Here is a 64,751-nt window from a genome sequence, read left to right on the forward strand (position 1 = left end):
AATTTATTTGGTATCATAGCGGGTTATGATACCTGCTTTTGGTGTTCTAGAGATTTATCGGATACCTCTTGTTGGTATTCTGGATATTTGGGTTAGCCAGGTTTGCGAGTCAAACTGGGCATTATCGGATTTTCGATATGGTTATGTTTCGGATTTCCGTTTCGGATTTATTTGGATTTCCGGCGATATGTACGTTCGGAATTTTGAGGTCAGTGACGGAACATCTCCAGACGGCAAATAGGTATGTTGTTATTTTATGTTTGTTATATTGGTATTGATATCTGTAATTTAATTTAACAGATATGAGACGATCTACTCGTATTGCTGCGAGACGTGGTGCTGGACGACCACGTGCGAGGACCACGGGATCTCTGGATATGCCAGAGATGCCCACTGTTAGTGAGCCTATCAGTCAGGGACAGACTCAGGATGCATCGGGAGCATCGGGCTCTCAAATCCGGATAGCTTCTGTAGAGATACCTACTTTGGCCACACCGACGGTATCCACTCCTACCGTATTTACGGTACCATCAGGTGTACCATCGACATCCGCTCCAGTGCAGCCTACGACGTTTTCAGTGCCACCACCACTTAGATCTACAGTGTATCCTATACCAGTGGCACCAGTGCCCCCAGTGCCTACAGTAGCAGCAGCTGCACCATATCCGGTACCTTATTCTACCGTACCTACAGTTGCCACCACTTTTGTTCCCCAGGCAGTACCACCGACGGCGTATGCTCCGGTATATACAGCAGCATCGGGAGTTCCTCCTCCGGTTTATTCCGCGGTACCACCTGTAGTATCAGCTCCAGTGTTTCCGCCAGTTCCTGCAGCCGTCCCGACATAGCTCACTGATATTGTCGCTGCACGAGCTAGGATTCCAGCACTGGCCGAGTCGATGAAGACTCGTTTCACTCTTTTCCGCGGAGATCTCGATCCGAGTATGGCTCTGTCATGGATAGAGACTATGGAACAGACTTTCTTCTATATGGCTTGCTCTGAGTGGGAGAAAGCAGAGCTAGCTGCCTATCATTTACGGGATGAAGCAAATGCCTGGTGGGTTACTCAGCGTTCTATCATTGGTGAGCGCAACGTCACATGGACCAGGTTCAGAGAGGCTTTTGAGAGCCGTTTCTTTCCACTGTCCTATCAGTTGTCTCGCCGACAGGATTTTATGAGTCTGAGGCAAACCGCTCGATGAAGTATATCTGAAATTCCTCCGGTTGGCTCATTTTGTCGAGTTAGTTGCGGAGGCAGAACTCGCGTAATCGGTTTATCTGAGGATTGGATGGTTATCTGCATACGGCTTGCGGATTAGGGATTACATCTTACTCGATGCATTGAATCGAGCTTTGATGATAGAGTTAGCTCGGCGACATATCCGGACGGAAAAAAAGCATCTGGTCGAGACATCGAGGCGAGTCCGGACTCGGCGACATAGCGGCCTCGAGTAGTCGCGAGCAGTCGGTCGAGTTCTTACAGGGCGTCTCGTGAGCCTCGAAATCAGGCGGTCTTCTTGAGGCGTTCCGGTTTCTCGTGAGCAAGCAACCACCTTCGGTGATACTTTAGAAGTCACCCAGAGATCGAGGTTGCCGTTAGACTTTGGCAACATGATACTTACGGTGAGATCTTCTAGTATTGGAGATGATCGAGTTTGATATCATTCTTGGCATGGATTGGTTGTCAATATATCATGCTACCGTTGATTGCCGACGAGGGTGGTCACCTTCGGCCTCCGAACCAACCTCGTGGAGTTTCAGCATCGAGACGGCATCTCGATTATTCGGCGATTCGGTGCTGCATCTCACGGTATTATGGTTTCTGTTATCGTTGATCGATCGCGGGGCGGTAGTAGTTCGCAGACTCTCGATGTTCTGTTGTCAGGAATACCCGGATGTATTTCTGAGGAGCTGCCGGGTTTGCCTCCCGGAAGGCCAAATTGAGTTGATTTCGGGAACCGGCCGACATCGAAAGCTCCGTATCGTATGGCACCAAAAGAGTTGAACGAGTGAAGGTTCAACTGGAGCTTTTAGACAGGGGTTCATTCGCCCTAGTGTTTCACCATGGGGTTCTCCAGTTCTATTTGTCAAGAAGAATGGCGGCACCATGAGGTTATGTATTGACTACGGGCAGTGAATGCTCCGAAATAAATATCCATTACCACGGATTGAGGATTTGTTTGATCAGCTCGAGGTACTTGATGTATTCTAAGATTGATCTGCGATCCGGATATCATCAGTGAGTCGAGATTACGATATCCGAGCGACTTTCCGTGCGGATCGGTCATTATGAGTTTTGGTAATGCCATTTGGGCTTACCAATGCTCCAGCAGTGTTTATGGACTTGATGAACCGCATTTTTACGGAGTATCTAGATCAGTTTGTTATCATTTTATTGATGACATATTGGTCTATTCTCGTTCGGAGGAGCACAACATCTTCGCACGATCTTGGAGATTCTTAGGCGGCATCAGTTGTACGCGAAGTTCAACAAGTGTGCATTCTGGTTATCTTGATTGGTTTTCTTGGACACGTGGTTTCTAGCAGTATTTCAGTTGATCCTCGGAAGATCGAGGTATCACTTGGGGGAGCCGAAGTCGGTTCAGGAGATCCGCAGTTTCGGGATTGGCGGATATTACCGGCGTTTTGTCGAGGGCTTCTCGCGTATTGCTATGCTGCCGACTTAACCGGAAAGGCGTGAAGTTCATATGGTCAGAGGATTGCGAGAGCTTTCAGGAGCTGAGCGGAGATTAGTGTCGGCTCCGGTTTTGGTTCTACTCGGAGAGGATGGGTTTATACTTTACACCGACGCGTCTCTACGAGGGTGTTGCAGCACGGTCGAGTAGTCTCTTATGCTTCTCGGCGGTGAAGGAGCATGAGAAGAACTACCGGTTCATGACTTGGAGTTAGCCATCATCTTTGCTCTGAAGCTTTGGCGTCATCATTTATCGGTATCACATTTGAGATTCTCACGATCATAAGAGTCTCAAATATATTTTTACTCGGAAGGAGCTTAATCTTGACGGAGGAGATGGATGGAGTTCTGAAGGACTACGATTGTACCATTAGCTACCACCGGAAAGCTAATGTGGTTGCAGATGCACTCGGCAGGAAGTCGAGAGGGACTTTGGCTTGCCATCGGACTTGATCACGGACTTGATTCGAGTTTCTCGAGTTAGATCTTGAGGCGAGGACCGGCGGGCGGTATTACGGTTACCATGGTTGCTCGATCGTCGATCGGACGAGGATCCAGAGGCCGAGCTAGTGATCGGCATTTGCGGTTTATTAGCGATCGGATAGCTTCGGGCAGACCGAGTTTACGAGCGAGGAGGGTATCATATACTTTCGAGGCGATTATGCGTACCTCGGTCTCATCCGGTCTTACAGGAGCTACTTGAGGAGGCGTTCTCGATTTGCGATCCATCCAGCGGAACCCGTATGTATCGAGACTTGGCGTTCCTATTGGTGGAATGGCATGAAGAAAGACATCGCGGTTCGTAGCTAGGTGTCTTGTTTGTCGGTGAAGGTGAGCACGAGACCTGCGAGGTTACTTCGATTCCTATTCACGGTGGAAGTAGGATCACATTACTATGGACTTTGTGGTAGGGTTGCCGAGGACACGACGAGGCCATGATTTGGGTGTCGTTGATCGATTAACCAAATCAGCACTTCTTAGCTGATTCCCTGGATCGATTGGCGGATCTGTATTGACTAGTTATGAGACTACATGGTGTTCCATTGAGTATCATTTGGATAGAGATCCACGGTTCACGTCTCGTTTACGGCGAGTCTGCAGCAGGCCTTGGGCACACGGCTCCGTTTCATCCACTTTTCATCCACAGACGGATGGGCGGTCGAGCGGACCATTCAAACTTTAGAGGACTCTTGAGGTCATGTGTTATGGATTTGGAGGCGGTTGGGAGGACCATCTGCCGTTGGTTGAGTTTGCCTACAACAATAGCTTTCATTCGGCTATCCGGATGGCACCGTTTGAGGCGTTGTATGGTAGACCTTATCGGACACCGTCCTTTGGGATGAGGTTGGAGAGGCTCGGTTGTTGGGACCTCGGAGAGTTCAGCAGGATGCGAGTTGGTCCGTACTATCAGACGGAGGATGTCGAGGCGCAGGATCGCCCGAAGAGTTATCTTGATCGGAGACGCAGACCATTAGAGTTCTCTGTTGGTGACCATGTATTTATGAGTTTCACCCACGAAGGGGTGAAGAGATTTGGCCTCGAGTAAGCTAGCTCGCGTATATTGGTCCTTCGAGATCTTGGAGAGGAGCGGTAGCTTCTGGTTGGCACTACCACCGTCCCCCGGCGTCCACGATGTATTCCACGTATCTATCTGAGGAGATACGTACTGACCCGACGCATGTCTTGGGATATTCCGTCCATTCAGCTGACATTACCTATGAGGAGGTTCGGTACGGATTCTCGACCGGAAGGCGCGTCAGATGCGGAACAAGACCATCCGGCTGGTTAAAGTCGGATGGCAGCATCATTCGGACGAGGAGGCTACTTGGGAGCTCGAGGACACTATCCGAGCTAGATATCCCCATCTTTTCACTTGAGGTATGTGAGTTTATTTACCGTTCAGCATTTATTATTATTGTCTGTTATTAGTACTTGCTGATGGTAGATACTGAAATTTGGGGACCAAATTTTTATTAGTGGGGGAGAATGTAAAATACCGGAAATAGGCGAATATGATTAAGGGAATTTTTCGGAATTTTTGGAAATTTTTCGGGAATTTTTCGGAGCTTGTACGGACGAGTTCACGGGGATAAAAACGGGGCCCCGAGAAAGCCTATTTGGGCTACCCATTTAAGAGAGGAAAAGATTTATTTATTTATCTCTTTTCCTTTTCTTATTTATTATCTGATTTTTCCTTTATTTCCTCTCATCCTCGCCGATTACTCTCATCCTCACCGAAAGCCTTTCTTCTTCTCTCGCGCCCGACGCCGGCCCTAACCGCCGGCTGGCGGTTGCTTCTTCTCGAACGCCGGCAGCCTTAATCCCTCTGCTGCCGAAGCCCTAGCCGCCGGCGACTCTGCCCAGCATAGACCTCCACAGCGTCGGTAAACGCTGTTGTGCAACGCCGCCTACACCGTTGCTCTCGGCCTCCCTCTGCCCTAGCGCCGTGCCCTAGAGCGAACGCCGACCACTGTGCGGTGGATCTGAGCCACACTGCCGACGCCTCTTCCTTTGCAGAGTGTCGTCGCCGCACCGGACAGAGCCGACGCCACTGCCGGCCACCCCGTGCCCTAGCTCCGACCAATCCTTCCTCGGTGCCCTAACTACGATCTAGAAGGTAAGGGGTTGCTTAGTAGAAAATTTGGGATTTTGGGTTGGATTCTTGATTTCATCCTATTTCGTTCAGTGAAGGATCCCAGGAAGTGTTGCTTCGGTAGCTTTTCTTGGATTCCAGCAGCAATCAATCTGTGTTGGCAGTACTGTCCCTAGTTGTGGATCAACATCGGTTGCGAGTTTAGGTAAGGTGTGTGTTTATTTCATTGTAGCTTACTCCTGTTATGGAAACTAGGGAATGTTAGTCATGAATTGTTCTTAATTTGATTTAAGGATAAGTTTAGATTTTTTTTAATCTAATCGATTAATGGGATAATTAGGGTTAAGGTAAATTAACCCTAGTTAATTGTTGGATTTATGTTAGCTTCTCGTGGATTTGATTTAGCTATTTATCTATATGAAATTAGCTAAACCTGTAAACTATAAATATTACAGGACTTTGACGCGAGACGAGTATCTCGGAGTCAGGATTTGGACCATTTTATCGGAGGCGGGTACTTTTGACTTATGTCATTTGATATGCTTAGTAATTAAATTAACATGTTGCATTAATTGTGTTTCTTATCTGTTTCGGTTAATCACTACCCAAATCTTACATGCTTGATTGATTGATTGGTTTTGCATCTCGGGTATATTTTACCTGTTTATACATGCTTATAGGGGTAGTGATATGCCATGCTTGACCATGTTCAGGACCTAGGTTTTTATACCTTCTGTGTACCTTGATTTGATATGATTCTTTGACCTAGGGTGCACATTTCTATATATATGGATTAGGTCAGGATGTTTATATGGTTATTGCCATGCATCATTTGCATGATTGCATGCTGTGCGATAGTCCGCTCCATTATTGTTGAGCACATCGCCAGTTACATGGATCTGCACACACCACCACTCATGGGTTAGTGGTCGATTCAGGCTGAGTGTGTTGCAGCAGGGACTCTGTTAGGCACCGTTGGTCCGCTCATGGGTAGTGTGACTGCGGCGTGGGATTCCTCCCGTCTTTGAGTCCGGGAGTTGAGAGCATTGCGCTCCCCATCTATGATTTGGGGTAGGAGGATAGGTGTACTCGACAGCATCCCGTCCACTCGGTCACTCATCGGAGTAGTGACGACAGAGTGCACTGTCACAGCCCTACCCACTCGGCCTCACGTTTGTATGAGATGATCGATGGCGTCGGGGTGACCAGGACGCATCATTGGCATCATATGCATGATGCATTTATTGTTTGTGTTTGTGGTTCTTGCATTTATATGCTGCATATTGTTTGGATACCTATGTTTGACATGCATCAGATTTCCTTATCCCTCGGATTGTTTGACCTTATACTCGGGACCTGGTTAGTACAGTTCTCTGTTTACTTCGATGCATATTTATATCTTTCTTATATCAGGTACGCATAATTAGTGTTAGGTGTTATTTCTTTACTTTGCATATCAACTGTACTGCTGAGTGTTGGACTCACCCGCCTCCATTGTTGTTATTTTCAGGTTGATGCTGTCGGAGGGAGTTCGATCGCTAGTCCCCACTGCACGTAGTGCTACTCCGCTGCTGGTTTTTGAGTTGTTTCATTTTAGCTTTTCGCTATCAGACATTATTTTAGTTTTGTTTTGGACTTACATATGGATATTGTATGGAATCTTTCCGTTGGATGAACTTTTCGTATGATTTGGATTTACTCTACTACATGCCTGCCTGGACGGCAGAAGAGGTAAGGAAAATCGGTTTTGAGCTTTACGAGTGTAGTTGAGTAGGGTGGTTTTTGAGTCAGAGTATTATTACTGCGTGGTTGTGTCAGCCAGAGGCTGAATATATATTTTAAACTGCGTGGTGATTGATTTTTTTATTATTGTTATGATTCCAGCCGCATGTGGCTGAGTATTTAGTGCTTGTAGAAATTTTTGATTGTCCGCCGTACAGGGGAGATGCTGCCGAAATTTTCTCGGACAGGGACTCTTCTGGGGGCGTGACACTTAGACACAAGGATCAAACCATAATAGGATTTAACTTGATTTAGTTGATCACATCAAACTACCACGGGGTACTTACAAAGTCTATCTCCGCGCAACAGTGCGAAGATAACTTTTTCCACTCTTGGGTACCATGACCTGTTTCGGGCGCTTAGATAGCTGCTGACGTGGACCCAACAATGATCCATTTGATGAGACGCCCTGGTTGGCACCAAAGTGGTCCAAGCTCCCAGACCATCTTGCACTCGCTAGCTAATGTGGACCCAACTATGATCCACTCGCTAGCTGCATCTTTCGCTCGACTTCTTGTGCTCCTAGGTTCTTGCACACTTAGATACAAGGATCAAATACACATGACCTAACTTGATTTGATTGATCATACCAAAATTACCACAGGATACTTACACATCCAAGATAGTTACACTTTACAGTTCGAAACAAGGGTAGGGGTTCAAATCAAGGTGCTTAGATTTTTTTTTTAGCAATACCACAGAAGTTTCTCATCAGTAATCAGGGTAAATCCAGAAGTGCTCGTAGCATGCGGCTCAGTAGTCCAACATCCTAGGTATGTCATCCCACTGGAAGAAATACCCTGTAGTTCGTCGTATCTAAGAATTAAATCATGAATACGTGAAAGATTATATGGGTGCTCTGTCACTGTACTATAGTCCAAGGGCAAGGAGGTGCTTATTTTGTAGCAAAAAGGTGATTACACTCACCTCAGGTGTCTCTTACAGTCCATCTCTAGGTTATGTTAAGGGAGGTAAATCACGGGATCAACTTATAGATGACCATTAAGTTGGCTAGGGAGTGGGAGGAGTTTTTTTTCCCCGAGAGCATGCACCTACTGGGAATTGATCCCTTACCCATTGTTGCAAGTTTGCCACCCTCTAGTGAACTGGGCATCCTATGGGAACAAGGAGGTGCGTAGATGATTTGACTATTGGGAGTGTTGATTGACTAATTAAAGGCTCAATGGTAGAACTCTATTGTGTGATTATGATATTTAATCTTGGATTTATTTTTGAAAAGTAAATTTTATGATGTGTAATTGCCTAAGTCGTGGTAGACCCGATCACAGTTCAAAACCCATAGTTCAACAGTTCAGAATCAATGATTCAATGGTTCAAAACTGTCGACTTCACGATTCGAAACCGCCGGTTTGACGATTCTTGACAGGTCGACTCTTAACCTTAATCATTCAAGATGGTTACGGTTTGAAATGGACAGTTCACGGTTCAATATTATTATATTAAAAAATTAAATTATAAATTTCTAAAAAAAATATAAAGAAGGGCTTGCACTTATTTAAGTTGCTTATGAATCCCCTCAGGGTATAAGGAAATCAAAATCCATGTAGTTTGGTTACCTTTTTACCCTTTTACCCTATGAAGTGGAGTACTTGCACACTTTTATTTTACATTCCCATAGTGTTTTTTCCTTCGGTATCAAAGTTTTTTATTTCGTTATCTGAAAGTTACATTCCTTGTATTCTTTTTTTTTTGCTCTCATCCAATCATCAAGTAATGATTGAGCTTCCAAAGAGTCAGGAGACAAAGTAGATTGTCATTCATCTACTTTATTATCTCCAAAACTAAATGTCTGTTCTATAACAATGGTTGACAGTGGACAAATTAAAATTTCTTTTATGATGATTAAGAGGATGGAAACACTTTGAACCTTCTCTAACTACCACTATAGAATATCAAAATCTGACTCATTATTTGCTTCATTAAAATCAAAAGAAGTTATAAAATAATTCTTAAGTTCTTGTCTGGGACTTGAGGATCTTCTTGTATGTTTCATCCATTTTTTATTAAAAGTTGTGCTTTTATAAGTTTTGAACTACTACTAGTACAAATATTTTGTGTTTCAGATATATATCTATATTTTATACTTATAATCTTTCTTAATTTCATATAAATTATTTATGGTATTATGTATAATACAAGGAGAGAAAAAAATCTGTAAATGGAATTAAAGCATCGTAATACAAAACTAACATTTCCTTTAAAACCTATAATTTAAGTCTAAGGTTTAAAGTAAATGTAACTAAATAAATTTCAAATAAAAAAAGTATATAGTTTTCTATTTTGCATTCATTACTAATATGCAAGAAGATAAAAATTCATATGCACTGTGTTTATTTAAAACTAACACTATACTAAAAAAAAATCACCATAACAAAATGAGAATAGGATAATAAATATCATTGAAATTTCACAAATACTACTGCATATTATTCCATTGGTGTGAAAATAAATATATATTAATATTATCATTTTATGTAAAAATAAATACAATAATTCTCTATATTGAAATGAATTTTATAATAATTGATACTTTGAATTCTAACGTGTTAATACATCACAAGATTTTTTTTTTGGTTTCATTTACAAAATCTACTTTATTATTTCATTATAGTAGAATATGACCATAAATAAGGAATAACAATTTGAATTGGTTTAATATGAGTTTCTAAAATTTTTAATCCATTTTGGATATATAAATTTTAAAACATATGCAACAAATATAAACAAAAATAAACTACTAATAACAGTTTGACATATAAGTTTAAGTTGTTCAATACTAGTAGTATTAGAATTAGCATTATCAATTATATTAAAAATATTTTAGAAGTTAATCTAATATTTTGGATAATATTTATCTATAATTGGTGTCATTTATATAGAAAAAGGAGAGGACATCTCTTTAGAATTTTCTTAACCGATTAAGGTTTTTTACCCTATAAATATGCCAATTAATTCCTCCAAAAAAAAGTTGAGAGGGAAGAAAAAAAAAATGCATTATTCTTGAGGGAGAAAAAGCTTATTTTTCTTCTTCTTATTAATGAAAGAAAAAACCTTAAGAGTAGGCACACTCTCAAGTCCAATTCTGACTGAAGGTTAGGAGGAAAAGATCATGGTTTTTAAGAGCATGAACCGTTCATCCTTCTCGACCGATAAACTATTTGACCAGTCATATAATGCTTATTTGAATCATATTTATTCAATATAAACCCTAGTATTATTTCTAGCACCCCTTTTATAGTTAATTTATTTCATAAATTGATTATTTTCTTTGATAGCATGTTTGATCAATTTGGTTAATCAGAAACTAGGAGTTTTTATTAATCAAATTTAAATCCTAATTATGTGTTAGCTATTGACATCATTTAAATAACCTAAAAATTGATTAAATTATTTAATCAATTCTTTTAATTAAAAAGGTTTTAAAATTTCACTTAGTTTCATAACATAAATTTATTGCGTTTTGAATGCGTTCAGTCAATCAATCCAAATAAGTGGTATCAGAGTTTTCACACTTTAGAAGGACTAACTACAAATAGGATCATAAAAAATTATGGGTAGTAGTATGATGAAGTTTGGATTTTATATCTTGATAGAGACAGATGGAAATTTAGTTCCGAACAAATTTTGGATTGGTATGTGCCATGAAAGATGGATTTATATGGCCTTTGGATGAAGCCAAAAAGAAATTTTGGAGAAAAAATTTAGCCAAAGCACCACATTGAGCTATATGAAAGGAATAAGAAGGTTTGAGAGTCCCTAACATTGGTGGTGCCTAAGAGGATCCTAGACAAGATAGATGAGGTATGTAAAGATGCAAAGAATTTGTAGAAACAAGTTATGTGTGTTCATGAGAATTCCAAAGAAAGGGGGAAAGGCCAAGATGATGAAATGGAAAAGGAAGTGAAAGAAAATTAAAAGGAACCCGAGTCTTCAGAGGTAGAAGGGGAAGAGATTGATTGGAGGTCCAAGAATTAAGGAAGTTAAAGTGGACCCTATGCCTTCTACATTGGATGGATCAAGTGGAAAACCATCCACCTTTTCATGGGATGAAGAAGAATCTAAGACAATTAACGAAGAAGTCTTGGAAGCTCAAGTTTTAAACACCTCTACTAACAAAAAAGCACATTGTGTACTATGAGGGCAACCAACAGGGCACTATAAGAATAGATGCCCAATTGCTACGGAGAAGACAAGGAAGGTAAATCAGGTAACTCCTAAACTTGGTAAATTTATTGATTCTTCTAAACCAAGTTGTATGAAGAAGGAAGCCAAGAACTTCACATGTAGAGAAAGAGGCCACCACCACATGAAGTACCCAAAGAAGGGGGAGGTGAATTCGAGGAAGAAGCAAGTGAAGAGATGGAAGAATGGATGCTCGTGTCAAAGGAGAGATCCAAAGGTAAAAGAGAAGGTATACTCTCATAATTTGAATTCAAATTTAAATTTTAATTCTTCCATGTTTGATGGTAATTCTTTTATACATGTATTCACAAAATTTTTTGACTTTAAATATCATGATAGGTCTCTAGGATAAATATTCATGATAACTCTAAGACTAGGATTCATGATATGACTACCTTGCCTAGGGATTGGAAAGTAGTTGGGAACCTAAACAAGCAATTTAATAAGGATATACACATGCTTAGGAATTAGTCTAGGAATATCCATGGAGAACAAGACAATTTTAGAATTCAAAAATTGAATTGGAGAACCAAGTTTTGAGGGCAAAACTTATGGATCTAGAGAAGACCCTTAAATGATTTACCAATGGGAATAAGATGCCATCTTAGGAAGGAAATGACCAAAGAATGATTTATCAAGTTTGGGATATCGATCATCATCATCAAAGGCAAAGGTGCTATCATATACCAAGGTGACTTTTGATTGTCGTACACAAGAATCTTCTAGAATGAACCATGCCATAATGACATTTGAGCATAGGAAGGAGGCTAAGGTTGGAAGCTCTAATGTCCATGAATCAAGTTGAAATCCATAGTCTTTGGATCCCAAGGTAGAGATACTTGGGATATTAGAAAGGGTCCATAAGATGTGCCAATAGGTTTGGAGATGAATGAAAGTCTCAAACCTTGAAGATCACATCAAGGCGGGGTTTCAAATCTTGATGTTTCATAATTTTAGACACTTATAAATTGTCTAGTGCATTTGTTAAACTAGGTTGTTGAAAAGTTTAGAAATGTCAGACCACTAATTTAGAAACCATTGGATTGACAAACATATTCTAGTCGATTGGCACATGGAAACTTAATTATTTCAAGGATATTTTACTCATAGATGAACTTGTTGATCCTTTCAAGAATACTTAGGCAAGTGTTGATATACAAAAGACTCATTGTGGTGAAATGAAGCATTAAAATAGGTGAGGAAGTTCAACAAAGGGAGAGTGTTCAATTTTTCACCTAAAATTCATGATCATAGCTTCTCGAGTGGGAGAAAATTCTTCAAGGAGAGGATTACCTTCTTATAAATTTATTAAGGTGAAACTCAAAGATAGGGGGAGGTACCTAGCATGAGAATTAAACTCTATGTAAGGGGCATGTCAAGTTTAAAGTTGGACTAATGACCTCATTTGAATTTCCTAAAGGTTTAGAAATTCTTGAAATCATTGTTGGTGTAACCACTAAGAGGATGAACCTTAGCTTTTGGAAGAGAAGTATGCTTTAAGCGGGAGGTCAACCTTAAAGGTATAGGAATGACTTAAGATTGAGGTAAATATATTTCCTTAAGGGGAAAGGACTTCCCAAGATTAAGCAGACATGAGAAGAAGATCGACACAAGAGGAAGATACCCATCTTTGTTGAATGAAAGTCTAAATGTTTGAATGCCTTAAAGGTAGGAGAAGTGAAATATCTACCTTAAGAAAAACTCAAGGTTGAGTTTTTAGACCTTCTAGAGGGACAATCATGATGTTTTCCTTTTTGATGTATGTCAAAGGAAAAAAAAGTGAAGGGTTTAAGTTATAAACCATCGCATATAATAATGGGGAAGAAGTGAAGCGATCAAGTTAGAACCATCACAAATATTAACACTATGAATTGGTATGAAATCATTATAGAAGTGTTATTTACTCTTGTTTATGGTTATATTACTTCATGTTATTTATCTTGTTATGATCATATGCCTTCATGAATGTTCTTATGAAGATCGGCCTTAATTAATTGTCAAATATAAAGGGATGATTGTTGGTACATTCCCTAGCATGTGTTTGCATGTGGTTTTGATGTTTGGACGATGTTTATATTAAATAATATGGTTTATCTCATAGATATGCCATGTAGGTGTGAGCAAGCTTGACATAACTTGCAGGTGCAACAATGAAAGTTTAGGAAGGCTCTTGTCATGATGAAAATCCAATCCCAAGTGGTATGAAGTAACAATGGGTCAACAAGGACCAAACGCTAGGCATGATAAGGTAGTCTTAGTAGATTAAAGTCAATTGGTTGATAACAATGCAAGAAGTACCTGTGAGTTGGCGAGGACCCGATGATGGGCTTGATAAGGAAATCCTAGAGATGATGAGCTTCTTGGCATGGAGGAAGTTCCAAAGGTTTAGAAAGTCTCTTGGCACCAAAGTTAATTCATCAAGAAGGGTTTATATGTTGGGGAATGAAGGAACTAGAAAGTTGGGACGAACCCAAATTGAAGTGGCTTGAAGGAATATGCTAGTCGATTGATTATGAGTATCATTCAACTAACGAGTAGTCAACTAGTCCAGTCAACCAAAAAATTCTTTAAGTTTTAGCTTAAGGAAGCAGTCAAATCATCATTTGCTAATAACATCATAACAATTGACTAATGGTTCAATGGTAATGAAAAAATTACCATTATAGATGGAGGTTGAATCAACTATCAGATCAAGTCAACAATTGGCTAATGATGACTGATTACTTGAAAAGGTCAATTTTCAGGGAGAGAGAATAGATATGATGATTTATCTATAAATAAGTGCTTAAGGCAACTCAGGGAGTTATGGGAGAAAGGCCTAAAGATGAATCTCTTATCCTCTAAGTGCTCTAAGCTTTCTACTTCAGTTTCCTTTATAAGAGTGCCCTTGTAAATATCTCTCTTGCTTCATTTCTCATCCTTGTAAAGAGATATTATAAGAAGGTTTCTCCTTCTTGATGTATGGTAATGACTTAAGTCCAAGTTACACAATGTTAATAAGTCTTGATAGTTTATAAATGGCAAAAAAAAAAAAAAATCGACAAGTCAAGGTTAATTGGATGCTTAACAAGAGGAAGATTTAATAAATCAAAGTTAATCAAAATCTTGGCAAGATAGTAAGTCAAAATTGATTGAATACTTGATAGACAAAAGGGTTTTCTCCATGGCTTGATAGATTTTCTTGTGCAACAATAAGAGCAAGTGCACATCTAAACTTAGGAATTTGAGTGCTAGATTAGGCTCAAACTAAGATATTATAAGTAGTTTAATCAATATTTTAGTCGACTAATATGTGATCACTAATCAATTGATATTTGAGTCAACTAAGTAAATAACTCGGGAATAAAAGTTTATTATGTACTAGTTGACTGGTTAATTGATTGATACTGTGTGCTAGATTAGTCTCAAACTAAAGCCTTAGAATTGGCTTAATCAATCTTCTAGTATATCAATATGTGATTACTAAACAACTTATATTCAAGTTGACTACATAGACAACTCAAGAACAGAAGTTTAATATGTGTCAATCGACTAGTCAATCGATTGATACTATGTGCAGTCAATTAAGTAGTTGACTAATTGTCAAGTCAATTAAGGAGTTAGCTCAACTAAAGGAACAAAAGTCTATTGATGTTGTTCATTTGTGTTGAATTGTCAACTAATTGTTCTTGAATTGAGTAAAAACATTATTAATTGTTGTAAGAGAAGCATGTTAAGCAGTTGATTGATGGTTTCGTAAGTGATTGAACTGTTATAATGGAATAATTAGTTACTAAAATGATTTTCCACAAATTATAGGGAGAGCAATAGACTGTTAATTGTGAATAATCGATTGAAGCAAAGTGATTGCATGCTAGTAATCAGTCGAATAGACGATTCTAGAGGTTTCCTGGAAGATTGGGTGATGGTTATAAATATTCAACATGTTGGCTATAAAAAAAACATCAGTTCACATTAAAGAAACTCTACCAAATTGCTCAACTCTTCTTGCTTTTTCTCTTCTTTTATAATCTCTTTAATATAAAATCCTAATGATCAAATAGTAATGTATTATAAAGTGTACATAAAAAATCTATATCTTTAAAAGTTGTTCGTTGTCATCTTTATATTTTTATAATTTTCATATTCTATTTCTTGAATTTTGTCTTCTTGTGTTAACACACATTACATACATGGCATTGAAAGTTATTATCTGACTGAGTCTGAAATTTGCATTCACCTAAACGAAAGTAGTAGAATGATAGTTATCTTTTTTTTTTTCTTTTTTCTTTTTTTTCTTTTTTTTGTACATATCATACATATACCATATTGTCATATCAAATGCAAAACTTAGGTATTGTTTATTTGGAGAACGAAGACAAAAATTATGGAAGTGGGAAAATTTTGGTTTACTTTGTCAAAAAGGGTGATTTTTTTTCTGTTTATCTAATAATTTATTAATCCAGCCACACATTATTTAAATTTTTTTTATTAGCACAAATTGAACAAAAAATAATTTCTTCTCCTAATTGTGTAGTCAAATTTCCCTCAACTTGGGATCAAGCTTCACGCGATCACGAACGGTGGCCCCGAGCTACCACGGACGACAACCCCTTGCGATTGCGAACGATGGCCCCTCACGACTACAGCCCTACACAACGACCGTGTGAGGTCACCTCAATGGACACCTCCATGAGGTCGTCTTGCGCAGCCATATGTGACTGCCCCGTGAGGCCATCTCATGCAGCAACATGCGATAGCCCTACAGGTCACCTCACACGGCGTGTGCACGCAGCCATAACACCTTGCACAGATTCCATTTTTTTTCTTCTTCAATCTGGCTCTCCAATTTTGTTTTTCCTTTTTTATTTTCCTCCCTTAAAGATTTTTTTTTCTTCTCTATCTTTTCGCTGACCTTTCCCTAGAAATTTTTTCCACTTTAAATTCCTTTCCTTCTTCGTACAGACGAGGTTTCAATTGATTGAGCATTGCACTCAAGCAATTGCATTGCTTTTGCAAATGTAGTGGAGTGGCAAGCGGGAGTAATGTCTGTACATCAGTGACTACGTGATGAGTGATGGTTTACAGCGTTCACATAATGCCTGTTTTTTTTCCTGCATCACGCCTTGGCCATGTCCATGGGCACAAGTTCTCAAAGAAGGTAATGTCATAATGCTTCCTTTGTAGATTCGTTACCTTAACGACTCTCTTAGTGTCGACCTATATATAGGTAGGTAGATCATAGGCGCATGATGGGGTAAGCTCCAAGTTATCAATTCCTGAAAATTGACCCTTAGTCATTACACCAGAGATGTCATGTGCCCACCATCTACACTACGCCCTGGAGCCACAATGCTTCCTTGATAGAGCAGATAATGACGCACTCTTAACACAGATGGCAGAGATAAAAAGTCAAGGGAAAAAAATGGAATATGTGCTTGCCTTTTCGTCCGATGAGAATGCATACCTGCCCCTCATCGTCCCAGAACTAATAAACACTAATGGTCTAGTATATTTGGTAATTGAAAAACCAAACCTGCTAAAAGTGATAAATTCATATAGCAAATATCGGAGAGCTTAGAAATGCTCCGATTTGCAACCAAACGAAAAAGGAAACAAAAAAGATGAAAGAGCAGAGGGTAGAGAAAAAAAAGAAGGCGAGAAAACTGGTGCTTTTTATAATAAGCTGTGAATTTTCAAAACACTTACGTGCAAAGCGTCTACACTATGTCTGATTTAGTGATCCGTTTTCTAGTTGTATTTGAATAAGAATTCTCCACAGGAGAAGTCGGCTTTGACGATGCACCAGGTTTCTTTGAAGATATAAGAGCTGAAGACAGCAGAGCTTCAACATCTGCCCTCTGTCGCTTCCTCCTCGCAATCAAATCTTTAGGTTCTTGTACAACACAAGGTTTACTATCTGATATCTTACTGCTACCTGGACTCGATCCATTTGAAGCTGGGCAACTTGAACTTTGACTCGAAGTATTACACCTGGGATTTTCAGAAAATCTCCGAGCAGTTTTTGCCTTTTTCATCAGTGAACCAGGATCTGCTTTCTTACGTCTACCCTGCCCCTGACTCGATTCATTTGAAGCCAGGGAAACTGCATCTGGACTTGAAGTATTACACCTAGGAGTTTCGGAAAATCTCCTAGCTGTTTTTGGCTTTATCATCAGAGAACCAGGATCTGCTATATGGGTGCTACCCTGAACCTGACTCGATTCATTTGAAGCCAGGGAAACTGAATTTTGACTTGGAGTATTACACCTTGGGATTTCAGAAACTCTCCGAGCAGTTTTTGCCTTTTCTACCAGAGAACCAATATTAGAATTCTGTTCCAAATGTATAGATTTATCTTCAAGTATAGCACAACTTGAATGTTTTCTTACACTATTTTCAAAATCAGCTGAATCTTCGCATTGCTTCACAGGCTTTCTTTCACTCCTAGAAGCTTCTCTGGAAACAATATTCTTGGGGTATTCATATGCTTGCACCGGTGATAGTAAAGAACTGCTTCCCAACTTGTGTGGGCCAATGGAATTTGATGAACTGCTATGGACGGTGCCCCTGCTTGGCTCATTGTTTGTGCTCATATTGTGCTTTAATTTGTCACCAGTTTTAGTACGGAACCTCACAAATTTGTTTCCACGCTCAGCATTTTTCCCTCTTTCGGTCTTATTATGGTGTCTGGAATCCAAATCCAACTTAGAATGGTTACTTTTGTGAGATGAAGACACAGCCTTAGTAAAGATTGAGCTATATGGCCTGGTAACTGAAATGAACAAATTCCTTTCTTTGGAGTTCTCGATCATAGCAGCCCAGTTGACATTTGTTTGCAATGTCCTGGCATTGCCAACTACCCACAAGGAGAACTTGGCTCTTGTTAAAGCAACATTCATGCGCCTGACATCTGCAACAAATCCAATACCGTTGGAACTAGATTTTGGTGTTTCAGCACTAGAACCAGAAGCCCTAACAGTTGAGAGTACCAAGATATCCACTTCACGCCCTTGAAAACCATCAACAGTGTTGAATTCCATGTCAGATATTTGTTCTGCTCCAAACACAGAGGAAAACCGTGAACGTAATAGTGAAAGTTGACTCCGATAAGGTGTTACAACCCCAATTCTTCGAGAGGTAAATTCAAATGGGTATCTAAGATAGTAACCAGAATAATGATAAGTATTGCACAGTAGCAGCACAATTTCATGGATCTTCCCAAGCAGAAAAGTCATGCTTACCTTTTATTTAAGAACTTCAATATATCAACAGCTGCCTCAGCCTCAGCCTCATTAAATAGGGATACAGAACTAGAATTTTTACCATGATGCTCGTGACCATCAGCAATATCAAAGAACATGTACGGGCTAAGATAATTGTTCTCATGGAACAAAGCTGACCTATCTGCCACCTTAGCACCATTCAGTAACTTACTTTCATAAAAGTGCATCGAAGGAAATCTGCATATCTCAGGATGCATTCGATGCTACATAGAAATGGAAATATAACATTAAGTAAATTGAACAGCTATGACCACTGAAAGTTGTAGTTAAACTATTTTCTTATACAAAAAGGTATCAAATTGGATCTTCAACTTTCTTTCTGGTAGCACCAAATTCAACAAGGATGTTTACTTTATTAAATAATATATATTCTCAATCATCTTACACCTAGTGGTGGATATCTATGTAAAAAAGTGGCATCAATCAACTAAATCAAAGAAGGAAACGTGCTACACAAAATCACTCCATAACATGCATATCATTACAAAGTCAAATACAAAGTTATCATTCATTTAAAATCCGCGGTGTAATACTCCAAGTCAAAATTCGCGGAAGAGAAAGACCAAAGAAGACTTGGTTAATAACAATAAAATAGGATAAAATTCATTTAAATATAGATGAAAGTATAGTAGGGAATCGAGCCCAATGGAGAAAGTACATCCATAAAAAAAACAGAAGGTAGATCCGCTACCTTAACGGTCCTCCTAGTGTCAACCCCACGGATATGGAGGGAGGTAAATGCAGATACATAGGCGTTAGGCGCATGGTGGGTAAACCCCAGGTTGTTAGTTCCTAAGAATCGACCCCTAGCCATTACGCTAGAAATGTCATGCACCCACCATCTACGCTACGCCTTGGGGGTTGGGGGCAAAGGCTTAGTTGTATTAACTTACACACACACACATGATAGGTATATGGCTAAAAAATTGTCTAAGAATCATGAACACTTCTAGTTCTCTTGATGAGCTATAATAAATAGTAGTGACATGAGTTTTTTTTACTCAATTCTCTTTCTATATGCTATAGCTGTGGGTTCTCATCAAAGGGTCAATCCTATGCCCTTATGTTTTTGCATGACTACTAGATGAACAAACCAATCATATTAATAAATAAACCTCAAGTATATTTTTCAATTATAGATGATATTGTATTAATTCGTAATCATGTAAATATATCAAACTCAAATCTTTACTTGTGGGCAAATAAAACCCTTTAGAAAGTCAAAAAAAAGATTAAGATGTTGATAAAAAAAAATGAATGTACCAAATGCAATTTGAGTAATAGCAAAAAACGATGCAATAGTTAAGATAGGTATACAAGTTGTGTTAAGAGTTTTAAATATATTGGATATATTGTACAAGGAGATATTGAGAAAAAAAAAGGACAGCCCGATGCACGAAATTCCGGCTATGCGGAGTCCCGGGGAAGGAGAAGGATCCATTGTATGCAGTCTTACCCTGCTTTTTACAAGAGGCTATTTCCAGGATTCGAACCCGTGACCTTTTGGTCACATGGCAACAACTTTACCATTGCGCCAAGGCTCCCCTTCGTACAAGGAGATATTGATGGAAAAATTATTATGAGAACAAATAATAGATAGTCGAAATGGAGAGAAGCTTCTTCAAATCTTTTGTGATTGTTGTGTGCCCATTAGGCCCAAAAAAACAAAAACAAAAAAATCAGCTAGAAGATATTGATGAAGGCATTATTACTAGTATAAATAATAGGCACTCAAAATGGAGAGAAGCTTCCTCAAAACTTTTGTAATTATTGTGTGCCCATTAGGCCGAAAATAATTTTAAAAATGTGGAACAATAACTCATATTTATGGAACAAAGTGGAAGCTATTAAGAAGCAACACATACGAAAAAACTAATATAACAAAGATGAAAATGTAAAGATGGATATAAAGTTACTAGAAAAATAAAATAAATACTTGTACCTCGGATAGATGAGATAGACTCCTAAGCCATATTGAAAGATAATAAATAAATTTCATTGGTTGAAAATTTGACTCTACTGGAGTGGAAGGTTTAAAATAGAAAGAGATCAAAGAAAATGTTAGTCAATATAATTAAAAAAATAATTTCCTCAACATTGGTTAACAAATGGTCTTCATGTTAAACATTCTAGTTCCTGTCAGTTTAAGACCTTGGTAAAGATCTAAACTATGATCTCATGAGATCCAATGAAAAAACTAATGTAACAATTTGGAGAACGAAAACAGAATTTCCTTTTGGTCCTGCCTCAACCCCAACTTCCTTCTTTTGAACCCATACATAAAGAACTCAAAAAAAATATTAGAAAAGTGAAAAAGAATTATTTTCTACCTCCAAAAGTAAAAGTTTCAAAAACATGGGTTATCAAAAAAATTCTGTTCTAAAACCAATGATTGAACTTGAAAAAGTAAACCCAATTTATTTATTTGAATTCAAGAAGGTGAAATAATATGAACCAAATTAAAATTCAAAAGATAATAAAAAGATTGATGATGGTAAACAGAAAATAGTTAAATCAAAATCAGATTGATGATGATCATGATGATTAACATAGTCCTTGAAATTACATTCTTTCATAAATGCACACAAAGATTAAGATCTCAAAAATCTCTTATCAAAACATACAACACTTTGGTGTCATCTATATTAATTAATGAATAAAACTTAGAACGAAATAAGGTGACAAAGATTTCCAAAGTTGTATTTCTTTTAGTTTCCTTTAGCAAAAAAAAAAAAGGAGCAAAAAAGAGGAAAGAAAGAAAAGGACTGAAAAATATCTTCTTCACTTTTCATCTATAGTTTTTGTTTAAATTGGGCAGAAATCACGTTATCATGTGCAGTAGACTTTAAAAAATTAAAAATTATTTTCTTTAAATTTTTTATTTTTAATATGTTTTTAGCCAATAAAATTATGAAATTTAAATTTTCCTCTCATCTATAAACATTTTGCAATTGTTTTACTATGAAGTTTTTTTCTCTAGCCTCTTTTCCCTTGTTGTTTCTTTCCAACTTGAATCTATGTGGAATTTCATCAACCTATAGCTTAATTACCTGTTCATTAAGCATTATCACTGGGTGACCAGCCCTTTGCAGCCGCTCAAACATACTGCACTCATACAGAAATTTGCTGGCTACATCAGAGAATACAGTAGCAGGAAGCTGCTTGGGATCACCCACCTTCAAAAAAGCCCATTAATTAAGGTACAAGTCTGATTGATACTCTATTACAGTGAAAATTATATAGCACTAACTATGCAGGACATGATTAACATAGTTACCATTATACACTTGGTTCCTTTGGACTTGAGTAGCTGAAGAGGAATTAATGTTGCAGGTTCAAGAGCCTGTAGTAAAATTCAATAAGTTTTCACATAATATTGTTCAGCCATGTTATATTGAAGAAAATTAATAATAATGCTCAAACACTATAAACATACTTGAGCTGCCTCGTCAATAATAACAGCATCAAACAAGTTGTGTTCAGAGTGAACTCCAAATCTATTGTTAGAAGCAGATTCAGAGCACACACCATATATATCACCACCACATCCACTAAGGGTTGTTACCACAATTTCTGCTTCCTTAAGGATAGATTTTCGAATTTTCCGCTTGAGAGACCAACTCTCTTCAGAAACTTTCTTTTCTCGAGCATGAGCAGCAGTGAGATCTGCACAGATTGCTTTCTTCTGCCCGTACAACATATTGAGCTTGGCACCAATTGCAGCATCAGACATCTCTAATGAATCTATTTTTTTTAAAGATTTATCAACATTCAAATCATTGGTGTTCAATTCATTTTCTTCAATTTTAGCACGTTTAGATTCATAGTATCGGATATTGTCTACAATCTTTTCCAGTTTTGCACGAAGTGAACTTGAAGCTTCTACAATATTATCATTTTTGCCTCCAGTTTGGTTGTTCATTTCTTCTGCAAGTTGTCGATCAACAAGTGTATCAATGAAGAAGGGTAGAGAACTAGGGTGAACTGTTTTTAAATTTCCAACGCGCACTAGATATGGTCTATAGGCCTTCCCATCATTTCCATAAAGTCCCTCACTGATTCTTGATACCAATTCATCGACTGCAGCATTTGATTGGGCACAGACAAGTATTCTCCCCCTTGGAGATCGTTCAGTTGGTGCAGAGGAATCATTTTCTGCATTATTAATTAATTGTTTAGCAAAGGCAGCATCCTGCCAAGCTTTTGCAACTGCAGCAGACTGACTGATAGGTGTTTTTTTCTGGTGAGATTCATTACTAGTTGACACTGAACGCATGCTTGATATTCTGGAGCAATAGTTCTTAGGTAAAGCAAGCCACGCACTCACAATGGCAACAATGGTTTTAGTTTTGCCAGTTCCTGCAGCATAAAATAAGTTTAAGATTGTGCAAAAAATCTATGAGAAACCTTATCAACATCATCAGAGGTGAAATTTACAAACCTGGAGGACCCTGAATGAGAGAAAATTCAAAGTTTTCCTTGGACTCAGATGATCCGATGGCAAAGCTTATAGCTTGAAGCTGACTATCATTATATGATGATATCAAGATCTTCTGCAAGGAGTGAGAAAGTTTTTCCAAAAACTTTTTAGATCCCAAATATCCAGCAGCATGATTCAAAGGATTTAAGATGATTGGAAGAACAGGGATGTCATTAAGTGAGGACAGGGCTTGAAATTCTCGAAGTTGGGGAGTGATACTCATTAGCCTACTTAAAAACCATTTACTTCGTTCAATGAGCAGTCTTCTCACATTGTTGAATCTTGAAGAACCATTTGGAAGATATAGCCTGATTACAAGAACTATTGAATAACTTTTGTCATTTTTTTCACGCCTCTCCACCTAAAAAAACAACATATGATAACACTGTAAGACACTCAATTAGTTTTGAGTAAACGATCAAATCATAACAATACCTTTCCCAGTACATGCACATTCTGAGCACAATTTTGCAAAGGTTCCTTTGTAAGCAAAACCAAATCATTTTCTGTGCACATTCTTGATGCGACACTTTGAGTTGAATCAAGACAGCCACGAATCAGATGAAAATCATCCACCCTTTCAACTGAAACTATACTTAAGTTGTTACAGCACATATCTTCTGTAGAAGTCTCTAAGCGTGCGTTATGTAATTGAGCTTTGAACTCTTCCAATACCAATGGCCGGAAAATCTGCACATAATGGCTTGATGACTCAAAACATAAAGGAACTTTTTTTAGTCTAGTTGAAGATTTTCCATCATCAATGCCAGAGGTCAAACCCACAAGGGAAAAATAGTCTAACTCTAAGATGGGTCGATACCAGTCATCTAGTTTAGGAGGTTTAAGCCTTCTGATCCCAGATTCTTTTCTATTAAGAAAACCTACTTTGTTTTTAGTTGGCAATTGAAGTGGTACAACTTGCCTTCTAGGTACAGATATGCTTTGCTTTGTTGGAAACAATTTAGAATGTGTAGGTCTATTAAGTGCATGTTCTAGTATATCATCATCTTCACGTATCAACTCTTTGATAGCAGCAGCATCCTTTTCTTCTAATAAGGAAATTTTTTTAACAGATGGCATTTTTGCTTGGCTAACTGACTTGTCTTTCCTAACGGATGAAATGTCCTCACTTGTATTAGATGACTTAGTTATTTCTTTATCTGCTCCTAAGTTCTTTAAAGGAATCAAAGGTGTGCTTGCAGAGGTGGACAACTCTGATGAAACCATATTACCACTAAACACATCATTCAGTGGTATATTATGAGAAGAGAGCTGAGTGTTCGTAGGAGATATTTTTGAAGAAAAATTCTGAAGATTGTCACTTGGCAAAGTAGTATCCGTCTGCTTATGGTGATCTGATGAGTTCCCTATGCCAATAAAGTCAGGAGAAACTGTTTCTTCTATTTCATCATCTGAAAGTACAATAACGTTTTCATTCTTAGCTGACTGAGGCAAGGTCACCCCAGCACTAACATGATCATCATATAAACAAGTCTTGGGAACAGTTTGCTTCTCACGGAAAGGCTCAGAAAACAATAGCATTTCCCTTTGAACTTTATTTTCTGACGCTTCTTGAGTAAGTGATATCTTGAGTTGACGAACTCTCTCTTTAAGGTTATCAATCGGCACAGTGGCTAGAATGCAAGAACAAACACATAATTAAAAATGAACCAAAAGCAAAGCGATACAAAACAAAAACCAACTCATAAATCTAACCCTGTAACATAATTTCTTGAATGACATCCAGATTGCATGATATCCTAAGAGCCCGTGAATTTTTTAAGTGGTTGAGAAGCGTAAGTGTGCACTGCTTCCAATGCCTACTAACAACAATAAGAGACGATCTCCCCCATTCCACCAAATCATACAGCCACTTAGGATCAAGGATATCATACGTTAGGCATGCTAGATTGCCAGACAACTCAGGTGAAGAGAAACTGAGGCTTTCAAAAACAGCAGGCAGTGCCTCGAGCAACCGTACACTTGTCATCTGCAATAACATGACATATGAAAATTATTGAATGGATAAAAAATATCCTCAATGAGCCAAAGGGACTCGGGAGTAAAAAACAGTCAATTAAAACCAGGTTTATTCAGTATCCATCCAGAACTATACAATTTCAATATCCCCTCATGATGATACCAGGGCATGCTAAGGCATACTTCAAAACGTGTTCTATGATCTATTCAAATGAGTTTTAATTCTACAATTCCCTTCCACTTAGCTTATCTACAAATATAGTTTACTACAAGTTAATTTAATTAAGATTTGAGAGAAATAAGCTCCAAAAATATAATAAGCATTTCAACTAATGATTATACCTTCTTAATATCAAAATAAGCATTCATGCATAAAATGGGGGAATTAGTTATTGTGGTTTCATATAGATCAATTGCATAATTTTCCAAAACCATGTTAAATAATACTCCCAAAGCAAATGGTATTGGGATTGATTTCTCTAAATATATAAATATATATAGGTTAAATACTGGAAATTGGGCATGCACAGACAATTGAAACTGAAACAGTTATAGGTACATCTTGATTTCTCTAACTCTGACCTCTTTTCTACTGGGAGTGTTCAGATTCATACATCTCTTCCCCTCCCCTCTCTTTTTAGTGTTTCATTTCCTCCCTTATGATCAATAGACCAAATCAAAGGAATCATAAGAAAAGAATCTTAATATCCGAACTGGTATCATCCATCAGTGCTTCTCTTACCCTCCCTTATCATTATTGTTTCATCTCTTCTCATGATTGACAAACATAATTAAAGGATGAGTCATAGGAGAAGAGAATCTTTTTGTGTTGGTCAATTCTGGATGGTACTAGTAGGGGCAGGCAGTCCTAATCAATACCATAAAAATTGTGTTGGCGTAAGAAAGATGGTGACATTTATTTGTGCAGTCATAGTAGGTACCTGTCTGCATCCAAAAACAATACAGTTCGTCCATGCCGACTGATACCAATCGACACTTGGAACCATGAATGCAAAATGCAAAACCATCAAAAAGCAAACAATGTGTCATTGTCAAATCTAACTAACAAATAATTGAAAAGGTCAAACAAGTTAGGACTATGAAATGTAACAACAAAATTGAAGAATAGTACCTGACAAGATTTGGAATTGATTAATTCCTTCCCATTCTTTAAGCATTTGACAATTGATGGCCATACAACTGCTGATAAAGAGCAACAAAATTTCTCCCAGGATTTCATGTCAACTATGGTACCTGAATTTCCATCAGATGTGTCTGGCAAATCTTCAAAGCATGGTTGATGCAAAAAACCCCCATGAAATGCATGATTTTCAGATTTGAAATCCTCTTTAAATGATATTAGATTGGTAGTAACTACTTCCTTTAAAAGTTTGCGGATGATGAAAAAGAGGTGATGAAGATTATGAAAGTTTTCAACAAGTGAATCAGTTAAGACCTGAGATCAGTATACACATTGTTTGTATAAATTGAAAGATTTTTGAACTTTTGAGGGTAAAAAAGGTACTAAAAGCACAAATTTAAGTTGTCAAACATGATATATAGCACCATCTCATTGTGATAAATACTATAATAGTCAATATAATTTCAAATGTTTAATCATGTTTAATACATTGACCAGTTGTGTTGGTCTCCCTCAACCGTTAGGCTATGTTTGGTTAGGGGTAATGTAATCAAGCTTGTAATGTAATTGGGCTTGGAATGTAATTGGATTACATGTTGTTAGTCTTGTAATTCAGATTACAAAACTTTATTACATGTTGTTGGTCTTTTGTAATTCAGATTACATTATATTAGCATTACAAGACAAATTACCCCTCACCAAACATGGCCTTAACAACTAGTTGATTCAATCAGTGTATCTATGTTTATTGATCATTTTTTAATGTCTATACCATCTTAACTTATTTTGCATAATTTTATCCTCTACTGCAGCTACCAAAGAAAATGAATACCATAAAAAAAATGTGACTAAAGAAGTTCAAACCCTGAAATTAACTCAAATTATCAAATGGTGAATATCGAATTAGTCTTGAAATGCATCAGATTCACATAATCAAAGATAGCATTACTTCAAAACAAAATTGGAAAACTGGTTGTTTGATAATGCATCGAAAAGATAATGGGTTGCAACTATTTGTAGATGATGTGTCTTGGACAGGATCATTAGTTTGATTTCTACAAGCACTCAAGGTAAAATAAGATGTCATCTGGAGGTTTGAAGAGAGCCCACAGACGGAGAATCACTGAGAAGAGTAGCGACACTGAGATGCCATCCTTGGCCTCTTTGCTTGGCACAATGGAGAATCACCTTTCATCTCCTCTACTTAAAAATAGAAAATCACAAGAAAGACTAATTCAGAACTAGACTTCTCCTTTCACAACTACTTGAGGTACCTTTACTACTAAAGTTGACTTTGACACCACCACATGATATAGACCAGTGCAACAGGGAATCAGAAGTTGACCCATCCTAAATTTGGTAGTTCAGACAGGTGCCAGCTGGTTCAGCCTGTCTATGTACAAAACAGTCAGGTGCCACACCCCTTCTCAAGCTGAAGACTGTTAATTGTGAATGAAAGAAAATGTTTTGATAGAAGAAATTTGCTTGCTAACTCTCTAAATGAATAATGGTCCACTCATTGAAGCATCTTGCTAGCCTTCACTTAACATCGTAGCTTTCCATGCACAAAACTATTAGTAGATCTTCTAAAGAAACAAGATGAAGACTTCCTCAGTGTATTTAGTTCCTATGAGATTAGTGTCATTATGTGTATTCAATTTTTAGTTACTATGCCTAATCATGTATGCATACTAAATACATTTAATTTGACTATCATAGGGAAATTGTAGTATTAGACGGCGAAATTATTAGGATAGGAGATGATGAGTTACTTATAACTAAGAGATTTAAGTATCTATAATCGTTTTTGCAAAAAGAATGGAGGGGCTGATAGAGACATTTTACATAGAACACAAGCATAATAGTTGAAATAGAGGCGAGTGTTAGGTGTTCTTTGTGATCATAAGATACCTCTAAAGATTAAAAGAAAGTTTTACAAAACTACACTATGTTATATGGAGTTGAATGTTGGATTTTGAAGTGAGCACATGAGTAGAAGATAAGTCACAAGAATGAGGATATTAAAATGGATATTCAAACATATGAGGATAGACGGGATAAGAAATAAGAATATTAGAGAGAAAGTCAGGGTGACAACTATTGAGGGAGCACTCTGAGAGAAGTGTTTAAGATGATATGGACATGTACTTAGGTGACCACTAAATGTTTCAATTAGGTGATGTAAAACTATAACAAATACGCACATTGACTAAGGAAGATGAAGGCAAAAGAAGACTTGATTAGCAACAATAAAACAAGGAAAAAATTATTTAAGTATAGATAATATAGTACAGGATAGAGCACAATAACATAAGAGGATCTATATAGCCAAGTCCACCTAGTGGGATAAGGATTGGTCATTGTTGTTGTTAACTAATGCTTTATTTACTTTGAAGTGTATATGGTGGAGGGAGAGTAATCACAGGCAAAAATTAACACCATAGGAAAGGAAGAGAAAGAAGAGGAAAAGATGGGAAGAAAAAGAGGAACACGAGAAGGAAAACAAAGAATGGAAGATAGGTCTCATTGACAACCACGGTGAGCAATCGCAACTCATGGCCAAATGGATCTTGCAATGATCTGGCTGTGAGCTCGCAACCTCTAAAACTAAGAATTGCGACCACCAGAGCCATGAACCACAACCAGATGGCTTGGTCATTGAGGCGCAATCGTGAATCGCAGCCAAGTTGTCTGCTTGCAAACTCCATTGCTACAAATCATGGCTAGGTCGCAAGCTCACACCCGCTATTTCATCGTTAATGTTGTAAATGATGGATGTTGGTTACTTGAGTTCATCCAGGGAGTTGCTGTGAGAAGGGGGGGGGGGGGGGGGGGGGGTGATCCGCGTATGGATTCATAATTTGTCGCCAATTTTTTTTTTCCCCATTTTTTAGTCCACCCAAAATGAAATGTTGTTAATGATGGTTGTTGGTTACTCGAGTTTATCTAGGGAGTTGCTGCGAGAAGGATGAAAACTCAATTCAACCCAATTTCGGATGGACAAAAATATGAAGAAAAAAATGATCCATGGATGGATTCATAATCTATCGTCAAATTATTTTTTTCCCATTTTTTAATCCACCCAAAATAGGGCAAAACAAAGTTTTAAGTAAACGATCAATTCTTTCCTTCATGCATGCTCCAGAGTAAACAAGGCATGGGAGTTCTAAACTATCTATTATGTGCATCTGGGGTTTGTGACTGGTATAATACAATCTTCAAAGGAAGAAATGAAAGCATCATAATAAAGGGCAACCCGGTGTACGAAGCTCCCGCCATGCGCGGTCCCGGGGAAGGATCCTACGCAGTCTTACCCTGCTTTTTGCAAGAAGCTGTTTTCAGGATTCGAACCCGTGACCTTTTGGTCACATGGCAACAACTTTACCGTTGCGCCACGGCTCCCCTTCAAATGAAAGCATCATAATAATGAGTAAATAACACTCAACTTTCCTTGACGTTGAATATGAAAAATAAGACAATACAAAGCTAGTAAAATTTCTATCAACTTATTGGTATAAATTTGCATGCTTAAAGTAAGTCTTAAGAGATATTCTCAGTTCTTGATCCAAGTTAGTTGTGAAGCAAACCCAACTCTTGCAAACAAAATGTCAACAATATGGATGTGGACTATCCATTATCTGAAAAATAGCAAGTCCACAATCGCCAAACAATAAGAAAACATGAAGAAACCAAGTTCACCATTCATTTTATTTGATTGTGGTCATTCAATCGATGTCAAGATAAAATCACAAAAAAAAACATAGGAAACGCAGTAGTATGACAACTGATTTCAAAGAGATTGATCAAAAAATACCATACCAAGGTGAAGTTTTTTTCAATTGATAAATTGCAACTATAATGCATAACAAATTGACAAAAAGTTTTACTATTGGTGCGGCAGTATCACTAATATTTTCAATGATTAGATACATATTAGACATTGAAATAACATTTTTGATGTATTGCCAGATCAATAACACATTGCAAGTTGATGTGACAAATTTATTTCTAATACATTAGAAAAGGAGCTTAGTGCATAATTACTGTAATGTATTGTATATAATTGAAATGCCAGATTGTCAACTGAAAGTTGCATAAGGACCACAAAAAACAAATTCTACTCATAAATATAGATGGGGCCTGTCAATTGAAGCAGGTCTCTGAGTATTATGCCAAAAAAACATGTCAATTCAAAGCCTACCTGTTGCAACACAAATCTCAACCCGGAAAAGATAGCAGACATAGAAGTAGCACTAGAGCAAAGAAACTGAAGCCCTGAAGTCAAACCTCGAGTCCTTGAAACATGTTCCAATATAACTCTATCAACTTGTCTTATACCCTAACCAAAAGGATGAAAATAATTTAAGGATATGCCTTCAAAAAATATATTATATTAAAATCACCATATATTTTGATATTGCATGTAGCCAACCTCAAATAATTAAGAAAAATACAGCTTGGGGAGGATGATAAAGATTAGATGGATCTATAACGTAGATAATAACAACATACGAGAATTATGCACTTCCATTTCTTCTTCCTTCTCAACTCTACTAGCTTATTTTGGTGCCGAGTTAGGAGCTAGGTCAAGCAACATATGGGCACAGAAATGGTTATCAACTAGTTTTATTTGTTCCAACCAAGGTTCAAAATCTTGAATTGTATCGAAGCGTATTGTGCTAGAGTTTTGATCTTTGACTCAAATGATATTATTTTGGTGTCATGTAAGCATTCTAAAATATGGTGCCAATAGCAAATTAGAGGTGGAAGGAGGAAGTGAATAAAGAAAAAGAATAAGAAAGACAATTTGTGTCCATCTACAATGGTACAATTTGACATTGTTTTTGTATGAACACAAACTACAAAAAAATTAACAAATATTATTTCAATTCATAATGGCATGTGTTATAGCATGCCAAGTTTTGTCGAATATCGTATGAGATTTCAAATGACGGCCCCAACTATTTTAGATCAGGCACATAGATATTATCCTCCATTAAGCTCCATGCAAAAGCAATTAAATTATTTTTATTCGATCAACAAATAATTTCTTTGATCTTCCTCTATCATTAGACCTCCCACTTATAGCTTCAATTCTTGTAACTATAGAATCTATTAATCATCTAAACATGTCTATAGCATCTTAGTCCATTTTGTCATATTTAATATGGAAATATAAAATTGTTCTTGGATATTAGTATTCTTCTATTTTATCGTTTCCAGAATTCCATTTCTATCATAGCATTTTTTTCTCTACTAAATTAATATTTTGTGCATATTGCTTTAGTAGTCGAACACTTCAATTTATTAAGTATGGTGGGTTGTACCAGTCTTAAAAGTTTTCTTTCAACAATCTCACAAAACAAACTATCATATCTTCATCACTATCTCTTTTTATTAAATAATAGACCAAGATGTCTCTTATAAAAATTTTATGTCGACTCATCTTAATTATTCCATCAATTTTTTTTATCATTGAAACCACATTACATTTATTCAGTTTTACATCATGGAAGAAAGCCAGCATTCCTAGTGCTCAGTCATATATGGTTATGTTGGTCAACACAGATTTACACGTACAAAGTTTGACTTGTAAAACACTCCATGCTGACTAGTGCTCCAATTCTTTATGCCCATTGTTTAGCAACTAGCATGGATTCTTTTACAAGTCACTCTATATATGTATATCATTGCTGACCAACATAACATGCCAGCATAGAACTAGTATGATTCTCTCCCACCAATACTAGAATGCATCTCTACCACAATGAATAAAAATACTTCACGAAATTAAAATAAAATTGGAACCCTTACATCATCCGGATTTATAATCAAAAGTATCAAGCTCTCAGCCATTTTTGGCATCCAAGTCCACTGCTTATGAAGTTCATGTCGCTCTACTTGCAATACAAAATGGGCAGCAAACCTAATCAAGTGTCAGAGATCAGTTAGTGTTTATGATAGAGAATAGCAAGGAGGTAAAGAAAATTATTGTTGACACACACCCATATCACATGAAACATTGTATCATCAACTAATAAAACTGTTAAGAAATATATGGATCTCTCATCAGAAGAACATTGATATACCTCTTGAGTGTTTTTGTTAAAACCAATGTCCTAGATGAAGCCCTGACAGAGTTTCTACATTCCTTCCCATCACCACCATCATCTGTTCCAGTAGGAATTTCCCAACCAAAAGATGATGAAATTTCTCTAGCATTTACCGACAACCATTCTTCAATGGAGGATGATAATTCCATCATAGAGGCAAACTCCAATAATGATATGTGAGACAAAGCCCAGAAAACAGCCTTGGAAAAGGATATAGGAAGCATAGAGGGTTCTATTTTAATTAGAACTTCGAACCATAACATTGGGATACAGGCCCATTCTGTACATTCAAAAGAGGTAAGTTTGTTTTGGGTGCTAAATTCACTCCAACAGTTATCATCCTTCTCTTCAACATCATGAGAAAATAGTTGTTCATCCTCATCAACAACAAAAACTTGGTGGGTGCTTGATTGACAAGTTGAAGTTCTATTCTTCAGTTTCAAGGAAACCAAAGCAGAAGCATCAGAAACTATTATGGTATTGATTAGATCAAATGCTGGCTGACGCAAAGAGGAATGCAGAGATGAATCCATCAATGAGTTAACCAAAGAGGGACCCCTGCCAAACAAAAGATATGGTGAACTAGCGGATGGTGATCATGTAAAATTATGCAAAAATGAAAACAAAATGGTGAGATGAACATAAAAATGTATTCCTCAAAACAGAAAAGGAATTAAACAAACCAAAATAAAACAAACATACAAATAAACCATGTATGATTGTGCATTCTATACAAAAACCGTTAGGACATCAGTTCCAACATGAGCCATTATTAGCAACCCACAAAATGGGATCCAGTACTATGTGGAAAGCTTTGCAGTTTTAATTGATGAGTGCAAGACTATAGCATAACTATTCATGCTTTATTGGCAACAAAGGTGAAACCGTCACATCGGCGGCCCCTCCAGGATGCTTCCTCACTGTCTGGAAGGGAGGTAAATCACGGGGAGCTTCGTCCAGCAACAAGAGTGCATGCAAGGAGAGTTGAGGCAACCAGCGAGGCATTCCGCACTCGCTAGGAATCCACCCCAAGCCTATTAGCAGTAATCCCCTTGCATGAACCAACTGCACCAGCCCGTAGGAGTAACTATACATGCTTTATCGGCAGCCCCTCTAGGGTTAACCCTATTGTCTGGAAGGAAAGTAAATTACGGGGAGCTTCGCCCAGTAACAACAGCGCATGCAAGGAGGGTTGAGGCAACCAGCAGAGCATTTTGCACCTGCTAGGAATCGACTCTAAGTCTATTGGCAGCAACACCCTTGCATGAACCAACTGTGCCAGCCCATCAGGGCAACTATTCATGCTTTATGATTTAATGTTAGGTTGTCAGAAAGTAAAATGAATAAAAGTAAAGATGAGAATTTTAAGATGACTGATTATTAAAATAAGATAACAAGGAAGCAAAAACTTTAGCATTGGATAATTAAAAGATAACTAGAAAATAACTATAGAAACAGAGCAGATGTTTTCATAGAATACAGAATCGTAAAAATAGTACAAGGTCAAGGAAATAGCAAATTTAAAACAATTATCACAGAAAGAAACAATTACCAAAAGCACAAATTTGCCAATTGCTTACCACATGTGAGCGCATTCAGAAGGTGGGCATGGAGGATTCAGCATATAACCACGATGTACAATAAGAAGAGAAATCTGAATAAAATAGAGAAATAAGCAGCATAAATATAGAATCACTAAAACCAATACAGTAAGGAACCAATGTTGATCAAAGTCATGTGAATCTAGAGATCATCCTACCTTACAAGAATTCTTTCTCATTAAATTGCTGAAGTTTTTACTCTGAGTTACTTGATGAAGAAGAAAATAAAGAAAATGCCTTCGTTGTTTTTCATACTCTCCATCTTGCAAAGATTCAAGAGACTGGAGTAAGAATTTAAACATAAATCAGATGGTTGAATTAGCTATAAAATGAAGAACAATTTAGAAATTGAACTAAAATAAGAAAGGACTGCTGTCAATCAAAGTAAGAACATTAAATATTTACAGTACTAAATAGAAAGAAGGTAATGAAAAACCTGTAGAAAAGGTAGAAAAAGATCAAATATTTCTTTATGACTTTTCTCATTGCGAGTGTGAAAGCATTGTCCCAATAGAGTGTTGCGCATCATACTGGGAGACAGTGTTGTTCTCAACCATAACTTACATCCTAGAAATGAAACACAATGAACCATAATCATGTCTCATGCTAGTTACTAACTTTTCTAACATTAAACAATCAAGTAAAATACTGACCAAGCATTTCAAATAGTGTCCTAAGGCAAGCAACAGCAAATGAGAACTCAGCTGTGTCATCACTAACATGGTTGAGTACTATACTTAAGAAAATAGGATATTTCTCCAGTATCCCATCTTCAAGGGCTTCTGCCTCAAGAAAGCCAAGCCTACAAATAAAAGCGAAAATTGTTCCACATAAAGAGCATTCATGCAAATAAATTTATGAAGCATGTAACGTATAAGGGGGAAGCTTAATTTAGCATCCAATAAAAAAATCACATACAATGTTTTAAAGCCATTCCATACATTTATGCGCTCATGCTGCACTCTTGGCCTTAACATATCTGAGACTGATGGCAAAACATCTGCTTCAAGAAACCCAATATACTTTCGTAATAAAGTCTGGATAGACTCTAGATCTGCTGCTCTCCTAAAAATGATATAGTAAAACACATTATAATCATGATTCTATTTCCAATCATGTAAAATTCTGAATGGAAAAGTTATTGTTGCAAAAAAGAATTGGCAATGATCCTATGGCTAATTATTTGTACTATCAAGCAGCAATGGTAATGGACAACAGCAGTGTGATGCATAACTTTCAATACTAAGCACTAAATGAGAATTCCTTATTAAAGAACTGACGGAGATTTACTGTAAAAGAAGTTGCAAATCAGTATGGAAACATAATAATGAAACCATTTGAGCATACAACAAATTAAGTTTTTTTTAGCTGAAATAGGTTGGAAAGAGTTAAAATATGTTTGTGAAATAAATAAAAGACGGGATAAGGATTTAATAATATTTGCATACCAATCTTCCACAGACTATAGCCATCATGAATACCAGAAGATGACTAGACAGTATATTTTTATGCTTCTGTCGGAATAACTGGATAAGAGCAAACCAGCAATCTAAATATGTATTTTTATAGACCATATAAAAATCTGTATGCTGCTAGCATATCCAGGCTCCTAATTATGTTTATGATTCTTTACATTTTGTTATTAACCATGCTTTATTGGCTTACAGGAAAATGTGATAACTTTCCTTTATTATTTATATTTTGTGTCAATCACATAGGGATAAATATCAGCTGAAGCATTTCTGTTTCCATTAGTTAAGCCTAATAGTTTTGACATGAGATAATGACCTATAAAGAAAGCAAATATACACTCATCCTAATATAGTCTTAAATCTCTGCAAACAGAGCCATCTATCAAGTTTAGCATCTCAATAGAAAATTTTGAATTGAATCCCAAACAATCAATATGGAAAATTACCTCAGCTTTCCCATGCATCCAGCCAAACGAAACCCAACTGCTCGAGCTCTCCCACTTTTAAGAAAAAGTAGAGCATAAATCCCCTGTTATTTGTACACAATCATCTATCAGAGTAAGAGAAACTGAAAAGAAGAGATGAAAACAGGTCCCAAGTCCAGCTAGTAAATAGAGAAATGATGAAGTAGCAAAGGAGAATTATAGAGACCACAAGAAAATTACTGGGTACTGTTGATTGCTTGAGAGAGTAACTTCATGAGACTCATCAACTGCCTCAATAAAAAATTGAAACTCATTGGCTAGTAATTGGTCGTCCAACAATAGAGGAAACATTAGCACCTGCAAAATGAAAACATGGCAAGTTATAAAATTTCATGATTAACAAAAAAATTGTTCAGAAACATCATGGATAAAAATACAAAATAACAACAAATACACACTCAAAATGCATAAATCCATATAAAATCAGTTTATTAGTTAGTCATCCAAAATAATAAGCATTGCTTGAGAAAAACTAATGCAAAGATAAAATTTGCACCACATTTCTCATTGTATCAAATTTAGGGGATAAAAAGAGAGAAAAGTAATAAATTATGCTTGATATTTAATTTATATAAAAGCTCAATGCAAACTCTTTTCTTTGGTTAACAATTGCAAACTTTGTTCTTGGATGAAACTTCGCTAAGACTAAACAAGGACAAGAAAGGTATAAAGAAAATTCCTGAAATCAATAAATCCACAAGCACCTATTGAGGATGGAGTAACAAACAACATACTTCAACATCACACCAACAATTTCTGCACCCAAAACAAGGACAGGAAAGGTATAAAGAACATTCCTGATTCATGCAATCAATAAATCCACAAGCACCTATTGAGGATGGAGTAACAACATACTTCAAACATCACACCAACAATTTCTGCGCCCTGAGATTCTGGATTGTATTCCTTGCAGCGAATTTTTGCATTAATATTTCTAAGATGCTCTGTTACCCTTTCTTCGTCAAGGCATTGCAGTACAGTCAGTAGAGGATCAACAGAATCTGTTTCGTACTCAACATTGTAATATTCTTGAGCATGATGATGTTGACATATACATTGGGTGCAGTGACCTAATTCTCGAGAAACTCGCTTCCACAAAATCTTGAGTGGTGAATCACAATTTGCATCTTTGAAATAATTATGGAATGTCTCCAAAAGAGGCACCATTAGGTCTGAGAAGTCACACCAGATATGCTTTTCCTCTGGTAAATTGACCAAAAAGTTGAAGGAATCTGAAAACCTGGAATTCAAGTCAAACTTGGACAATTAGGAGATCTCATTAAAAATAAATAGTATATGCAACTCAAAAAGTTACTAAAAGAAAATTAACCGGTACCCAATAAACTCGCCCCAATGCAATCTACCCAAATTTCCTCAACCAAAAAACTTAGACACCTCAAACATGAATTAATTTAATGGTATTACTTCTAATTACAGGTTTGAGTAAATATTTAAAATCACAATGGGAGTCTTCCATCAGTTCTCTGTAGTTCATTTATGAGCTCAGGGCAACTTACTTTTTGCATACAACCACACATTCTACATCTACATAACAGCAAAAGGATCACACATTAACCTAGGTGCAAACAGTAACAACCCCCTGCAACATATTGGACTAGCGTTGCAAGTAATTTGGCATCTATAGATACCTATAACTAACCAAACAACCATTTTAAAATAGCTGTACTGCATGTCTTGTGATAAAAAAAATGTCATTAGTTGGAAAACAACACAAAAAAGTAAGTTATACCAACATTCACCACCCAGTCCTCTTTAATTTAATCCTCATTGATGCCATCAGTATGTATATTTTGCATTGTTTTAAAAGGTGGCTGCCTAAGCAATTATGGTAAGGGATAGCTTCGCCTAATTGTTAAGCGAATCTTTTAAAAAATGGCTTCATCCACCGAAGTGGACTAAGCATTTTTAAGGACAGAAGAATTTTTTAATAAATTGTTGGTTCATTTAATATTAGAAAGTAACCCTAATTTTCCCTGTTAGCCCATGCAATACTTATTGTTTGGTGAAACCTCCCATTCCATGTGATTTTCGCCTCTTCTTTTTCACCTATGTCAAAAACCTACACTAATTCTGAGTCATTTTCTGATCATCTTTTCTTCCTTGTCTTATATGAGTTCTCCCTCTTCTGATTTTTTTTTTTTCACATTTTCAGCATTAAATCTCTGCAAACATAGAATCTCTAAATTTGTTTTCAAAATTGTAAGGTTGTTTTATTTGGTGGCAATGTGCAAGATAAAATGTTTCATAATTATTGTGTTTTTACTGTTTATTTATTAATTAGGACATTCATTTCTAATTATAAACTTGTGTTGAACATAGTTGCTATATATCAATCAATATTAGTTAATTTTAATTTAATATAACTTTCTCTTCTATCTTAGTATTATTTTAACATTGATTGCTTGACCCTACCTAGATGCTAGGCAATAGACCGGTCGTATAACATGTATAATTGCCTTTTAAACCTTACTCAGCATGTCGATACAACATCAAGACGATGTTGTTTCGATCATGTACAAATACCCTAGCCTGAAACAATATTTTAACCATGAGTCCAAAATCAACTATTTGTAGAGCAAGGTAATAGGAGTTAGACCAAGTTTACATGAGTGGCTATAAGTAAGTAATGTTTACATAAATGATGGAACCAATCAAGTGCAATAAAAAAAATCTTCAAACTAGATCCAAAATTGATTCCCTTAAAGAAATCAATGACATCTGAGATCTAGGATTCTCCAACATCTAAATGAATACTAGTCGTCATAGCTCATGCCTACCCAATCCTGATTGTTAGAAACATCATAGTATGAAAGCAAGCCAAGGGCAAAGCATTCATCTATCACCTAGGAAGAAATCACTAGACAAACTCAATCAATTCCAAGTTTTGCCACAAAAATAAAATCACACCAAGGTTGTCCCCTTTAATTGTAACTCACACTTTTCCTCCTCTTTTCGTACAAGTGTCTTTCCCTTCACCCAAACCATAGACTCAAGTGTAAGTCACTATCAGTCAAAAAGAGAGGAGTAGGGAAAAGGGAAACCACAAAATGGAGCACCAACAGAAGCAAAGAGAAGTGATATCAAAATGCAAGACCACGCTTCTATGCTGTATACATATGTTTATTTCAATTTTGATTATGTTAGTTCAAGTCTAACTCCTAGTGATTATCCGAGATGTATTTACAAATATGTCCAAAATTTAGTTCCAAATATATTGGAGCAGCAAACCAAATCTTAAAAAATATAAGGTTGACATCACTAATACAGTCATTTTGGAATTATGAAGTAATTTATTAATTGACATGCTTGTTATATTCTTGTAAACTTTAATCCAATTGGCTTTTTAATTGTTGTTGACTTATATTTTAAGGTAAACAAGTTAAGTGGAAAATAATTGAATGATTGTAATTCATGTGAGTTTATCTAAACATTCTTTGTAGCATGTCAAGTAATGGCATGGCATGATACTAAGATTGTATCATTCCAATTGAAGGCTAAAACTCTAGCATAAGCTACGATACATTTAAAAACCATCTATTCTCTTCTTCCCTAGCCCTAAATATAAACTAAATATATGTTCATAGTAGTTGCTCTCACCCCTTATCAACCCTCTAAAAGGAAAAAATTGTCATGTACTCAGAAAATCTAATAAACATCCCCTTTTGTGCACTGGGGTCCTACTCACTTCTAGAATATTCATTAGTTCCTTCTCCCTACACCTACAACAAGCATTACTCTTTCCCAACATCTCACACTAAAGAGAAAAGGCTCCCACAAATCTTACTTTGCCAAATTCACCACCATCCCCATCGTGACAAGATTAATTTCCCCATCAAACCATCATGACAAGATTATCATTGCCTCCAATACCACAAAACCCAGATTATGAGTCAAATCACTTATTTTTGAAACACCAAAGCAAAGTTCAAAATTTCGAGCCATGCCAAAGTTTTAGTCTTTGAATGGAACAAGTATCATGCCGATGTTTCAATACAAGGTGCTGCTAGTGGATTGGAGGTAAAGAAGGAAATAAAGCATAGGAAGGTGACATTGTCTATGCCAAGCATGGTTTTAAATCGCATACCATGCCAGGCAAAACAGTCGAAACATATCATTCCAATAAATTACCAAAACTCATTACCACTAGTACAGACAATATCTCCTTCTTCAACCTCTAATCTGTCACCGGCACCATGCATCGAAGCATCGACACGATATTGGATTAGTGTCTTTCCGATCAAAAATCAAAACTATGGCACAACTAGAGAGTTTGAACATTGTGCCAAATGGTATCAAGTTTCGGTGATTTACCAAAACGATTCATTTTGATCATTTCGTCCCGCACGATACGAGATTTCAACTGATGCACCAAAGTATTTCCAAATTTATACTTGAGTATGAGAATGCTTTTGAATAGAGGAGTAATCTTCATGTGCTTCTCAGTTTTGTCTTTGGCACTCCAGGTTAGACTTAGTATATATATTAATAATTTAATATTATTATTTTAATTAGTTTTAATATAAAGTTAGTCCACCATGGATCAATTATTAGAAATGATCTGAGTTTATACAAATTTATTTTTATTATAATTAGTCCAAATAAATAATTTTGTCTGCCATGTTTATAAACATATAAGATTTGCAACCATAATTGGAATCAAGCAAATTTATTCAAAATAATTTTACTCTAAATCTCAAAAAAAAAAATGGATTCTCTTCTGCCAATGGATCCAACGAGATATGGTGGCCTAGCATCTCCTAATCAATGCTAGTTATTCGTCACCTGTGGTACTTGACCCTTGGTATTCATCACATAAATATCATAGAGATCTGTTTCTATATACATAATAGTGGAGACTTCCAAATGATTGATGGGGCACACTCTAGAACTGACAAATTTTGCAAATAAAGAATCCAATATCTCAGGAACAATACGAGCATTTGAAAACTTTTTGTGAGCCAGGGAGAATCAGAAAAATAAATTTTAAACTAAATCCAAGCAGCATTCTGTGGCCCGTTTCACTTGTTTTCTGTCTAGCGACTATTTAGAGACAAAAGGCTCGGTTTCAACTAGATAACTCTATCCAAGCATCATTATATGAACCAAATTCACTTGTTTTCCGTTTAACAACTATTAGAGGCAAAAGGCTCGGTTTCAACTAGAACCAGGCGCTGGGATATTGCTTCTGAACATCCCATAAACTGAATTGACGCAAACGAACATAAGAACTTATTCACCTAAACTATCATACTAAAAACTACTACCTGACTCGTCGGAGAAAATTCTCCACCTAGAAAACCAAGTAATAGGAGCGAGTAGTGAATCGAAATAAAAGATAAGCAGTATGAAAGAGAAAAGAGGAATATCGAACCATTCCTCCTTCACTCGAAGGACACGCCGTTCGCTGGACGGCAAAGAATTGTCCTCCTCTTCCTGGATTGCGTTCCACCGGTCCAAGAGCTCCCGTCGGATACAACCCTTCTTCGACATGGCCAGAGGCGGCATTACCTCTTCGCAACCAAGTCGTTGCAGATATCGAACTAGGGTTTCGTCAGCGCTCCGTCGCCATCGCCGTCTTCGTATCGGGAGACAAGACGCTGAGGAATTTAATTTAGATAAAATTAAGAGAAAAATTCATTTTGCTTATATAGTATATGGTAGAAATTAAAAAGGATTTCATCCTATCAATTAAAAATAATACAAATAAAATAGTTTGGAACATTAATCCGTTTTAATTACGGCAATGTATCGGTGGGTGAATGTAAATTTTCGAATGACCATAAAGTATACCTTACGTTGATAATTACTAAAGGGGCACTCAATTCTCTTCTCAATTTCGAATAGCATGAAGTGTTTGGAATGTGTTCTTGGAAACAAAAGTCTTGAGACTTCTTTTATAAAGGCTATGTCGATGTTGACATGACACTACTCCGGTCGATTAGACTTTGCTAACTTAGTTGCAAACTCTATCGTCGTTGATAACATCATCTGCTATCTTCAGTCGACTGGGCTCCCTCCCGTCACCTAGAGCTTGATCAAACTCCGATATTGACCAACTCCTCTAGATCGCTCGATCTCATCTTCTCCAATCGCCTAAAAGTTATCTCTGGTCGCTCAAATGCTGAAGTTATCCTGCTCCTCTCTCCGATCACTTAGAACCTCTCGAATCCATCGGTCAAGTTTTATTCCGAGCCAATCGCCCGAATTCTCTTCCAATCTTTTGGAACTATTGAAAATCACTTCTCTGCAAATTAACATGTAATGAGTATGATATAACATATTATAATTAAGTTTGCATACCTTAGCTAGATATTTTGTTCTCAGCTAATTCATCTAGACTTAATTGTCAAGACTCATATTCCAACAAACTTGTTTGGACTTGTTATCAAGACCTCATCTCCCAGTTGACTCCTTGGACTTGCCTCACCTAATTCCCAATTAAGTCTTCCTTATCTGGTTCCTAACTAGATCTTCTACTGCTTAACCCCACTAGAACTTTCATTGCTTCGTTCCCAACCAAGATTTTCACTGTCTAACCCCGTTGAGACTTCTACTATATGGTTCCCAATCAAAACTTCCACTGTCTAGTCTCATTAAGACTTTGTCATTACTTAATTCCCACCAATGACTTTACCTCTTGCACTTGCATACTACACAATTCATTATATCATAAGTACATGTTAACTTTAAACTTAGTCATACATCAAAACATAAGTTCGATGTCGTACTTCCATCACCAACAATTTGTAAATTGGATATGCAGCAGAATGAAATTTTTATTTTTCATGATTTAATTTTGAAATCAAATAAATTTTTAAAAATAATGAGCTATATGTAATAAGAGAAATGACAAAATGATTTAAAAGAGTTCAAAAAATTTTAGGTTCCTACTTGCGATTTAAAATTCATTAGATGAATCACCCTATGTCAAAATCTCACTATACTTTCTCTTTTCTAAAACTTTAGACAAACTTTTTCGAAGGTAAACATTTATAAAATTTGGCTTAAGAATAATATTTAAAACAAAGTGCAGAGAGACAAAAACAATGTAATAAAACCCTAAGCGTGATGGTGTATTTAGTTCCAGGTTATTATAGATAACGTTAGTTATATAATTATTAAGTAATCGCATAACCTTGATTTGGGAAATGTAACGTAATTTGGTATTATTTGGTTCAATTTAGGTAATACAATAAAATCGTAATACAATAAAACTTGGTTTATTTGAAAATTTTAGTGTATAACCTAATATAATATTATCATTTTATTCTTGATTTAATAATGATAATATTATTATTAATAGTGATACATAGATAAAATTAGATAATCTTTTTATTTTTTATTATTTTAGAATTTTTAGATAATTTTATTTGACTTTAGATTCAGTATATTTAATTTATCTCAACTATAACTAGAAGTTATTAATTTAATTTACTAAGATTTTAATTAAAATACCAAAGTTAAAAGAAAATAAAGGTCTTCGTCATCTTCCTCCCCTTCTTTCACTCCCGCTCTCGCTCCCACCGTCCGCCACCTGCCACTCGCAATTGCCACCTTCGCAGGCCCGACTCAAGGCATAGGCCTTAAAGGCCTATGTCTGAGACCTCAATTTTATTGGGGCCAATAATTAATTAATTGAACATATTGAAAAAATTAAATTAACATCATTAATATTAATTAATTATAAATGTCTTGCTAATTCATTAATACACATTATCAATTAATTCATTATTCCACTTCCTATTTATAGCACTTATCTTTATTTCCTCATTAATTGTCTATCATAATTTTATACGAGATTCTATTTGTCTTAAATATAATTCATTTTTAAATTGACATATTTCTTCCCTTTTTTATTATTACTCTGATTCCCATCTTATTTTGTAATTAGCAACATTATTCTTATAAAATCTAATGAATTATTTTCTCCTCAATATTTCTTAAAAATCCTAATCGTTCTCTCATCAGTGCATTGTGTCATTTTTTTTCTCATCAATGATTATGTATGTTTCTCCTTTTTCACCGATGATACTCGCAGAGAATACCCTTCCCTTCACTTGCCGATAATATTTCTTCCTCGCTCCTTTTTCTTCCTCGATAATAATATAAATTAGAAATTTTTTTATTCATAAAATACAAAGTAAAATGCTTTAGCAGAGATAAGTTTTTAAAAATTAAAATTAATAAAATCTTATTTACACTTAACTAAAATAAATAAATAATTTAATAATTTTTTTAATAAAAAAGTAAAATTATTATCAAAATACCAGCCATAAAACTAAAATTTATATCAAAAATTAGTTTTTTAAAAAAGTAATATTTAATTCTTTTTTAAAACTAATTTAAAATTATTTTTTTAAAAAAATTATTATTTTCGGTCCCAAATCTAAATGAAAAATGTTAAAGAAAATTTAAAAATATATTAAAGAACTTTATTTTTTTAATTTTTTGCCTAGGGCCTTAAGGAATCTTGAGACGACCCTGCACCTTCGACCGCCTTGTCGTTGTCGTGCTCGCATGAAGCTTCCGCAGCGATCTGCGTGTGTGAAGGAACACAGTGCCTGCTGCCGTTGCTTATTGCCACCTCCGGCATCGCCTCACTGTCGACTCAGCACCACCTCGCTCGACGAACACACTCGACTCCAATCATGTTCCGAACGTTCAAGGGTTAATTTTGGAAAAAAAAAAAATATTTAACCTCTTGAATTAAGAAAAACTTCGATAGTCCGAGGTTTTCCGATTCCGAATCAGATGTCAAATTGATCATGTTTGCTCACGTTTCGAAATCGAGTAAAACTTTATAATCCAAAAAGCCTCGAACTAAATACGATCATCGTGGATAATCGTAGGCTGATAAATAAGATTATCGGCGATAATCGTGAACTAAACACGCCCTAAGAGAAATGACATAGCGATTTAACATAATTCAAAAAAATTTAGATTCCTACTTCACAATTTAAAATTCATTATTCATTAGATGAATCACTCTTTGTCAAAATTGCACTATAGTTTCTCCTTCCGAAAGCCTTTTCAAAGTAGAGAAACATTTATAAACTTTGGCTTAAGATTAATATTTAAAACAAAGTGCAGAAAGCCAAAAAAAACAATGCAATAGGCAAATGAGAATAAGATAGCTAAAAAATAATGCTAAATTCCGAGTTGTCTCAATGTTGCACTATTTATAGATAACTTCGCAAAAGGAAAAATTGTTAAACTTTCTAACTGTATTGAGTATGTGATACCGTATTATTGTGATACGATAAAAATTCAAATTATCGAATCCCCTAATTAGTGTTGTGTAGCTTGATCCTAAGGGAGTGACCATTAGGAGAAGTGACCTCCAAGTAAAAGATAAGTCTATAGTTCAGGTAAATTTATAAGATTAGGTTAGGTTACTTGTTTATATATGTATGCTTGTTTTGTAAGAATCTAGTGTTGGAAGCAAGACTAGGAGAGCAGATAGACACAAAACAAAGCCCGCCACCCGCACTTTATCATATTCGGGCCCCTTGAGCGAGTCCAAGGGCCTAGATAGCTTCCAGTCACCCAGACCAAGATCTGATCGAGTCAAATAATGTGTGACTAAATCATATCGGATGAAGCCAGGATCCAAGGGCCTAGGGCAGGTGCCCGGAAAGGTTCTTTATAAACAACCTCGACCAAAGCTTCAAATCATCACTTCTTCTATTCTACTACTCTCTTTGTGCTCGAAAGAAAAGCCACGCTGCGAAGCTCTGCTACCAGGGAAGCTCCAAGAAGGGTGCGTTGTGCTCAAGACTTATGGATCGGCTGCAACATTTTCTCTTTAGTTTTTTTACATATGTGCTTAATCGTTCAATTATTTGTGATTGTAAAATCAAACTCTAAGACGGATTTTTCCACCTCCGGAAAAATTTCGGAAAGGAGACCACTAGTGAATGAACGTCTCTTGTGATTAAACCTTGGATGTGTTGGATCGCTGGGTCCGGCTAGAAGGGGGGTTGAATAACCCTACAAAAATAAAAGCACAACCCTTCTCGACTTTCAAATAAACACTTGCATAAAGTAAATAAATTAAAACAGAAAAGAAGAGGCACAAGATATTTACTTGGTTACAACAGCGGAGGTTGTTAATCCAAGAAGAATGAAGCGCAGTAGATATCTCTTTTCAGGCGGAGAAGCCTCTTACAGTATTTAAGCACAGAGAATAAAGAAGCTAAACTACAAAGAAAGCATACAAGTGTTGTAATCAAGATTGCTTGTCTGATGTCTAGCTTTTGGACCAAGGTTGTATTTATAGTCTTGGTCGGGCGCCCTGGGGGGATAAAATTTTATCCCCAACGCACGGATCATGGTTTGACCGCGATCTGGAAAAGGTCCAACTCCGAGCGCCCGGAATGGTTCCGGGCACCCGGACGGTCCGGGCCTTCTGCTCCGGCACTGCTCGCCTCGGTCTGGGTCTTCCGCTTCGGCTCCGCTTGTTTGGGTGATCTCGGCCATTCGGAATAGGGCTCACCCGAACCCAAGTTTCGGCCTTCTCCTCGAGCAGGCTTCCGCTCTAGCTTCTCGTCCCTCGGAATCGTTGCTTGTTTCCTTCTCGTCCACCAGCATACTCATCCGCAGCTCTTCGTCCTTCGGACGCACCGAGCCTGTCGGCTTTCTCCCTTGCCGACCTTCTCGCTAGCTGTGTCTCTTGCTCCCCAAGCAATCTTCCGCTCCGGCTTCTCATCCCTCGGAACCAGTGCACGCTTCCTTCTCGTCCGCCGAGGTACTCTTCCGCGGCACCTCATCCCTTGGACGCACCGAGCCCGTCGGCTCTCTCCCCGTGTCGTCCTTCTCGCTAGCCACGTCTTCCGCTCAACTTCCTGTGCTCATAAGTTCCTGTACATTTAGACACAGGGTCAAAACACAACAGAACATATCTGTAACTTGTTTGATCACATCAAAATAACCTTGGAGTTCCAACAATCTCCCCCCTTTTGATGTGAGCAACCCAAGTTAAGCTAGGGTAACTAACTTAAATTAAGAGTAACAAAATTTTACATTTAAGTGCAACAAGATAAAAAATTTCAATCTCTACCTCCCCTTAGACTTATACTTTTTCTTCTCCCCCTTTGATCACATAAAAAATGGGATTCCAAAAAATCTAAAAGTAAAAACTTTGGAAATTTTAAAAATTATTTAAAAAATTTCTAAGTGAAAGAAAATTTCAAAAATTTCTCAGTTAGATAATTTTACAAAAAATATTTTTGAGAAAAAATGTTTGACAAACTTAAAGCATTATCTAACTTTAATATTTTATCAGTAAGTTAATTAAATACTTTATTTCAATATTTGACTTCCAGGCAGTGGCAAGGCACCAGACCTTCTTGGTTATTGGAGCAACAACCACTTTCTTAGACAAAGCCGCATAAAGAAATTAAATATTTAATTTTCTTATTGAAAAGGGCTGAAATTTAGGTCAGTGATGTTTAAATTTCTATTTCAATCTATCATAATTTCTCAAATTTGAAGCAAGAAAATTTGAACATGCAGAAAATTGAATAAACTATATTTGTTCCTCTAACATGTCATTTTCTATTTTTAGTTTGTCTAAACCCTTTAATTGACAAGCTGTTGCTAGAGTTTCTTTTATTTCACTATTCTTTGTTTTATTTTGAATTTCTAATTCACAAAAATGTTTCGAGAATATAAATTCTAACTCACAAGAATCTTTCGGCAACGTTTTAATTGACTTAACCAATTGTTCAAGAGGTGGAGACCATACCTGATTTACCTTGTCGGCAGTTGATTCTCCCCTTGTTGAGTTACTTTCTTCCGAAAACTCTCCCCCTTCATCGATGCTCATCTAGGATGAGCTTTCTGTATCTTCGGGATGGGATTTGGCTGATAGGGTTGTCCCGGTAGTTTCCTCGTTCTCGGACTGTTCTGACGGTGACTTAGCGTCCCTCGAGGAGTTGGATTCGACTTCAGCTGGTTCTTCATAGATCTTCAAGAACTTTTCCCAAAGTTCTTTTGCGCTTTTGTATTTTCTGATTTTGTCGAGATCCTTGGTAGGTAGTACGCTCAAAAGACTGGACTCGGCCTTACCATTTGCCATTACCTCATTACGTTGCTCGTCAGTCCACTGATGCTCCTCAAGTTCTTCTCCTTTTTGCTTTTGGGCACTTCAAAATCATATTTCATTATTAATAACATATTAAAGTCAGTTTTAAAATAAACCTGCATTCGTCGCTTCCAAAAAGCGAGCTCTCCCTCGAAAGTTGATGGGTAGATGTTAGCTCCAGTCATCTCGTTGCTTCAGTCGGCGGTTAGTCCTTCTGAGGCGTCCTGGCTCTGATACCACTTGTTGGATCACTAGGGCCGCCTAGAAGGGGGGTTGAATAGCCCTACAAAAATAAAAGCACAACCCTTCTCAACTTTCAAATAAACACTTGCATAAAGTAAATAAATTAAAACAGAAAAGAAGAGGCACAAGATGTTTACTTGGTTACAACCGAGGAGGTTGTTAATCCAAGGAGAATGAAGTGAAGTAGATATCTCCTTTCAGGCGGAGAAGCCTCTTACAGTATTTAAGCACAGAGAATAAAGAAGCTTATAAAATACCGAAAAAGGGCAGATAATAATAAGGGGAATTTTTCGGAATTTTTTTGGAAAAAAGACGCCTTTTTATTGTAACGTCACGACCCCTCGGCCCCTTGGGCGGCCACACTAGCGACCCAACTGCAGCCCCTGATGGTCCCTTGGGCAGTCACAATGGCGACCCAACTGGCGACCCCTTATGTCGTCATCCGACGACCCTCGGTCGTGCCGTTACTCACAAGGACTTCCCACCCTTGGCCAGTGGATTTTTGCCTTCCCCAGGATTCGAACTCTAGACCACCAGGATAAGTACTAGAGTTTATGAATCCTGGTAGCCAAGTGAGAATACCGAAAAAAGGGCAGATAATAAAAAGGGGAATTTTCCGAAATTTTTGAAAATTTTTCTAGAATTTTTCGGAACTCGTATTGACGAGATTACGGGGATAAAAGTGGGGCTCGGGAAAGCCTGTTTAGGCTATCATATTTAAGCGAGGAAGTGTTTATTTATTTATTTTATTTATTTTATTTCTTTTATTTCTTTACTTTTCTTTTATTTCTCCATTTCCTTTTCGCGTCGAACCCTGCGTGCCCAACACCCCGCCCACGCCCGATCCGTGCCCTAACCGGCGCCGCTCGGCGGTTCCACCTCCCCCTCGTGATTTAATCCCTCGACCACTCCATCTCCTTCCCTTTCTTTCCTTTGCGATGCTTCTGCCCTAGATTTGCCGCCCCACAGAGCAGCGTCGACGCCGATCACCGACCACAGGAACTCCGGTGTCACGGCTTCCTCTGTCTTAGCCCCGGCCGACCTGCGACTCCCTCACCCTCCCGAGACATCGCCGGCCACAGGAACTCTAGCGTCGATCGCCCTTTCCCTTGCGACGCCTCTGCCCTAGGTCGTCGCCGCACAGAGCAGCGCCGACCCACCACAGATCTTTTCTCTGATCTCCTCTGTGCCAGCCACCGAGATTTCCCAGTAGATCTCTCATCGTGCCCTAGCTTCTGCGGCGTCTCCTCACCCGATCCTCACCTTCTTCGCGCCGTCAGTGCCCTACCTAGTTTGTTTTGGCACCACTGGATCAAGTCGGAGCCACCACTGATCGCCGGAGTGGAAGGGTTATCTGGACTTCAAGGGTTCTGCCGAGTCACCTATTTTGATTTTGTACCACTACTAGCCTCTGTGTTGCTTGCTGCCACCGTAGAGGTAACGATTTCGGATTTGGGTACTTAGTTTGGAAAGGAAAATTTGCTGATTAGGGTTTCTTTGTCCAACAGCTGTTTACCTTGGCTACCCTATTATGGCAGCAACCCTTAGCTGTGAATTGAGGTAAGGTTTAGGGTTTTGATCTTCGTTGTAGATGATTGCTAGTTGTGTTAGCAATAATTGTTAACTTAAGTTTAGAATTAATCTAATGGTGTAATTAGGGTTAATGAAGCTAACCCTAGATGGTCGGTGGATTAGGAATTTATTTAGCTGTTTGTTTATAATTAACTTAGCTAAACTGTATGATTTACTACAGGACATTGACGCGAGACGAGTATCTCGATGTCGGATTTGGACCGGATACGACCCTTTCTTATTGGAGGCGGCTACTTTGACTTTATGTCATTTGATATGCATAGTAATGTTTTTAACAAATAGCAATGATTGTGTTTCTCATTTGCTTCGGTTGATCACTACCCGATCTGTTACATGCTTGTTTGTTTATTTGTTATGCACATCATGTTAGTACTTATCTGATTATACATGCTTATAGGGGTAGTGACACAATCATGTTATATATTATGTTTAGGACCTAGGGTTTTTGATACCTTATCTGATCTGTGTACCTTTGATTTTGGTTCATTGTCTTATGGTACACAATTTATATTTATACATGGATATTGCTATGTTGTTCAGAATATTGTCATGCTTAGTGTCATGCACCATTCACATGATTGCATGCTGCGTGATAATCTGCTCCATTATTGTTGAGCACATCGCCAGTTTCATCTCTGTCGGTGCTCCATTGGTCCGCTCATGGGTAGCGTGACGCAGCGTGGTAGCACGTCAGCTTTGCTCTGTCAGTGCTCCATTGGTACCCTCATGGGTAGTGTGACGCAGCGTGGTAGCACGTCAGGGATCCCTCTCCGTCATCGTGTACCGGGAGATGAGAGCATTGCGCTCCCCCATTTATGATTTGGGGTAGGAGGATAGGTGTACTCCGACAGCATCCCGTCCACTCGGTCACTCATCAGGAGCACTGATGGCAGAGTGCACGGTTGTCACAGCCCTACCCACTCGGTCTCACCATTGTGTGTGAGATGGCTGACGGCGTCAGGGGTGATCATGACATTGGCATCATATGCATGATGCATTTATTGCTTGTGTTTGCTGCATTTACTTGCTACATTTATATGGATGCATATGATTGACATACATACAGGATTTATGACACTCTCGGTCTGACGACCCTGTTGTACTTATACCCTGGTCCTGGTTAGTACAGTTTTCTCCTGCTTTATTCAGTTGCATTTACCCTTCTTGTATCAGGAGACTGTACGCATGATTAGTGCTGGTTGTTATTTTCTTTATTATGCATATCAGTTGATACCCGCTGAGTGTTGGACTCACACCCTCCTCCGTTGTTATTTTCATGTTGATGCTGTCCGGAGAGTTCCAGTTGCTAGTCCCCTGCAGACCACGAGGACGATTATTGGTCTTTTGGTTTTTCTCCTTTATTAGACTTGTGCTGTTTTGATACATCTGGACTTGTATCAGTTTACTATATGGATATTGTCGATGACTTTCATTCGGATTTGTTTTACTACATGTCTGCCTAGACGGCAGAAGAGGTGAGTGGATTTATTCCGTCGAATTTGTGCTTTATGGGTGTAGTGGAGTAGGAAATATGTTTTGAGCTTTATGGGTGTAGTTGAGTAGGGTTGTTTTTGAGTCTTCTTATCATTGCTTTAGTTGTTCACTATTAAACTGCGTGGATGTTTGATGTATATTATTATTATTATTATTGTTCCGGCCGTGTTGGCCGATGTATATGTGGCCCAGAGGGCATTGTAGAAGTTTCAGATTGTCACCCGTACAGGGGAGGTTCTGCCGAAATTTCTTCGGGCAGGGACTTCTCGGGGCGTGACAATTTATTTGGTATCAGAGCCCAGGTATACGCACTACAAGAAAATTGGGATTTTACAACACTTAAAAGACAACGCTTTTTTTAAAAAGCGTTGTCTTTTTCTTTTTAACAACGCTTTTAGTGAAAAGCGTTGTCTATTTCTTTATTTTCTTACTAATAGACAACGCTTTTTTAAAAACCGTTGTCTATTAATGATTTTTATGGATCAAAGACAACGCTTTTTGAAAAGTGTTGTCTACTAGCATTTTTTTTAGTGTATACAACAACGATTTTTAAAAAGTGTTGTCTATTATCAAGCCCTCATCTAAATCTGAGATAATCTGAACCGTTGGATGCAACTAAGAGTAGAAAAACCCTTAGGGCGTGTTTGGTTCAGGGTTATTATGGATAACCTTGGTTATCTGTATACGGTTATCCATGATAACCGTGTTTGGTTCAAGGTTTTTTTAAATTCCGAAGTTTTTCTCAATTCCTACACGTCATCAAACGTCATCAATTTGGGCATATCACCAGGAATCAAAAAACCTCCATCTGCCTTGGTTTTTGCCGATTCCTGAGGTTAAGCAAAAAATATTCCCAAATTAACCTTTGATTGGAGCGAGCCGAGGTCGTCGATCTGGGCGGTCTCGTATCAACAACGAGACAGTGTTGAAGAGGTGGAGCAGCAGCGGGCGGTGGGAGCTGAGTAGGTGGCGCGAGCCGGCATGACGGCCGGAGGTGGCAGCAGGGGGTGGCGGTAGGCAGCGGGAGCCTGAGCGGGCGGCGAGAGCGTGAGCGGCGGCGTGAAAGGGAGAGCAGGAGAGGGGGGTGGCGGCAGGCGGCGGGAGCGTGAGCGGCGACGTGAGAGGGAGAGCAGGTGGTGCGAGGGGGCGGCGGGAGCGTGAGCGGCGGCGTGAGAGGGAGAGCAAGCATGGCGGCCGGAGGTGGCAGCAGGGGGCGGGCGAGGGGGGTGGCGGCAGGTGGCGGGAGCCGAAGCTGACGGCGAAAACAGGAGTAGGCGCGTGAGAGAGAAAGCAGGCGACGCGAGGAAGAGGGAGATAGAGGGATTTGTTTTTAACTTTGTTATTTTAATTAAAACTTTATTAAATTCAGATAAATTGAATAGATTTAATTAAAATCTAATTAAATTATCTAAAAATTTCCTAAAATAATAATAAACAATTAAAATATATCCAATTTTATTTATATATATCATTATTAATATTAATATTATCATTATTAAACTAAGGATAATATGATAAAATATCATACTTTATTAAACTAAGGATAATATGATAAAATATCATACTAGGTTATATACTAAAATCTCCAAACAAACAAAGTTTTATTGCATTACCTAAATTAAACCAAACAACATTAGATTATGTTTCATTCCCCATAACCAAGGTTATGTGATTACCTGGTAAACACATAACTAAAGTTATATGTGATAACTTGAACCAAACGCACCCTTAGGTTTCACTCGCACCCACCTATCTTCCCTAACCCCTCTCACGAACTCCTCATCTCACACGCTAGATCTCCATCCAACTCCTCTCACGCCCTCTCCTTCCAACCCCTCTCCCCGAACCTCTCCTCCGAACTCCTCTCCGTCAAGACCGCGGGCAAAATTTCCTCACCTTATTCCTTCACCTCTTTGTCAAATAGCAAATGCCCTAATCTCTTCGCCTCCGTCGACTCATTCACGCTTCCTTCAGACTACTCTTCTTAGAGAAATCACCTTTATAGGCGGATCCTGAGTCCGAAGCCGAGATTTTCGTTAGGATTTTGATTTTTTCCCCCTTTTTGGTCTTTCCTTCGTTCGTTTGGTCTACTTGCTGTCAGTTTGTTTGTCGAATGCCCTAGCACATGTTGTCGCTTTATTAGATTTCAGTTCATGGATTTTGCATTACCTTTTGTTTTGTGTGAAGGGGCGGCTAACCACTTAGGAGCTTGGTGGCGGTGATCTGCGAAGCAAATTGGAAGGTTGAGGTTGCGAGATGGACCGCCGCAGTTGGATCTAGACATGAAAGTCATCGGAAAAGGGCGGCAGTGAGACCTAGAGCTCGGATTCGATATCTCAGAGAGGTACTCCGGTGAACAGGTTTGTTCTATGCCTTGCCCTTGTACATGTTGCTATCTGTGAGAGCGTTCAAAGTTAATAGATTGGAAGAACACAGACCAAGCATGCATCAAAGAAACAATCTTTTTTAGGAGAAAAAAGAAAGAGACGAAGCTCAATTTATCCAGACAAGAAGATTGAGTTACAAGTATATCAATAACTCTAGCTCTTAAAACCTAACAAGTTAATAGATAAGGATTTATGCTCTTTTTATGCATGAACAAAAAGTCTACCATGAATTTCAAGATTGTATCCTTTTCCTTTTTGAACTGATCAAGCTCTGATATTAGAGCTGATGCACATGATTCTGAACCACTCTGCTCATGATCTAAACTTAACTGCCTCTCTCCTGCATCTGATTGGCTATTTCAACATTTCCATCCTGCTATTTTTCTTGAGAATTCTGGCTCTGAGGCAATTGAGGAGGCTCTAGTAGTTGAGGATGAAGGTTTCTCCCTTCATTTCTTTGTATTTTCTTTCTGAAATTATTTGAACAATCCGAATTTTTTTACTTTGCACTTGAAAAGGTGAGCCCTCCCATCCATGCCTCATAGTCTCATTGTCTGAAACTGATTGCTTATTATGTGTTTTGTATCTTCTTTTTGACAATTGTTTGAACAATCCTGAATTTCTACTTTGCACTTGAAAAGGTCAACCCTCCCATTTATATTCAGGCCAAATAGTCTCATTGTCTGAATCTGATTGCTTCTTATAGGTTTTGTATTTTCTTTTTGAAAATTATTTGGACAATCGTCAAATGTTCAACTTTCAGTAACTGGTATGCAATGATTATGTGATCTTGGGCACCATTCTATGTTTCTTCCTTAATACTTAAGTAGTTTTCGATTTTGTTGAAAATTCAGGCTGTGTATCAATTCAATTGCTTCTATATTCTTTATGTTTTCACCTGGAATTTATCTGCTCTAGTGAAAAGGTTTTAGTTTAAGCTTGTTTGAGAATAGTATTTGTTTTGGTCTCAGTTGATTCCAGATCTATTTATGTTGGAAATCTTCCTTCATCTATCTCGACTTCAGACCTTGAGCAAGTCTTTAAGAATTTTGGTAAATTAAGATCAGATGGTGTTTTTATTAGAAGCCGGAAGGTTGATTCCATTTAGCTTGTTGTACTATTTTGATTTAGTTTTATGCATCTTGATTAATTTTTAACTCAGCAATACATGCAAATTTGCAGGAGTCTGATGTTTTTTATGCTTTCATTGAATATCAAGATGCCATTGGTGTACAAAATGCACTTAAGGTATGTGATCTTCCTTAAGTTTATTCTCACAAGTACCAGAGTATATCAACTCTATATAGTAGTATTTTGCAGTATCCTTGCCTATTTCAAGTCTAGTCTGCACTAGTATGATCATGTGTTGAAATCAGTATCTGCCTATTGAGTGTACATGCTTTTATGCAGCTTCTATATCTTTATTTCTTCTTGTTTATTAAAACCAGTTTTGAGATCTGACATATTTTACCGATGATATTTGCATATAAATCTTCTCTATAAAATTTCAGATTTGTTTGTGTTCCAGCTCTGTAAATATCTACATTAATATATTTGATCCTCATTATTATTTACCAAGTGTTTTTTACTTCTGTAAACTATTTCTAAATTTATATCCTTGTATCTTGTTAGCATACTTTGTTTTTTTTCTTCAGAATTGTTATATTGAGGACAACTTGATTTTGCTTAAGATAAATTTAAGTTCTTGTTGTATGATGAGGATTCTCTCAAATTACATACTTTACATACTGGCTTTTCATTTTCAGGCATCTCCAATACAGTTAAATGGGAGATTGATTCATGTCGAGGGGAGAAGACCTAATAGCGGTGTATCACGAGGAAGTAAGTCCCAGTTTCAGACACCTCTCTTTTGAAACTACTTAAATGCTCAAATTTGAGAAAGAGTTAAATATATACATCATTGTTTTTCTTATTATAACTATGACCAGATTTTTGTTCGGATCGTATGATTTTATGTGGCCATTTTGCAAAATGTGAAATTTGCTATGTTATGTATAGATTCCAACATGGCAAAAACAATAATAGAAAGCAGTATGTAAAGAATGAAGTGGCTCTCTATTTACACCTTTCAGAGTCTCCAATGTATGTTTAGTATAAAATGGACCCAATGCTTGTTACTTTGATCCATGGCACACATCATCGCCTTCGACTTAGTTCATGTAAGAACTCAAATGAAATATATGCTGTTCTTTTAGAACTACATCTCCAATTATGTGTTTATCCAATTATGCTATTCTTTTTGCCATATTTCCATGGTGGAAACAAAGTAGCACATGTATTTTTCGTTTGCTCTATTCCCCGTCATTTTATGCTTACTTCTTTTTCTCTTAAAAATTATTGTATGGTGTAAACTGTGACATTTGTTTTCATCTTTTACCACCGAAAATTTCTTTTGCATAATACTGATGGTATTGTTTTTTGTGACAGATACACAGTGGTAGGTGTTTTGTCCCAGTCTCAAGCCGACAATCTTTTTGATCAATATATCTAGTAGAAGTAAGCATGCAGATCGTTGTCTTCGAGGTCGGCTAGATATTTTGTGCTTTTTTGTTTTAAATTCGAATGTCACTATCTACTTTGAAATAGAACTATTTAGTCTTTGTGTATAGTTGAATTCTCCTGTAAATACTAATACTTTGTAGTTGAATTCTATTTTTTAGTATGAGTTTGAAATCATTAGCCGAGCTAATTAAATGTTATTTTATATGTCAAATTCGAATCAGAACATGGTAAAAGAAAATTAATAGTTTTGTAAATATAAAAAAATGATTTTGTAAATAGATTTTTTATTTTTTTAAAAAAAATTATTTTAAGAAGACAACGCTTTTAAAGCGTTGCAACAACGTTGTCTTTGCAAAAAATAACAACACTTGTAAATAATGATGATTTCGCAAAAAAGATAACGTTTTTAAAGCGTTGCAAAAGTGTTGTCTTTGTAAAAAAAACAACAACATTTTTAAAGTGTTGTAAAAACGTTGTCTTTGCTACAAATGACAACGTTTTTAAAGCGTTGTCGTTGAGCGGACTTTTAACAACAGTACTTTTAACAACGCTTTTTCACCAACAAAGACAATGCTTTTAAAGCGTTGTCTATTAGAGTTTTTCTTGTAGTGACGATCCTTTGTTTCGTATTTTGGATATTTGGGATAACCTTATACCAATTTATTTGGTATCAGAGCTAAGTTTGGCGATACTTGTGTTGATTTTCGTGTTACGGATTTTCGAGATTTATCTTATACCAATTTATTGGTATCAGAGCGGGTTATGATACTTGCTTTTGGTGTTCTGGATATTTGGGTTAGCCCAAGTTTGCGAGTCAAACTGGGTATTTATTTCGGATTAGCATGAATTTTCGTTATGTTTATGTTTCGAATTTCCGTTTCAGATTTATATGGATTTTCGTTGGTTTTCTTGTACGGAATTCCAAGGTAAAATGGGGACTGGACAGCGACGGAACATCTCCAGACAACAAATAGGTATAAAGGTAATTTAAGTAATTTTTATACTTGTAGTGATATTTGTGTTATCACTTAACAGATATGAGGAGATTTACACGTATTGCTGCGAGACGTGGTACTGGACGACCACGTACGAGGACCATGGGATCTTTGGACTTGCCAGAGATGCCTACTGGGGTTGAGCCTGTCAGACATGGACAGACTCAGGATACTGCGGGCGCGTCGGGCTCTCTGACCTCGATGACCCCTTTAGAGGTACTTACCTCAGCTGTACCAACTGTATCCATCCCTACTGTATTTACGGTACCACCAGGGGTACTACCTGCATACCCCGCACCTGCTCCGGCCCAGCCTACGGCGTACCCGGCACCACCGCCACCTGGACCTACCGTGTACCCGACACCAGTGGTACAAGAGCTATGGTCTGATTGAGCCTACAATTCTTTTCGATCCTACACACCTCACTAACATTGTCAGACTTGGGCAATTCCACCAGTTCCTGCAGCCGTCCCGACACACCTCACTAACATTGTCGCGACATGAGCCAGGATTCCAGCGTTGGCAGAGTCGATGAAGAGTCGATTTACACTCTTCCGAGGAGACCTTGATCCGAGTGTGGCCCTGTCATGGATAGAGACTATGGAGCGGACCTTCTTCTATATGGCTTGCTCCGAGTGGGAGAAAGCAGAGTTGGCTGCTTTTCACTTACGGGATGCGGCCGACACCTGGTGGGTTACTCAGCGTTCCATCATCGGCGAGCAGAACATTACTTGGGCCAGGTTCAGAGAGGCTTTTGAGAGCCGCTTCTTCCCACGAGCTTATCAGATGGCTCACCGACAGGATTTCTTGAGTCTGCGACAGAACAACCGGTCGGTGACAGAGTATAATGCAGAGTTTGATAGATTGGCCAGATTTTGTCCAGAGCTAGTTGCTGAGGACAGTTCACGTATGCAGAGTTTGAAGACGCCACGGATCGAGGTGAACGCTATAACTGAAAAACCTCCCTCTTTGGTTTATGAAGAAAAAGAGGAAGTGCAGATTCACCCGACCCGATCAGAGGCCACCACGTTCATTGCGGCCGATCTGGAGGCAAGCAAGAAAGAGGAAGTGATCAAATGCCTCCAGAGAAACTGTGATGTCTTCGTCTGGTCGACGCATGAGCTGCCCGGAATTTCACCGAGTATAGCGCAGCACGAGCTCCATGTCCGACCGGACGCACGACCGGTGAAGCAGAGAAAAAGGGATTTCAGCCCTGAACAGAATGCCATCATCCGATCGGAGGTTGAGAAGCTCCTGGAGGCCGGCCATATACGCGAGGTTCAGTTCCCGAGCTGGCTGGCGAACGTAGTATTAGTCTCCAAGCCGGGTAACAAGTGGAGGGTGTGCATAGATTTTCGGGATCTCAACAAAGCTTGCCCGAAGGATTTTTATCCTCTGCCTCGGATCGATCAACTGGTGGACTCCACAGCTGGCTGCGAGTTGATATGTATGCTCGACGCTTATCAAGGCTATCACCAAGTACCGCTCGCCCGAGAAGATCAGGAGAAAGTTAGCTTCGTCACAGTCGACGGTACCTACTGCTACAATGTGATGCCGTTCGGACTGAAGAACGCTGGAGCAACTTACCAGCGCTTGATGAACAAAGTGTTTAAGGAGCAGATCGGACGCAATTTGGAAGTATACGTGGACGATATTCTCATCAAATCTGTTCGATCGACAGATCTCTTTAAAGACATGGAGGAGACTTTTCGAACGCTGAGGAGGTATGGAGTTAAGCTCAACCCTCAGAAATGTCTGTTCGGAGCAAAGGGCAGGTGTTTCTTGGGATACATAGTGACCGAGCGGGGCATCGAGGCAAATCCCAGCAAAGTGAAAGCACTACAAGATATGCCGCCCCCAAGAAATCTGAGGGAAGTGCAGCGCTTGACCAGTCGGATAACTGCTTTGTCCAGATTCATCTCCAAGACTACCGACCTGAGCGTACCTTTTTTCAAAATCTTGCGCAAAGCCACTAAGTTTCACTGGGACGAAGAATGCGACCGGGCGTTCGAAGATCTGAAAACATATTTGAACTCTCTGCCTGTGCTAGCCAAGCCAGCCATGGGTGAGCCACTTTATATCTATTTATCTTCAACTGAGCAGGCAGTCGGCTCGGCACTAGTAAGGGCGAGCGGAGAAGAACCTGTATATTTTCTAAGCCATATTTTAAAAGATGCTGAATCTCGCTACACTGGGCTCGAGAAACTGGCTTTCGCTTTGGTCCTCGCCGCTCGAAGACTTCGGCCCTATTTTTTGGCGCATACCATCATCGTCCGGACGAATAGCCCTTTGGGAACAGTGCTGTTGAATCCAGAAGCATCCGGACGGCTCATCAAATGGACCACAGAGTTAAGCGAATTCGATATTCAGTATCAACCCCGCTCGGCGATAAAGGCGCAGGCCTTGGCCGATTTTATCACCGAAGTGCAAAGGCCAGAGCCCGAAGCTATGTGGAAAATATTTGTGGACGGATCATCCACTCGGCTCGGGAGCGGGATTGGTGTATTATTGTTCTCTCCCCAAGAAGAAAAGATGCACTTATCCGTCCGGCTGGATTATAGAGCTACAAATAACGAAGCAGAATATGAGGCCCTTATAGCCGGCTTACAAGCCGCCAGGCATGTGGGAGCCGGACGGGTGACGCTGCATTTGGACTCTCAGTTGGCCGCTCAGCAACTCTCTGGTACTTTTGAGATTAACAACGCTCGGCTCAAACTCTACGCTGAGGCCTTTGAAAAGCTCAAGGCCAATTTCAGAGAAGTCATTATTCAGAAGATACCCCGAGCGGAAAACCAGGCTGCAGATGAGTTAGCCAAACTCGCAAGTTCAATAACGCCGGTCGTCATCCAGCAGCCAATGGAGCAAGTATCTTTGGTGGCGCACGTCGATCGGATGGAGGGCCTCGAGTTTCCGAGCGACTGGAGAACAGCCATCATGGAGTTTCTTTGATCGGGGGCAACACCATCCGATCGGGAAGCAACCCAGCAATTAAGGAAGAGAGCCGATCGGTTCACGCTCATCGGAGACCAACTTTATAAGAAGGCTTTCTCTCGACCGCTTTTAAAATGTGTGAGCCTAGAAGACGCGGTGTACATCCTCCAAGAAGTGCATCAAGGATCGTGTGGGGGGCATCCGGGCGGACGATCGTTGGCTAAGAAGATCCTGCTGGCCGGATACTTCTGGCCAACCTTGCAAGCAGACGCCGCTCGGACCTTCGCGACTTGCCTTTCTTGCCAGAAGTATCACAACTTCTCCCACCGACCGGCGGAGGAAATGAAAGCACCTACCGTGTCCTGTCCGTTCGACCAATGGGGAATGGATATTGTGGGTCCGTTTCCTATGGCGACCGGGCAGAGGAAATTTCTACTAATGGCGGTCGATTATTTTTCCAAATGGGTGGAGGCCGAGCCGCTAGCCAAGATCACCGAGCAGATGGTGAAGAAGTTTATCTGGCAACACATCATCTGCCGATTTGGCATCCCTCGTCGACTTGTTTCCGACAACGGGCGACAATTCGTGGGAAAGTTGCTCGAAGATTGGTGCAAGAGCTATGGCATCGAGCAACACTTCACGTCCATGGCATATCCCCAAAGCAATGGTCAAGCCGAAGTAGCCAACCGGGAAATTCTTCGCATTCTACGCGCTCGGCTCGACCATTTGGGAGGAAGCTGGGTGGATGAAGTGTCGGGCGTCCTATGGGCCATCCGAACGATCCCAAAGGAGGGAATGGGTGTGACGCCATTCCACTTAGTCTATGGGGGTGAAGCAGTGATTCCAGTTGAAGTGGGTATCGAGTCCGCCCGGATCCAGAACTATGATAATGACAACGCCGAGCGGAGGAACATGGAGCTGGATTTGGTCGACGAGGAGCGGGCCAAGGCGTCCGTCCGGCTGATGGCGTACAGGCAAAGAATGAAGCAGAACTATAACCGATGCGTGATCCCTAGAGCATTCCAAGTCGGCGATCTCGTCTGGAAAAAAGTAAAGCCGGTCGGCGACGTCGGTAAGCTGGAGGCTCCTTGGGCGGGCCCCTTCAAAGTCATTGAAAAGCTCCGCTCGGGTGCTTACTATTTGGAGGATGAAGACGGTCGGCGACTAGATCGACCATGGAGCGCGAATCATCTCCAGCCGTATCAAGCTGGGTGAGAGGTGCGCTGATGTAATTATATATATATGTTTTGGTCGCCTATGTCCTTGTAATGCAGGAAGCAGAAATAATTAAAGGATGGCAAATAGCTTCGCCGAACGACAGTGTCAAAATTAGCCTTGAAGGCCGTCGAGCTCCGACGTTAAAAATCGAGAGACGAGCCGGCGTCTATAAATCCTCCGAGCGGAAGGCCGTCGAGCTCCGACGTTAAAAATCGAGGGACTCGTACTCGCCGTCAATATCATTCGACCACCTACGTGTTCCGCTCGGCCCAGTACCCAAAGGTACTTCACCAACATCCAGTGAATAACCTCTTCTGTCGAAGCAGAATATATTCGTCTGAGCGGAAATGTTACGCAAAATACTTTGTAAAAATACCTTTCGATCACGAGAGGTGGGTTAAGAGGCGAGCGGACAACACACATATTAATTAGCAAAAGGACAAAACAAGCGAAAGGATAGCATATTAAAAAGACTACGGCCGATTGGCCAAATTACAAAAATGGAGTGTCTTTGGCCGAGCGGCCGAATTACATGTAAAACTTCCTACTCTAGGTAATCATAGAGGTCCTTCGGGATGTTGTCGAGGAGCACCACTTGATCTGCGACCGGGATGACGGCGGACTCGGGAAGTTGCCCCTTGGACTTCAAATATGACATCGTGGCGGTCATAGCAAGGTCAAACGCCGTATACATCCGCTCGCAGACCTTCTCCGAAAATTCGGCCGAACGGATGTATTTCTGTTGTAGGGCAGCGACTCGGCTTGGTTCGGCCTCCTGATATTCTTTAAAGGCCGCTCGGGAAGCATCGACGGCTGTCTTGTGCTCTTGTAAAGCCGCCTCGAGCTTTGCCACCTCGTCCGTTCGGGAGACCTTTTCTTTGGACACTTGGTCCATGAGCTCCTTCACCCTATGCTCTAGGCCCCGAGCCTCCACATTCTTTTTCTCCAGGTCGGAGATAGCCATGTTCTTCCGCTCGGTCGCCAAGCTTATCTTGTGATCCAGAGATTTTTTCACTCGCTCGAGCTCGGCCATATTGTGAGCCTGGTCGGCTGTTTTCTTCTGCTCGGCCGCCAGCAAAGCTTGAGCCCTCTTCAGCTCCTTCTGCAACTCGGCATACGAGGGGCCTTGAGAGCCGGACGGACCGCTTGCAGCCTTCAGTTGTCTCAATTCCTCGTCCACCATCGCCAGGCGGTTGGAGACAGCTATCTCCTCTACCCATCTGACGAAAAGGAGAATATAAGTTGTTAGTGGCCGATCGGAAAGAATGCATACAAAACTTTGGGAGGAAAATGAACTTACCCCCGTGGCCTCTTGTATATGGCTGTTAGCCAAATTACGGAGGGGGATCATCGCGATGCGCGCCCGAGCGTCGGCCCACATCTCGCCTAGGGGCCCCTTCAAGGTGATTGTGTGCTCGGGCGCGGTTGGGCGATCGGCCTCGGGTAGCAATCCTTCAATCGGAAGATGAAGTGTAACCCGGACAGTGCGGCCATGACCGGGGGTCGTCCGAGCTGATGAGGGGAAAGGATCAGAGGCTGGTGCCGAGAATTGGGATAAGATGGTTGAACGCTGGACTCGTTGGGGAGCGGGCGGAAGGATGCTGATGGGAACTACCTCAAGAGGGTCCGCCTGCGCGTCTAGTTGAGACGGGGTCCGGTCGGACGAAATAGCCTCGACCTCTGGGGCCTTGCCGCGAGCGCTTGCGGTGGCTCGGGCGGACGGCTGAACCGCTGACGTGGCTGATCGGAGGGGAGTCTCCACTCGGCGCCTCTTTTGTTGGAGAGGTCGCTCTTCTTCCGGAGCGGAGCCTTCCTCCCGAGCGGAAGGCTCTTGGCTAACAGTTGCTCCAGCCGCTTGCTCTGGGAGAGAAGCCTGAGCGGCCGACTCCCCAGCATTTGTCCCGCTCTCTTCTTCATTAGAGCCGACCGGTTGGATGCCGAGCGTCTCCATTTCTCGGGTAGCCGCGGCCTCGAGCGCCGCCGCTTTCTTCTTGAGAATGCCAGCCATTACCGACTCCATGATAATATTCGCTGCAAAGGAAAAAGAAGAAAATCAGTTAGCAATCAAGGCAAATGACCAAGTAAAATTCTTACCGAAGCTGCTCGGGAGGGGGGTCCTGATCGGACTCAGGCCGAATATGTACATGACCCCTTCCGGAAGGAACTTGTTGATGTCAAACCGTAGACCGGCCAACATGTTGGCGGCGTGGAGATAATCCGGTCGGGTCTTGAACTTTTTGAGCTCTGGGGTGGGAGGAAGGCCGACCTGCCACTGGGTCCGGAAGGTAGGTCGTTCGACAAGGCGAATGTAGAAGTAGAATTCCTTCCAATGCTTATTGGAGGAAGGTAGTTTATTGAAGAAGACCAAGCCGGGCCGAGCTTGGAACATGTAGGTGCCCGGCTAGGATTGCTTGGGGTAATAGAAGTAATAGAAGACCTCCGGCCGGAGGGGAATGTTATGGATTTTGAAGACGACGACTACACCGCATAAAAGGCGGAAAGTATTGGGGACTAGACTTCCGAGCGGAATGCCGAAAAAGTTGCAAACTTCTACAAACAAGGGATGAATGGGGAGTCGCAGACCGGCCATGAATTGGTCGCGGAAAACACAAAACGCTCCGCGCGGCGGTTTGTGTGGCCGAGCGGAGTCTGTGGGTAGGATGATTTCAAGGTTGGAGGGGATCTCAAAAGTATTAATCAGAAGGTCGGCGTCACGCCGCTCGAAGCGCGACTCCATGGTAGTGTACCATGGGCCAAGGGTTTGGTCTTGGGATTGAGAAGATTGGGCCATTGTCCGAGCGGACGAAATCAAAAAAGACGATAAAAGAAGATGGCAATGGAACAGTATCCCAAAGATGGAAACTTGGGAAAGAAATGCAAAGAAAACACCGGAAACAAAGAGGGAAAGAAAGAGAACCTTGCAACGAAGAGGAGGATCGAAGGAAGAGCACCGGAGATCGCCGAAACCAAAGGAATGAGATCGCCGGAAAGCTGGAACGCGAGAGGTTGGGAGGCACGCAAGAGCAAGAGTGCGGCGAAGGGAGAAAATGGAGCTTTTTATAGGGTGGAGCCCGAGCGGCCTCCACCGTTGAATCCAGGTCGCGAGAATCGGAGCACTCATCGCGCCGTTCATTTCGAACCGCCTCGATCCCATCAGAACACCACGCCGCCGCCGTATGATGATGGTAGCATCGCCACGTGGCCTTCAACCACTGGAACGCATTTAATGAGCGCGTGCTAGACCTTAATGATGGAGTTTGGCGAAAAATTCGAAGAGATGCTGAGTAACGGTGGCGTTGACTGGCGTTTTGGCTGCCCCTGGTTTCCAAGCAGATGGCAGTTACAGCAGGCCGCTCGGCCCAACTGATGGTCCAGTCAGTCGGACTAATCGCCTCCTTCGACTAGACTTGAAGGGGAGGCAACTGATCCGACGATAAGAACAGGGACCCCC

At 39.1% G+C, this 64,751-nt stretch overlaps 1 protein-coding gene and 1 long non-coding RNA gene across 9 annotated transcripts; one reads left to right on the forward strand and one right to left on the reverse strand.

The window, feature by feature from the left end:
- Positions 1–16,908: 16,908 nt before the first annotated feature.
- On the reverse strand, positions 16,909–41,442 carry LOC122006984 (uncharacterized ATP-dependent helicase C29A10.10c-like). 6 transcript variants are annotated; one of them, XM_042562703.1, is made up of 22 exons: positions 41,203–41,442; positions 36,666–37,050; positions 35,991–36,107; positions 35,772–35,854; positions 34,772–34,918; positions 34,507–34,655; positions 34,290–34,420; positions 34,012–34,134; positions 33,833–33,906; positions 32,229–32,810; positions 31,954–32,065; positions 30,341–30,478; positions 26,131–26,454; positions 24,735–25,008; positions 23,454–24,652; positions 22,980–23,379; positions 21,975–22,897; positions 21,816–21,881; positions 21,589–21,714; positions 18,497–18,741; positions 17,645–18,410; positions 16,909–17,557 (listed from the first exon to the last, which is right to left on the reverse strand). In XM_042562703.1, exons 1-22 carry the CDS (start codon positions 41,334–41,336, stop codon positions 16,973–16,975), a joined length of 7,083 nt encoding a protein of 2,360 aa, XP_042418637.1. In that variant the 5' UTR covers positions 41,337–41,442; the 3' UTR covers positions 16,909–16,972. The 6 variants fall into 6 exon arrangements, with proteins under 6 accessions (XP_042418637.1, XP_042418636.1, XP_042418638.1 ...); XM_042562702.1 differs by having other exon boundaries at positions 16,909–18,410; XM_042562707.1 differs by lacking the exon at positions 16,909–17,557 and having other exon boundaries at positions 18,160–18,309.
- Positions 41,443–52,991: 11,549 nt separating this feature from the next.
- Positions 52,992–56,301, forward strand: LOC122006986. Of its 3 annotated transcripts, none has more exons than XR_006118818.1 (6): positions 52,992–53,606; positions 53,683–53,772; positions 54,605–54,726; positions 54,816–54,881; positions 55,400–55,475; positions 56,082–56,301. It is a non-coding gene; the product is annotated as an uncharacterized LOC122006986 (long non-coding RNA). The 3 variants fall into 3 exon arrangements; XR_006118817.1 differs by lacking the exon at positions 53,683–53,772 and having other exon boundaries at positions 52,995–53,281; positions 53,434–53,606; XR_006118816.1 differs by lacking the exon at positions 53,683–53,772 and having other exon boundaries at positions 52,996–53,606.
- The last annotated feature ends 8,450 nt before the right edge of the window (positions 56,302–64,751 follow it).

This window comes from Zingiber officinale, chromosome 7B (assembly GCF_018446385.1).
Source record: "Zingiber officinale cultivar Zhangliang chromosome 7B, Zo_v1.1, whole genome shotgun sequence".
Taxonomy (NCBI): Eukaryota; Viridiplantae; Streptophyta; class Magnoliopsida; order Zingiberales; family Zingiberaceae; genus Zingiber; species Zingiber officinale.

Excerpts from the sequence above, each read along its gene's own strand:
- LOC122006984 (XM_042562702.1), bottom strand. The coding sequence starts at position 41,336 with ATGCCGCCTCTGGCCATGTCGAAGAAGGGTTGTATCCGACGGGAGCTC. Across the intron at positions 23,380-23,453 it reads ATGTGCATGTACTGGGAAAG|GTGGAGAGGCGTGAAAAAAA; the intron begins GTATTGTTATGA and ends TTGTTTTTTTAG. Across the intron at positions 21,882-21,974 it reads TTATTGACGAGGCAGCTCAA|GCTCTTGAACCTGCAACATT; the intron begins GTATGTTTATAG and ends ATTTTACTACAG.